The 72,089-nt window shown below is 35.0% G+C and overlaps 1 long non-coding RNA gene across 2 annotated transcripts; it reads left to right on the forward strand.

The window, feature by feature from the left end:
* Positions 1–17,503: 17,503 nt before the first annotated feature.
* LOC143239273 (uncharacterized) lies at positions 17,504–58,133 on the forward strand. Of its 2 annotated transcripts, XR_013021097.1 has the most exons (3): positions 17,504–17,841; positions 44,047–44,113; positions 57,691–58,133. It is a non-coding gene; the product is annotated as an uncharacterized LOC143239273 (long non-coding RNA). The 2 variants fall into 2 exon arrangements; XR_013021096.1 differs by lacking the exon at positions 44,047–44,113.
* The last annotated feature ends 13,956 nt before the right edge of the window (positions 58,134–72,089 follow it).

Consider the following 72,089-nt stretch of genomic DNA (forward strand, 5'->3'; position numbering starts at 1 on the left):
ACTAGAGTATACGAAGAGATAAGGTTAAGCTTTACGTCCGACTTTGACCGGAAAGTCTTATCATGAAAAGTGGTTTAACTGAAGTGGTTTGTATGCTGAGATGTGCATATGCACGAGGCCTGTTTGACAAATGAAAGCACCTCGAGAATAGAGCACACTATGCTGAAACTTAATGTTTATTGTGTGTAAAACACCGCGTTAGATAAAGACAAAAACTTCGCTCTGGAGATTGAAGTAAGTATCTCATAAATGGTTCTGCTATCGATGCGAACCTTCGTCAGAACAACAAAGTGTCTAACCAAACAATAAGGAGCTCATGTTTAATGAGAAAAAATGGTAGAATTATATTTATAACAAACGCTGTATATACAGCGGTACTCATTATTGAAACCGAGAGTCTCATTGGTCTGGTTTAATAAATTGAAAGACTGCTGGTTCGAGATTGATTTAGATTTACGCCATTTGTGATATTAACATCTGTGGTGGATAAAAAGCCAGGTGTGATCAAGTGTTAAGGGTTTGAGTAATATGAATTTGAGAATTCCTGGTTTGCGACCTGTTGGAGAGGGGGGAAATGCGCTCTGCACTTTAGAGCCGTGAATAGTAAGTTGTAAGAGAATAAAATCACTCTAGGAGGTCAAATAAAAACAAGTTTGAGAGCGCAGCTCAACAGTAGCTATTGCTGACTGCCAGTACTCGCTCTTGTCTATCGGTTCAAAATCGGGGGTGTATCTTGATGCAGTCGTTATTTGTTAATATTGTGAGAAAAACATGCTTGGTTTTAAGATAACTTTGAAATAAAAATGGATTATTTCGTTTAACAGAAAGACGTACCCTTATGAAGACAAACGAATACATTAACCAAGTTTATACAGTAGTCAGTATTTGTTTCAGAGCTTTCAAAAAATTTTCTGAAGTTGTGCTTTATTTATAAAACACTCTAATTTCTGTACGTAACACATTAACTCTATGATACCTGCTGGTTGTTTCATAACACATACCCTTAATGTAATGTTATTTAATAGTATACGTTAGCTTGGTGTTACGTAAACATTCTGAACCTTATGGGGTTTTCCCCCAGTAGTTTAGAACAAACCAAAAAATAAAACTTTCTTTATATTGCAATTTGAAATATTTCTCACTTTACAGAACTCCAAAAATAGTTTTAAATCCATTGCACAAAAACGACGTATTTGTCGTTGTTGTTTAAAGCAAAGCTATGATACAATGCACCCTCTGTATTCTGTTCACCTCGAGGAATTAAACCTCAGATTTTAGTTTTTAAGTCCAGAAACTTACCGCTGACCTACAGATATAACAGTTTTTGGAATAACAGTGCTGTATTTACGAAACGGGTATTTTCAAGGCTTAGGACATAAAATGTATTATTACTAAAGACTGCAGAGTTGAGCTTTCTCGACGATGAAACATATAAATATATAGGATAATTATTTACAGTATTTTTACTAATACTTTAACTTGCTATTGCTTCTCACGCAATTTAACACGGTTAAACGTAGTTAAAAACATAAAAGCATAACTTAAAATTGTACCCGTCATCTTAAATCGGGTATATATAGGACATGCGCAGAGATGGCTTTATAGTTCTACTACACTTAGTTGATTTCTTGTGTAGAACGATATAATCTTTAGGGCGGTTTACGGTTGTAAATGTTTAATAAACTAAGATTTCTATCTTTATTGATCCACGCAGATCACTGTTTTTTGCGCATGCGCTTCGTAATGAACATCTATGGAATGGTGAAGCCACAACTCATGACGTCGCTCGATTACTTTCTCTCCGTGAAATTAGAATATTAGCAAAGTTTTTACAAAGCGAAATTGCAAAACCACACCTAACGAAAATATATTTTTCAAGCACTTTTTGTTTATATAAGATTTATACCGAAACAGCCTAGAAAATCTCAGTGTACGAAAAGGTATTTCTCGAAAGTTTGTGGAACTTAAATCCACAACCAGCCATCACAATAATAGTTATCAAAGTCCTAAAAAGGAGCGTAGAGTTCGGGCGGAACACGTTAGATGTTTCTCTGTTTTATTTCAAGCTCAGTGAACCAGAGTTTGTTAAATGATACCCGTTTATCAGTAGGTGTAATTTGCACATTAAAAAACAAGTGAACCGATATAACATGAATAGTATCAAAAAGCAGTGTTATCGCCACACTATACGAGCAAACAATTTGTATTTATAACATTCGGATTTTACAAAGTTTATTCTGCGTAATAATTGAGTATATTTCTCATACCAAGACTTCTATCAATTTTAAAGCGATTTATTACACGGATATTAGGATGTCTTACAGCAGAGCCGCTAGTGACAGTCTATGAAAACGTCTAAATTCAAATCGCGTATTTTTGTACAAATTCCACAAAGTAAGGACTTTAGTAACGTAAAACAAAATTAATAAATTAAACTCCTTCCATTCCATTACTGTGTCCAAATAACGTCAGGGCTGGACTTTTTTTTTATCGCTAATCTTTAATCTCTTGCGTCACTGAAAGTTCGATTTGAGCAATTAATCTCATCCTGAGTGCCATTTTACATGTAGGCTTAAAACCTATTTACAGGAGGATTTTTGGTAGTCTTAAAAGATTATTTCTGTGTGGATTTTTGGTAGGCTCAAAAACTATTTATAAAAGGATTTTTGACTAAGCGAAAAATCCTATTTGTTGTGAAGACTTTTGGTAGGCTTTAAAAACCCTACTTGTGTATTAATTGTAAGCTTTAAAAACCTATTTGTATGAGGGTTTTTAGTTAAGTTAAAAATCTTATTTTTGTGTGAGGGTTTTTGTGATCATCAAGTAATCTAATATTTTATTTCAACTGAATGAAAATAAAAACATCTCTCTTTCTGTATATTATGTGTGTGTCTATATAGAGGGAGAGAAAGAGACTGGAAAACGGGCATTGCATAACAAGGAAAATCTTCATTCTAATCGTTTTTTTAATATATTTAATTACAAAGATCGTTACATGCTTCGTGAACTTGGAAACTTGGAATTTAAAAACCAAAAACTAGAAAAGGCTATTGAAATATGTGTTTGTTTTCTTATAGTGAAGCCACATCAGGCTCTTTGCTGTGTCCTCCGAGGAGAATCGAACGCCTGATTTTAGCAATATAAATCCAACGACTTACCGGGCAATAAACTATACTAGCACATAAACATTTGTTGGCTTAGTTATTTATTACTGAGCACAAAGCTACACTCTAGCCTATCTGTACAGCACCCACCACGAGTATCAAAACCACGTTTTTAGTATTATAAGCTTTCAGACCTGCCGCTGAGCCACCAGAGGGTAAATACAAGTGAACACCTTTAAAAGTCATATCTCACAACAACTTATCTTCCAGAACTTTGAAGTACGACAAAGTTTTGGGTTCATTTCAAAGTCTGAAGAATAGCTTAGAACTAATGTAATATTGAACTATTTTTAATTGAGTTAAAATAAAGTGCAAAAGAAATGTAAATCAAGTTCAAGCGATTGTCTTCAGATTAGGAGATGAAGTTTGGAACGTTTAGTAAATATATTTTTCTAAGGTAAATATCAACACTATATTATAGGGCGTGTGTGTTCACATATAATAAACTAGGGAGCTATCTTGAAACAAAGTGGAATACCACTCAGAGAATAGGGTACTGTGAATAAAAAGTTAGACCCTGAATAATCCTGATAAAGATAATGAGACCAACTCTTGGATCCTGATAAAGTTTACTTCGGGAAGAGCAATAGTTATGACAAGTCAAAAGAATATGTTAGGCAGTCTCCATAGTAGTTCTATAACTCCAAGATATAGAAGAATTTGGATGCCAGTTTTGAACAGAGTTGGAGTTTATCCCTCTGTTCCAAGGTATAGAGCGGTAAAAAAAAAACATCAATTAGTCTTTACGAAAGACAATAAAAGTAATATTGTGTTGAAAGTAAAACAACTAATAGCAGAAAAGATCCATCCAGGAGCAAATCATAAAGATGAAACTGTGCCGAAAATCATGAAAACAACAGAAAAGGTGGTTCATATTTTGTAGGTTTTTTTTTTTAGCAAGGTACTCAGAGTGTCATTTTAGAAAGTTCAAAGTGTTTTGCAATCCTAATGCCCATAACAAAGCGGCGTGGGAAGAAAAGCTGAGATGAGCGGAAATCCAAAACCACATCAGGATGAATCAGGATGAGTGCTAGAAGAAATAAGTCCATAAAGTTTAAAGGCTGTTTGGGGGAATCAAAAGAATATAAACATAATTTCTGAAAGCTACTCTTTAAATTATCTTCTTCAAATAACTGATAAAAATTTATTTATTACAGTGAAGATAGGTCAAAGACAAACCCACCAAGAAGGACAGTGAAGAAAAGAAAAACGTTTCCACACACCAATTAGGATTAACAGACATTGCGGACAACAAAAACGCATACAAGTATAACTCACGTTCCCAGAACTTGAGGTGAGTGGGAGCTTTATGAGAGCTAGAAGAAATAATATTGTAGTTCTCTGAAAATTCTGAACCCGAAGTATGCAGAGAAGAAAATCTCGACCAAAGTCAAGAGTTGGCTAATCAGCTATAATATGAAGACAGAAGTTGATGATATCAACACAAAATAAGTGATAAGTTGAGGCTGTGTTGTGTAAAATACAACTATGATCTATTTTTAAACCAATTAAGAATATATAAAATGAAAAACTAATAAGGCAATCAGCTCCCATAAGGAGCCAGAAATTGATAAGATCAAACCTAAGTAAGCTCCTAGTAAGATAAGAGTCAAGAATTATTCCAATATATTCCTATTTACAAACTCCTTTGGCAGAAAGGTAATTAACGGAAAATCAGTTCTACCTTTACTACACAATAAGAGAAAATCATAAATTTGCTTTTCAGTGAAAGAAACTGAAAGTACCATTTAGAGAATAAGATATCTAAGAAATGTCAAAGATGAGAACAGATGAAACTGAAGTTCAATCTTTGTCGTGAAACTGATAAATCTCTTGCAAAATTTCTGGCAGAATCCCTTTTCACTAAGAACTTTCCAAATTAAACAACTTCTAGAACAGGCTGAAATGTGAATTTCAACAAGTCTTTAAATAAAAAGAAACAGTTTAGCCATAGTAGTTGTCTTTCCTCTATGACCCAACTAAAAGACATTATAAAGCAAACCTTCAAGTTAAACAGAATGAAAAACAGTTTAATATAAAGAAGCCAACATTGATATAGCCTTGATTGATCACAAAAATGGAAATAAGCTTCTAAAGGTGTTAAGTCCACGTTGGAAACCATTTTCACTAGAATAAAAATAGCTTCAGCATTCTAAGACCAAATTGAGCTTGATAATAACAGATGTTTAAAAGATTTAACAACACAAGATAATAAGAGGTAATAAGAAGGGAAGTAGGAGAATTTCGTGTTTATCACAGAACTAATAAGTTCGAAGTTGAAACAACGTCCAAATGGGTCCAAACAGGACGACCAGCTGGAAATGGTGTTACCATGGAAAAAGTTTACTCAAAAGCGTAGTTTGTTTGTTTGTGAATTTCGCGCAAAGCTACACGAGGGATATCAGCGCTAGCCGGCCTTAATTTTGCAGTGAAAGACTAGAGAGAAGGCAGCTAGTCATCACTACCCACCGCCAACTCTTGGGCTACTCTTTTACCAACGAACGGCTGAAATGACGAGCATGTTTGGTGCGACCGGGATTCGAACCCGCAGCCCTCGGATTACGAGTCGAGTGCCTTAACTACCTAGCCATACCGGGCCAAACATAGCAGGATTTACATAATTGTAATACCATCGAATAAGTAACGAGTTATATCCACGAGTACTAACTACCTCGATGTTGAAGAATGGCTATAAACCTGTTTTCTATACCCGTGATGGGCAAAGCACAAACAACAAGGTTCAAACAGACAGGAATATTCAGCGATTCTAATGGAGAATCTTTGATAAAACAAAAACTAACAAGAGTAAAATAATATTTCGTTAGATCAAATTAGACAGGTCAATGTGTTTACAGAAGAACCTGCCACCTCAACAGATGGCATGTGCATGGAAAGAAGGCCCGGCATGGCCAAGTGTGTTAAGGCATTCGACTCGTAATCCGAGGGTCGCGAGTTCGAATCCCGGTCGCACCAAACATGCTCGCCCTTTTAGCCGTGGGGCGTTATAATGTGACGGTCGATCCCACTATTCGTTGGTAAAAGAGTAGCCCAAAAGTTGGCGTTTGGGTGGTAATGACTAGCTGCTTTCCCTCTTGTCTTACACTGCTAAATTAGGGACGGCTAGCGCAGATAGCCCTCGAGTAGCTTTGCGCGAAATTCAAAAAACAAACAAGCACACATGGAAAGAATAAGTAGATGAGAGCTTTATGAAAGAACCACAAACACAATTTACGGTAAAGGAAGTTTTATCAACGTACGTTTCATATATTCAGAGTAGTGGGCACGAAGACACTGAACACTATAATGTGGAATATCAGATAACAGAAGAACCTCAAATATGAAGTAGAGTATGGCCAACTACTGGAGACAAATTTATAAAACTGAGATGTTCACGAGCTGCCTTGTAAACAGCCTTAATACATTTAATATACATAGAACTCTGTGTCATTGATAACTTCGAAAATAAAAGCTACAAAAGCTAGTGCAATATTGAACATTCCAAAAGGAAGCAGATTCAGTTTGGATAAATTTGCGAACAAAGTTGAACTTAACTTTATCAGTTTTGGTCTTTTACAGAGTATGGGGAATATTATTCGTAGAATGAGGGAAATGACCGTGGCGAAAGAGTTCCCAAGATCCACAGAAACTGGAGGAATAGGTAACGTTGTGGACAGCTCTGATACCTTCCAGTTACTTTACCCCAAAGTGTTTAGGGCATTCTCCAACTTGATCAACGCATAAGCCCAACATTTGGTACTTTGAGAGGAAGTGATCACATAAAAAATGCGAAAATGGAGGTTTTCTCAGATAGGATGGAATTACAGAAAGTAAAATGGTTGAATTCAATGGTTTTTCAACTGTCGGGTGGAAAACTTTTCAAAGCAAACTCTACAGAAGAGAGGAAGAAGTTGTTCTCTCAAGACCCGGCATGGCCAGACTCGTTATCTGAGGGTAGCGGGTTCGAATCTCCGTCACACCAAACAAGTTCGTTTTTTCAGCCGTGGGTTATTAAATGTAACGGTCATTCCCATTACTCGTTGGTAAAAGAGTAGCCAAGGAGTTGGCGGTGATGACTATCTCCAAATTTTCGTCACATCAAACACGCTCGCCTTTTTCAGTCGTGGGGGCGTTATAAGTAAAGGTCAATACAACTATTTATTGGTAAATGAGTAGTTCAACTGTTGGCCGTGGGTGGTGATGGATAACTGCTTTCCTTCTTGTCATTAAACTGATAAATTATGGACGACTAGCCAGATAGGTTTCGCGTAGCTTTGCGTGAAACTCAAAACATAAACAAAAGTTATTTTTTTTAAAATCACCACAGTGCTGTAGTATTTTTGTCCACTTCCTTCTTTATCTATTTCTTTAAGGATTTTGAAGAGTTCATAATAACAGTATTTTAACAGCATTATTTTCTCTACCTCCATTGGCGACAAAGCACATTGCTTGGTGTAAAGCTCATCAAATAGGTTGGTGCACAACGTATAAAGTAGTAACTGAAACACTATTTATATAAGTCATTTGTTACAACAACAGTTGTTATGGTGTTGCCGCCTTTTTCAGACTGGCGAAGTATGATTATAATTAAGTACAGTTGTCACTAGACATTAGTATTAGACTTGTTACATTTTTAAGACAAATGTTTTAGCTAATCATTAAGGATTTTCAAGGAATTCGATGAATGTATAATTATAGTATTCCAAAGTCATTATGTTCACCATATTGTCAATAATTGGATATGGCAAATATGGCGAAGTTGGAATAGTGTTACTATAAACTGTTTTAATCCTTGAATAACAGGATTTAGATAAATAGAGCAGTGTTAAAAATATACAAAGACTAATGCTAATATAAGTAATAATAATAATATTTCGCTAGACTGAAAACAATGTCCACATCACAACACTGGTGCTTACGATTTGATTTCCATATCATTTCTATTCCATTTTTCATTGTTATATATTTGTCATGGTACAAAATGCTGTTGTTAAACATAAAACTCTTCATATTTTTCTGTAACACGATATAATTCGGGTAAAGTTGACAGTTTAAAAGTTTTATAAAATGATATAATGTCTCTTGCTAACGAACATGAAACTATCGATCGGAACGGTTAGGTTCTTTTGAATTTCGCGCAAAGCTACACGAGGGCTATCTGCGCTAGCCGTCCCTAATTTTGCAGTGTAAGATTAGAGGGAAGGCAGCTAGTCATCATAACCCACCTCCAACTCTTGGGCTACTCTTTTACCAACGAATAGTGGAATTGACCGTAACATTATAACGCCCCTACGGCCGAAAGGGCGAGCATGTTTGGTGAGACGGGGATTTAAATTCGCGACCCTCGGATTACGAGTCGAGTGCCTTAACCACCTGGCCATGCCGGGCCCGATCGAAACGGAACCTTATGTGTAAATGAAATCAAAGAGTCTACGGGAGTACACAAACGAGAAGAGCAGTCACTGCAAACACCGGCCGCCACAAGGACTTTGACTAGCTTTTGAACCGAATTACAGAATTACCTGTCACTTTTAGAGTCCACAGTCGAAAGCGTAGAACGTGTTTAGTTGTATCACGGTTCGAGCCTCAGACTCTTTGAACCTCAACTCGACACGCCTGTATGTATGTTAGTAGCATTAAATTCGTATCGTTAATGGTGATTTATGTGAATTCGAGGTATTAACATATTCTCGAATACAGAAGTTACATTTTCTGTCAGTTTTTGACTAATATAAAAATCATATATTTTGATAATATTCCAATACGTGTCACCACACGTGGTGCTCTTCAAATTCTAATCTTAATTTTCCAACTTTTTGTATGAAGGTTTAAGTTTTTTGTCCTTTCACATTTTAGGCCTTTTAAGATACAAATTCTTGTTATTTGAGATTTTATTTTCAGTAAACTTGTTCTCTGAACATTCACTTATTGGATAAACATCCTTCATTAGGTTGGAGGCTGGGCTACTTTTTCTGCGTGGATCTTAACGTCCATACACATTGAATGACGCAGCAGTACTTATAAACCAGACGTACGTCCACAGGATCTCCAACAGTGTCCTGTTTGAAAAGCAAATAGAGCCAACATTAAGAGTAACAAATATTATTAGTTTTTGCTTTCAAAGTTCACATATCATGCTTTACTGTAGCCTATAGAGTGCATCATTCTTCTCGTAATTATGGCATGCGCTCGTTCTGTTTTTGTCACGAGAGTACAAATTTCAATATTAAAGTCTCCCTTATGTGGTGTCATTTTAATGTCTACCGAATGTCTGACAGACAATACACTACTGTATCTTGGTGCGAATGGTTAAAACAGGCAGTCCATGCAGGCGGTTTTCGCTCCCACCCGAAGTGATACAACGTATATCTGCGGATTTACGACGCTAGAATCCGGGTTTCGATACCCTGTGGTGGGCAAGTGCAAAGGTAGCCCATTGTGTTGATTTATGTTTAACTTCGGACGAAACACAAAAAACGCCTCCTTTCGGGGAAATAAAATAGACAATCAATAACATACATATAGATACATAGCCATCACAACTCTAACTCACTGTCATATAAATACATAACCATCACAACTCTAACTCACTGTCATATAAAAACTATAATATTGTTCTATCATAGACGTTTAACTGAGCAGTAGAAACCATAGATACATTTTTTTGCTGTGAATAAATGTTAACATTTTAACCGTTTCTGTATCTCCAAATTTTACATAGAAGATTTTATTCGTGAACTCAAAGAATTCTACAAATAACTAGCATTCGTTTTCAACATGCCATAATTAGGATCGCTTAACACCAATCTGAATATGAACGACTTTCTAAAATGATGAAATACGTCATGTAGGCTTTCTGGTACATTTAAAATTATAATGACAAGTATCTACTTAAGAAACTGCTTTTGAATAATTTTTCATAAAGGAAACTTTTGGATCATTAGTTTTCATGGGTTCGTGATTAGATTTGAGTTAGACTGCTCGTCAGCTCAACATTTGTGAAGAAAGAAAGGACAACAGTTCTGCGTCCATCTAGCTAATGGAAGGACCTCGCCAGATAATTTTTCTCTTCAACCACTGGACTTGTACTGTTTTGTTAAAGGCGAGATTGGATTTGAAATGAAAAGAAACAGTGAGTAGATAGACAGCGACTGTCCAATATGACCGTAACGCAGACTGGGGAAATCGACATTGACGGATGGAGTAGAAAATGACCTCCAACCTAGTATCTGAGGACGAGATTACATTTAGCTCTTTTGCACGTTTAACTGACCGCTTCTGTTCATTAGAGAGAACGACGACAAACGAACTAAGAATTTGAGATAAAAGAAGTCGACAATCAAATAAGAAAGCTACCAACATTGTACTAACTATAACTCTAATATGTTACTTTAAGTAGAAGTTGGTTAAACAAGTTAACAGCAGAGACGTACATGTATAAGAGAGTAAAAAAAAACTGAAAACGTATTTGTTTGTTTATATATTTTTAATTTAATGCGACGTAAATAAAAATCGGTGTAACTAATGTTTCATTCGTATTCGTACCGATATTTTAAAACATTAAATTTCGAAGTCTGTACTGGGGACCGTTGTTAAAAAGAAAATAAAACTATAAGAAACATTTGGCTAACTTTGAAACGTACATTGAACATGAGCAATTTACCGAATTGTGTTTTGTAATTACTTGGTAAGGTAGAAAAGAAGTTAGGGAAGACCCGACAGGTTGTTAATTATTGCTCCCATACAGTTCGTAACGGTTTTGTGATTAATTGGTGAGGTAGAAGTTAGGGAAGACCCGAGAGGTTGTTAATTATTGTTCCCAAACACTTCGTAACCGTTTTGTGACTACTTGGTGGGCCTGGCATGGCCTAGCGCGTAAGGCGTGCGACTCGTAATCCGAGGGTCGCGGGTTCGCACCCGCATCGCGCCAAACATGCTCGCCCTCCCAGCCATGGGGGCGTTATAATGTGACGGTCAATCCCACTATTCGTTAGTAAAAGAGTAGCCCAAGAGTTGGCGGTGGGTGGTGATGACTAACTGCCTTCCCTCTAGTCTTACACTGCCAAATTAGGGACGGCTAGCACAGATAGCCCTCGAGTAGCTTTGTGCGAAATTCCAAAACAAACAAACAAGACTACTTGGTGAGGTAGAAGTTAGGGAAGACCCGACAGATTGTTAATTATTGCTCCCATACAGTTCGTAGCGGTTTTGTGATTACTTAGTAAGGTAGAAGTTAGGGAAGACCCGAGATGTTATTAACTATTATTCCGTTACAGTTCATAATCCTTTTGTATGTGTTTGCTAAGGAACACACTAATGGGAACTTGGCAGGCTGTTACGTGGTCTTTCTATCTTTTTAATTATCACCTTTGATTAGCATCCTTTTCACTCATCTCTGTTTTCCTGTCTCTTGGATCTTCGTTCACCGTTTTAGAAACTTATGTAAAAACATTTGTTTTTAGTATTCTTAAAACTTTGTCTCGAATATATTTCTTAAGTGAGGTAGAAGGTAAAGACATTGACTATACTGATAATTTTGGTTCTTAAACCTTTTATTTTTTCTTTAGCTGAGATACCAGGTAGTGAGAGCTGATAAGCCGGTAATTTTTAATGTATTATAATTTATGACCTGATCGCTGTTGGAAACCCTTTACCTTTAACAACGTAAAGTACGGAGGGGTCTTTATTAACTTGACTCAAATCCTAGTTAACAAACCTGTAAGTCAGCTTGCCATGGAGGTTTGGTGAGAGGTGGAGTCGGCCTTCTTAAGTAGCTACCACGTGGGCAGCAGCTACAAGTGCAGACCGGTGCTTATATTACACACTTTGTTATACTATATGATTACTGCAAAAGTGTCCTACGAGCGAGAAACGAACAAAACAGCAGGAAGTCTTTTCTGTTACTAACGCTCAGCAATGAATCAGTCCAGTTGCTATGGTTTCTATTCTTTTGTAGGTCGTACCGCAGGTGAAAGCTTCAAGTTTACAAAGAACAATTACAATGATATATATCAGTAGTTAGAAGAAAATAACATAAAATACACAAACACGAAACCTCGAACACTCATTAATTTTTATTTTTTTACTGTGTTTCGCTAAATTTAACTCTGTTTGGTTGAACCACATTTTGTTACTAGATGGCGCTTAGAAACAAGAACTGTCAGATTGTCACCATGCATTTTAACCATAACAGATTTGATTATGTTGATTTTATTAGACACGCATCTTTAACATCATAGCATACAATATAGTATATACTAAACAGTCTTTAAACAGCAACAGATCTTTGGAATTTTATAAAAATACAACGTAAAAATAGGCTTAATCTGTCTCAGGCTCACTGGTATTTATCGAAGACAAATATACACACACACAAAAAAAATGTTGAGGGGAATTATTTCTACAAAACGTAATTAGGAGTTTTAAAACTAGGTTTACACCGACATATATAACTGTTTTATTTTTATCAAAGGATAGAAAAATAAGCGATAAAATTATTAAAAATTGATAGTTAGCTCGATTATTATATTTTATTGTGATATTAAGAGAATGACGTACATCCATTAAATGTTTTTAATAAAAAAACAACTTTCTAAGCAGATATGCATTTCAATTTAAATAGCACAACGTCAAGTCTGGGTTAATAACAGTGAAAAATTCGCTAAAGATGCCACAGAAATAAACAAAACAGGTCTTAATCAACTTTATAAGATATTTATTTGTACATTCTAACTTTAAAATAGCTTCACAAACTTTATAAGTCCGGTGTATAAATTCACCATATAGTGAAGTATTTCGGTAAATAAACAAGCACGCGACAACTGTTCGAGTGACGTTGAAGATAAATTGTTTCTTTTGGTTTGGAGAATCCTTCCAGAAGCATCCGTCTCTGAATATTTATATCTTGATTATCGGCTGGAAGACAGTGGATAAAAATCCAATTAAAGGACTAGACCATAGGTTCTTGATATTGATCAGTTCTATACCCTATTAATATGCTACTAACATCGCTATGATTCGAAAGGTCGAACGGCTTAGAAATAACTTTTTATTTTTTTTACTGAAATGTGTTTCAACCAACAAGTTCACCAATACAGGTAACTCCAGTAAAAACTGTTAATTTTAAATGGTTCTGTTTGTCATTTGCTCTACAAGGTGTGTGCTGAAGAGAAAAAAAAAAAACACTAAAGAGATCTGGAGACTGGAGAATACTATGAATATAATATTGTTTTTAAACAAATAACGTGAAACTGTAAAACTTATAGGAAAGTTTAGAAGAGCTTTTGAAAACTACGACAAAACCCGTGCTTAACGTTTATGATTGGCAACTTTGTAAACAAGAGTTGTAGAAAAATAATCTTGAATTTGTGATAAATAACTCCATAACTCCAAGTTTGAGTGGGATATACTTCGATGTTTTTCCCTTAATCTATGAACATTATTCCAAAAATTTGTCATTTTTATATAATGTAGAGTTCTAACAAATTAAGATAAAGGTTCTTGGAAAATGTTACTTGAAAATAAAAACAGGCTTATACATAGAGAGAATGACATTGTGAGCAAACAGGCCATCAATCAGATAGACAGATAAATGAATGGATAGAAAGGTAGCCGCCTTATTTTATCCTGACGTATCATTTCGGTTAATACTATTAAAGTAGAAAGTGAAAATCGCCCAGCTTATATGAAATGATTACTTGAAATTTACACCGTAATGCAGAAAGAGGGTTATGAAAGATTTAATGAAAGAAAAAAGTGACAGAAAAAGAAAACAATGCACGAATCAAACGTCATTCCTGAATGCGTGATTGAAGCAAAGCTGTATCACGTGTCAGATTTGTGCACGAACAGCACGAGCCGCGATAGAAAGCACGCGGAGTGTAATAAGATGATCTCAGCGATTCGTCACCGAGACGCAAGTCAAAATGACGGGTTAGAGATTATGTGTTTTGGAAAGGATGAATATTTTAGTTGGACTACGAGAAGTATTTAGTCTCTTACGTGATCGTCTAAGCAGGTCTCATCACTCATCCAAGACAGAAGTAATAAAAATTGTTGACGAGGGAAAGTAACATGGATATAGTTTGTGTATTGGCTGTAATCTTCTACATTGTGGCAGTTGAAAGTTGAAACTGCTAAGTTCATTAAAAAGCTATTGGACGTTCATTCTATGTACACAGTTTTATCTGTCCGTCACTTATTACCTGACAGTCGATATTTTTTATCTTTCAGAATATCTTTCACTTTTTTATATATATCACGTGCTATTAACATCTTATTCATTCATCTCTCTTTCCTTCCTGTTGTTTGTTTATTTGTTTATCGCTTTAGAAATCTATATAAAACTGTTCAATGGACTTTTTACCTACTCCGACAATCTAGTAAAGTTGTACAAAATATCCCTCTGATGTGAACCTTTTTTTAAAAAAATATATTCTGATTATTTAAAAAGTCCGTACATAAAATGACTCTGAAGACAAGCGATTTTAATGCCCGTAATAACCATGGAGTATATATATATAATGCTTCCCTCAAGTGAACCAATTTTTATGCCTGTAACAATCTTGGAGTGTGTGTGTGCATATATATAATATTTCACTTAAGTGAACCATGTTGAAACAATTTTAGAATTCATCTCTAGAAACATAGATTTTAATGTCTGCAGTCTTTTTAAACGTATGTATAATCTTTGTATATTATATGTATATATAATACGTATTTGTAACGTTTGTATATCACATGTATATATAACAGTGGAACAGTTGTTTTTTTTAAATAAGTTTTCGGTGAGAAATATTTTCTGAAATAATTCAGTTTTCTAAGACCTTAGCAATCTTGTAAGAATATATTGAACAGTTTTTAAACCATTCTAGGATTTTTGTAGAAAACTAATAGAACACCGCACTGAATAGAAGTTTATTTGCTGTATAATGAGCACTGAGTTGTTTTGTTTTTATCGATAACACGTTGAACTTTAGTTCTATACATTAACTCATTTGTTTGTTGTCTGCTGATAGGTGGAGATTCTCTCCGTTTCCGATAACGTGGCGATAAGAATCGTTTTTTAACTTCTTCGTATCAATGCCGCGAATGTTTGGTCCGATGATATGTTAAGTTCTTTCTATGCAGTCAGTTTATAACATTTAGATAACGATAATGCTAAGTCCCAACCTACTCGTACATGTATCGCTATGCTAAAGAGCTTACGAAATCTGGCGTGCACTTTAGACTGCCATTTGTGGTTTTAAAATTTAATGTCAAGAGATAGGGGAACTAATCAGAAACATTTGTCGTTGCCAGCGCGGTCTTGCTAACCCCCTACCCCCGTATCTAGTTAGCTAACTCTCTTATTCCCGATTTTAGTTGCAAATGAGACAAGCACAGAAGATTTCTTCCTTATCGCAGTCTCCGTATAATGGCTGCAGGCCATGATATGGTCAGCCTGTGCTATAAAGAACGATTACGTGCATTGTACAATACAAACTGTTTGCGTGTCAAGTGTACAAGTCCCTCTAGCGTTACAATACGGAATTAGAGCACATGGAATGAGAACTAGGTTTAATTCCAGGTCCTCACCTTTTACAATAAAGGCTGTGTGTAATATTTTGTCGTATATTAATGGAGATTCCAACGAAATATCGGAAAGAGCACTTGAACTAAATAAACAGAACTAAATTCCTGGTCGTGAATGAGATGCCGTTTTCTGAGAATAATTGCATGGGTTTTATAATAATTTTCAGTGGATATATCTGGAAACGAAACACTTTTAGTCTAAATAGAAAATTAATCAAATCACAACACACTATATTGAAAAACATTCAATATTTAATAGCTTGTAATACAATGAGGTATGTTTTAGCTTTGTTACTTTTATTTTATTTTTACATAAAATCGAGAGTTTGTTCGTTTGTTTTGTACCTAAGTGCAAAGTTACATAATGGACTATCTGTGTTGTGCTCATCACCGATATTGAAACCTAGTTTCTAAAGTTTGCTGGGAGAAAAAAAAATCTGTTTTACTTTAAGCATAAAGCTGTATAGTAGGCTGTGTCTTCTGTGCCCATCGTAGGGACTGAGCCCCGAATTTTAGCGTTACAAATAGCAACGAACCACGGGATGGGATCTCTTGTTTCCAAAATATGAAACAGTTAATAACTAATTACAGTTCTTCAGTTAAAAAGTTGTTTTAATGTTTTGATTAAGTCTGGAATCTAGTGATATATTTTTTTTCCTGGAGTAACAATACATGCTGTTCTCCTTCAGAATACAAGTTTATTTAAAACAACAACAACTTAAAACTGGAATATAACGAATCACTCGTATGTTTGATGCATGATGTAGTGTTTAATGCACTCGAATACCAAGGTGCTGGATGCCAGTTTGAATTCAATCGCTAAACAATATTACCCTTTTAGCCGTAGGAGCATTATAATGTGTCGGTCAATCCCTTCTTTCGTTAGAAGTTGACGACAAGCGGTGTTGATTATCTGCCTTTTCCCCCGTCCACCGCTTTCAAATTAGAGACGGCTACCACCTGCTTTCTGCTATCTCAATACGTTGATAAATTTCTCATGAAAACAGATTTCGGTTTTAGATAATCAAGGGCTAAACAAATAATACAATCAGTCATCGGAATGTGAGCATTAAGGTGGGGTATTTTTTACTCTTTGCACACGGTGAAGCCAAGGTTAACATACAGTTGATACTAATTGGCTGGTATAATTGGTATGAAAAAGAGATTATAAGAACAATTGATGTGCTTGTGAAACGCAGAGAAATAAAAGTGAAAACCGCAATATTTAATCAGATTTTACTCTGCGTTTTGCGAATTTAATTTTAATGTCAACACTATACCGGTATCGATTATTTAATATAGGCACAAGTAAATATAACATACATATTATATATTTAAAAACGGCTGGTGCGGGTAGAGAAGGCACTTATAGAGGAGCGAAACGTAGTTCACTCCTCTATTAGTGCTTTCTCTACCCATACTAGCCGTTTTTAAATATATAATGTTTTCTACAGGTGGGTTTTCTCGTCATCACGGATTAGCAACATACATATATATGTGTGTGTGTGTGTCATTTCGGGGGTAATGCAATAAACGTATTTTACTAGTGTATTGCAAGTTATGTGCATTCTCGTACCCAGGATTTTCTACAGAAAACAAATACAGATCAGGGTGGAATCCGGGACGTTTAGATCACTTCTATTGTTTAACGGGAAGCCTGGTTTGTCAGGAAGTGTACAAACATGCTCTATGATTGAATCACGTGGAACTGGCATAATATGTGTTTTGTTGCATACATCCTGATGTATTTAAGTCACCCATAATTCACTGTTTCATGGTTTACACACGTGCGTAGAAACTCTCGTACGAAGCAGGAATGGTTCGAATTATTTTACAATACATCATTACTGAGTAACTTTAAAACATAATATCGCTTGTGTCTTTTTCCCTTTTCATTTCCCTTCCCCTCTCAACTTGTCAAAAAGTTAAACATTAGACTACAACACACCCCCTTGCCACTTGGTCCCCGTGTAGAACATTCTTAATAATCTCATTTCATTATCGATTTTCACCTTGATTCATTTTGTGGTGAAAGTTAACACTGCCTCAACACAACTCCACGTGGCTTTGTATTTCGAACACAATCTGCAGTTTCAATATCTCCAAGGTAAGTTAATCATTTTAACCCAAATGTTATAGAAACATGTGATAAAACTACATGAACAGTATTGTTTAAGGAATATTTTAGGAAATGTGGACAATGAGAGGGGGTTTCAGAAACTGGATAATGATTCACTTACATTAATGTAATAAGTTTTGTCCACCAGCTGGAGTAGCTTGGTCACGGTGTTTCCTAATAATGTTTTATCAGAGCTGGATAAAGATCTACGATCAATTCGAAACGTTATATCAAAGTTATACCACAGGTAAGTGAAATTCATAAAGGCGTTCTAATAAAATCATCATGTGTAGACGAAACGTTGTATTGAAACTACCACAGGCGAGTGAAACTCATTAAGTAATTATCACATTTACATGATTATTTGTTATGTAGATAATCGAGTGGATAAAGTAACATGTTTATTTGATAAATATAAACATAGGCTCGAATTCACTTGCCTCTGCTGCACGTGACGAATATTCATCACGTGACTTAGAACAAACGTAAACTTTATTTAGAGAGGTCAAATGTGGACACTGACATCTTCCATCACTCAATAAGTGCAGTTGCTAGAATTTAATCGTGTTGTTACGTAATTTAGAGCCTCATCAACATTAAATTAGTCAGAAATCTAGACGATATGACAAAATACACCATTCAATATTTTAATATATCAAATTTTGATTGGATGTTTTCGCGCAAAGTTACTCAACGATTATCTGCACATAGTCATTACTAATTTTGAACTGATCGATTAGAGAGAAGAAAACCAGTTAGCCAACAGCCCATACTGCCAGACAATAGGATATGACTGTTATTCTTATAACACACTCATGGTTCCAGCTTGAGAAGCGCTTACTTTTTCGGCACGTACCATAAATCCTTCGATCCACAGTCAGGGCACGCTCACCTCCAGGGCATACCCAACACTTTATTATGCTCATTAGAAACAATTGGTCGTCTCGACCTATATCTGTAGTGGTTGTGTGTAATGTTTGATGATGTTAAGCAAATCAAACGCTTTAATACATTAAGTACTATGATAAATCCAATTATATAGTCTGTTACATAAACACGATACCAGGTATGTGTATACAGCATTGTACCAGTTACAGTTTGCAAGCAATATAATGCCGCCATTTATTTGTTTTTTAGCAGCGGTACCATCTTCCCTCTTCACAATATGTCAAGTACTATTACGTAAACAGCAAATAGCTTTTCCAATATACTCATTTACTTGTATGTTATTACTGATTTTGTTTTATTATTTTCATATATTAACATTCGATTTTTGTGTTCTTGTGGGGCATACACATATTATATTATACGTGTATATTAACAATCATTTTGTAAAGTTTCCGGAACGTTAACCACATCAGTACTACCTCCTAGGTTTTTCTGTGCGCTTTCTTACACTGTTTTTGTACCATCAGCGTAACTGTTTATTTTTTTATGTCTACTTTTAAGGCTTACTATTGGGTCGGCTTACGCAAACATTTATCAGCTTGATGTGTTATTAGTTACGAACCTGAAACTTATTCACTGTGAGATTCCACTGAGCTAATATTGTAACCGGCACGGAACCACAAAACCTGTGATATTCAACACATCTCAATCCTGCCTCGTCTGTGTACGTACTTTCCATGTATAAACTGAGAGAAAATCCTGGAAATATATTCTAGAGAAATGTTTCTAAAGAAAGCATGCGTGTTAATAAACAGTTAGTTATTAATAGAACGAACCGAGAAATCAAGTTATATTGTCTGCTAAGCGGAACGTTTGATTGGTTGACGTTTTGTTAAATTTTAACTGACGTAGAAAGATTTGTTCCCAGAAACTTGACGCCTACATCCAAAAGACTATAAAGGTTACTCTTGCAACTCAACGTTTTATGGTCAGGCAAGACAAAGTGGATTTCTCCCCGCGCGTAGCGAATACTAGGTCAAATCTGGTGGACAGTGGTGAAGATTCGTAGTCATGGTAACATTGTAAAGTTAAATCATGTTAAACTCTCAAAAGGCGGTTTCGGGTTGCGCGTGAGATGAGTTGGTTGTGTTTTTTCTTTGGAGGTTCCGTTCCCTTCCAACGTTAGCCCACCCTGTGTACTTGTGAAGTCCTGCGTACATTTTAGGCCATTTGTAATACTTTGATAAGGAGCTCGTTAAAGGTCGCTCAGTTTATACGCGACCACCACCACCGCTAAGAGCTCACTTGTATTGAATATTCAGCGGCTTAGAAAGAAATGGCCACATACACAAGTGGCGCTGAGAACAAGATTTGAGCTTTCTTTCATGCTGTAAATATTTTAATGGCATCGTAAATACTCAACTTGTACATTATCCCACCCAAAAAAGTATGTGTTTTAACCACAGAGTTTCCTTCGCTCCATCTTGTAGTTTCCTATTAAAAGGACAATTCGTCATATAAGACAGTAGGGCTGGAAGCCTGTGGCGTTGCAGGTGCACAGAAGGCTTTTGGTTTTTTCTTAAGTCAGACACTTTCAGTGTATGTGAGTTATAAAGTAAATAAGGGTTAGCGCACATGAAATTTTTTACTTTTCTGTTAACACGAGAGTGTACTTTACGTAGCAGAATAATTAAACCGAAAATCTGGTTTGGTTTGTTTTAATTTCGCACAAAGCTACTCGAGGGCTATCTGTGCTAGCCGTCCCTAATTTAGCAGTGTAAGACTAGAGGGAAGACAGCTAGTCATCACCACCCACCGCCAACTCTTGGGCTACTCTTTTACCAACGAATAGTGGGATTGACCGGCACAATATAACGCCCCCATGGCTGAAAGGGCGAGCATGTTTGGTATGATGGGGGATTCAAACCCGCGATCCTAGGATTACGAGTCAAGTGCCTCAACCACCTGGCCATGGCGGGCCTCCGAGAAACTCAGGTTTCGAAATTATTAGCGTTATTTAAGTAATTATTTGGTATGAGTTAACTTCTAAGATTTGGAAAACAATAGGATATGTTATTAAGCATAAAATAGACGTTTTAAACCTAAAGCAGATATCTGTTTCGAGATTTTAACCAATCAAATTGCTAATAGACTGAAACATACAAAACAACACTCCAGCAGGGAGTTTACTATCTTACTACACTCAGGAGACGAAAATTATAAAAGCGGTTTAATGAACACACAAACAAATTACAAATGTTGTACAACATGGTGTTTAAGACAATTACATTATGTAACACAAATTTTGTTCCTGCATTGTATGTGCTATTTCTTAATTGCTTATGTTGTAAAAGTACAGAAAATGGCCATTATTCCCTTCGAACTTTGCTTTTGTGACCTGGATAATGAAATTTACAAATTAACCTAATTTCTATGTAAAAACGGGTAAATTTGCACATTTTCGTTTACATAAGGTCTGAATAAAACAACATATGAATCAAGATTTACGTGTATTTATACTAAAGTTACACAAAAATGTTTAGAAGTGAGTAGTTTTTCGAGATTTGCGACTGTAATGTAAATCACTTTCACGTATCAGCCGCCAAATATAGTCTCCAATCATGTTTTCGTTATACGCTCCCAGGTCACAAAAGCAAAGTTTGAAGAGAAAAATAGATGTTTTCCATTTACTTTAGGTATAAGCAATTTGGGAAATAACACTTTCTGCCCAGGAACAAGAAAAAGTAAAAATTTTGTTACATAGTGTTCTTTCAAAAACGGTCGTTCATTCAGGTTGAAATAAACAGCAATTACTGCGTTAATTTTTTACGTCCTAGCCATATTTTGTAGCAAGTACAACCTGATTTTCAATAAACGGTATTTTTATTCAAGTAATATCATTTATTTTAGCTAATGGTTTTTGTTGTATTGGATTTCGCCTATTTTCAGAATTCTATTATCTGACCTCAAAACATTAAAAGTTGAACAAACGTCATTTTCAAGGTTCTGTTTATTACCAACCGCAAACACTTGTTCCGTGTATACAAATTTTTGCAAAAAAGAAGACCAGACACTGAACCTAACTCACCAGATGTATATTATAGTACAAGATAATTAAAAATTGTTAATTAAAAAAAATACAAAGAAATGGGGATCATCCAGAAAGTACAGCAACAATTAAAATAAAAATACAAATATTATATTTTGAAGTTTGCAACTGAGGACATTTGGAAAAGTAAACAAACAAATAAAGTGTACATTATTTTCTTAAGCTACAAATCCCTGTCTTAACTTCACTAAAATTGTTAAACACTTAAAAATATAATTGTTTACATTCTGATTAAATTTGTTCCTGCACATATTTGACTATCCCTTGTACACTTTTTAAATTAATAATTTTTAATTATCCTATTTCTTAAGTTTTTCTCCTGTCCATTTATGAGAAATCAATTTAAGCTACATACGTGTACATAGATTCAGTTGAATGTTACATTTTTCAACAGTTTTCTATTGTACTGGCTTTTTTCTACCCAAATATTATTTACTGATAGGACAACAATATAGAATAAGACCTAACGATTAACACTTAGAGATACAATCATCCAGAATAAGCCTTAACGGTTGACACTTAGAGAGACAACCATACAGAATAAATCTCAACGATTCACACTTAGAGAGACAATCATGACGAATTAGCTATAACGGTTAACACTTAGAAAGGCAAACATGCAGAATAAGTCCTAACGGTTGACACTTAGAAAAGCAAACATGCAGAATAAGTCCTAACGGTTGACACTTAGAAAAGCAAACATGCAGAATAAGTCCTAACGGTTGACACTTAGAAAGGCAAACATGCAGAATAAACTTTAATGGTTAACACTTATCATTCATTACCTTTTCTACACGTTTTCAGACAACACTTGATTATTACTCGCTGCTTACTTCATTACGTCCCACCAATATGTCTTTACTTAAATTTAGCTTTGCTCATTTTTTATCAATATTATTTGACAAAGTATTGGAATCATTATAATACCTCAAGCCGAAACCGAAGAACACGTGTAACAATTAGTTACGTGCTGACCTAACTGCTAACACATATACCATTCACATGTCAATGACTACGTTTTGGTATAAAATAAAAACAACTGGATATTTTTCTCTTTTTACGTCATTAAACACATGGACAGTTCTCAAGAACTTGCCAAGTGTGGTCTTGACATATTTTATGTTTATGATTTATACCGAAGGAAAGTCTGTAAACTAAATTCTAGTTCTAACATTGTTTAAGGCTCACGAATATATATCATTTTAAACAGAGAACAGAGTTGTCAAAGTCTTTGTTGAAATTTGTACAGCGGTCACAGATTAAGGAACTTGTCCAGAAAAATCATTTTGTTACATCGCTTGTTAGACAGACCTACGTTGTGGTAAAAAGGGAGCGTTACACCAAAGAATCTTAGGCAAAAATTAATCTACTCTTGAATGTATTCTCTCATTCTTTTAGAGTCTATTTCTTTACTTTCCTTCAAGCTATTCGTGCATCTTACAATTGCACTCTTATTTGTTTTTACACTAATCTGTCTACGTATGTACCTCTATTTGTCCATCATTCTGTCTGTCTATTTGAATAGTAGTTTGTATATATGCCTTTCTAATAGAGGACTGGGAAAATAGCCTTAATCGACACTGTTTACTCCATCTCTAAATGCACCGAGTTTCTTAAAATAAACAGTAAAATGGAATATATCTAGGCTTTAGCTCTAGGCAATAGCAAGAAGTGTAAGCACTTTGTTCTCCGACTGAGAACTGGGTAAAGTGAGTTTACCCACAGTTGACCTTGATTAAACTGTTACGTCTTTCTCTTTACGTGTATCTGTTTGTTAACGTTTTATTTTTCTCTTCTTTTTTTTTTACGTCGACAAATGTCTATATATATATTACAATCATTTGTTTTTTTAATATTATGTTTATGTTTCCTTTACACATTTGTTTTATGTGTATTATCGTCTGCATAAAAAGGTATTTCGAAATGCAGTAATTCAATCATTATCTCATAAACATGATGACAACACATAAAACTTTCTTAACACACTCTGACACGTCTTAAGACAAAACGGAAGATACTGGTAACGTACTCTAACACTCCTTAAGAAGAGTTGAGCGTACTCGTAACTTACTGTGACGCTTCTTAAAACACAATGGAACAACCTCCATTGTACTTTGACACTTCGTATGACAGAGTGAAACATTTGTCTGTGTCCTCCTTGATGACGAGAAACCCACTTGAAATAAAAATGTATCTCAGAGCGGCTGGTATGGTTTTAACACTTATTGATAAGGAGAGAACATCGTTTCGACCTTCCCAGGTCATCTGCAGGTTAAGAAAGAGAGAATTTGAAGATGACCTAGGAAGGTCGAAACGTTGTTCTCTCCTTATCAATAACAGTGTTAATACCCATAACAGCCGTTCTGAGATACAATCGCCTATGTAATCTGACAGATATTTAAGCAGAACAGAACAACCTCCTATGTATTTTGATTTTCTCAAGGTGGAAGAACAAACTACGATGTACTCTGACACTTCTTAAAACAGTGAAAAATAATCACCTATGTACTCTGACACTTCTTAAAACAGGAGAATAACTTATCTATTTTGACACTTTTTAAGACAGAAGAATAACTTATCTACTCTGACACTTCTTAAGACAGAAGAATAACTTATCTACTCTGACACTTCTTAAGACAGAAGAATAACTTATCTACTCTGACACTTCTTAAGACAGAATAATAACTTATCTACTCTGACACTTCTTAAGACAGAAGAATAACTTATCTACTCTGACACTTCTTAAGACAGAAGAATAACTTATCTACGCTGACACTTCTTAAGACAGAAGAATAACTTATCTCACACTTACACACTCTCTCTTCTAAATTCAGTATTTAACAATCTCTTACGTATTACTGCACTGCTTCAAACATAATGTAACAATTTCCTATATGCCCTGACATTTCTTAACACGAAGTAAAATAATGCCTGGGTATTCTGGTTCTTTTTACGAAAACAGGCATTTCTTGATGCATGGTAGAAAATATCGCATTAAATAAAGTGCGTCTTAAACGAAGGTGAAACAATATTCTTCGTTTTACGGCATTTCTTAATTCAAACTGGAACTATCCCCTATTTACTCTGGCACTTCTTAATTCAAAGTGGAACAATCCCCTATTTACTCTGGCACATTTTTAATTCAAAGTGGAACAATCCCCTATTTACTCTGGCACTTCTTAATTTAAATTGAAACACTGCCCTATTTACTCTGGCACTTCTTAATTAAAATTGGAACACTGCCCTATTTACTCTGGCACTTCTTAATTCAAATTGGAACACTCCCCTATTTACTCTGGCACTTTTTAATTCAAAGTGGAACAATCCCCTATTTACTCTGGCACTTCTTAAGTCAGAGCAAAACAGTATAACACTTATCTTGACACTTTCAATTAAGAATGGAACAATCTCCTATTTTACTCTGACACTTTTGAAGACATAGTAAAACAGTTTCCTCTGTCCTCTAACACCTCTTTAAACAAAGTGGAACAAACTTCTAAGCATACAGGCTCTTTATAAGCCAGTGCATAACAACTTTTTATATACTCTGGCACTTGTCAAAACACGGTAAAACAATGCCTACGTACTCTGTTACTTCTTACAACAGGGTAGAACAAACAAATATCCCACTGACTTCGTCACTTATTAATATATAATTGAAAATATCCTATGGCATCTGACGCTTTTTAATACGCAGTACAACATCTTCCTGTCCACATTTATAATATTTTAAGCAGAGCAGAACAATTATGTAGCTCAAGAATACCACAGAAGGTAGTTCATGAGGAGTTAGATCCGAAGAACAACATGAGAGTCTTACTTAATAGCCTCTTCCAAAGCACTTAGCAAAATGGATTGGAAGAATCATGTATTTACTTGAGTGTTTACAAATACCAAGCGAATCATTGTTGCCCTGCCAGTAAAGCAACGTTTCAAATATAACACAGAATATATCATTAAAGATATTTTTTTAAGAACCCGTGTTGGTTGCACGTTACCATTAGGAGAGTAAGTTGAAATCCAGGAGTTAAAAGTGAAAATGCCAGATGAACTCTTCACGTTATCTGACCAACGTAATTAAACTACCAGTAAATGCGTTGAAAACAAAGCTTTCAGCCACATGGTCCAAACAACGTGTCAGCTTCTCCACAGTCGACGTGAAGAAACGGGAATTCGTGCAATGCCATTTCGCAGACATCTCCCACGAACTTCTAGTGGTGGGGGCGTCAGTACATGGCTGATAAGTTTTGGAAAGCACGTATTAAAATAAACACAACATTCACCACAAACTATTGTAACAAAGATTTCTTGCAATGGAAGTTATGATTAAGAGGAAATTTCCATGCTACGATCATCACATACACGATAATCATAGATGTGTATCTCTCTACCAAAGATCGCGAACTTCCTCTGGTACTATGTATATTAATATTATTCTAAAGACTTAGTTATAAAATCTCACACATAGAATTGGTCTTCTAAAACTTGGTTGGTAGATCCTTGTGTGCAACAATAAACCTTTAAATGCTTTTGTTTTAAATTTCGCGCGAAGCCACACGAGGACTATCTGTGCTAGCCGACCCTAATTTAGCAGTGTAAGACTAGAAGGAAGGCAGCTAGTCATCACCACCCACCGCTAGCTCTTGGGCTACTCCTTTACCAACGAAAAGTGGGATTGACCGCACATTATAACGTTCCCACGGCCGAAAGGGCGAGCATGTTTAGTGCGACAGGGATTCGAACGCAAGCCTTTTAAATGCAAAGTCATAGACTCAACTAAGTGATTTTAACTTCCGAAGGAGAGAGTTCGGTTTGCGATTTTTCGAGCAATGTTACATAAAATCTACTTGGCTGTTCCTGATTTTGAACCTATAAATTAGGAAATAGGACAATTAGTTAACGGTAACCCCCGCCGACTATTGGACTACTCTAATCAAAATAGCATAAGTTGACCGTCACTCTTATAACACTTGTACGTACTAATAGTAAACCAATTACAGTAGTCTAGTTTACGACACAACCTAATGACTTTTGTTTTGTTACATTGTTTGTTTTTTACTTTTGTTCTGATATATTTTTGCGTACTTAGTTCTGTTCTGATATATTTTTGCGTACTTAGTTCTGTTCTGATATATTTTTACGTACTTAGTTTTCTTCTGATATATTTTTGCACACTTAGTTTTCTTCTGATATATTATTTGTGATTTTAGTTTTATTCTACTATACTGTTGTCCTTTTTACCTTTTTAATTTACGTGACTAATTAATTCTTACAATAATAGGGTCAGTTTTCTGGTGACGTAATATATTAAATAAAAATTGGTTTCACATCTTGTATGGAAATAAGTTTCGTCCAACTATTTATCTATTAATTTACTTGCCCATTTATTATTACTTTTGTCTGGACCAGACTGTCTGTCATATGGAAAAGCTATAAAAATTGGCACTTTTAGTACAACGTGTTTGATACAGAATAGATGGACTAATCTTTCTCATTCTCAATTTATATTAATGTGTGATATTGGTTCTACGGTTAATATCTAGTGTTCATTATGTGTACACCAAAGAGACAGGTTCTGGTAGCTGGATCCAATCTTTGGAGGTGTTATGCAACTTTAATGAGAACATCAACTATAGTAGTGATGGAAATAGAGAAGAAGAGTTGCTTTATAAATCCACTAGGGGGACCATAGGTATGATTTCAATATATAGTGTAGCAACTTTGCAACAATATTGTTATATGCAGTGTAATATTGATTATGATGTTATACGGGTCGTGAAATGTTTTTGAAATTTCTCTTTTTGTTTTTAATGGCAAAAATACACGAAGGATATCTTTTACTGTTCCTACCACGAGCATCGAGCCACAATCTTTAGATTTAGAAGTTTAGAAGTTTGCCGCTAAGCCAGTTGTTGTGGTGATTGTTTTTTTCTAATTACATATTATACAATAACAGAGCGGATCAAAAATCGGTTGTTCGTTTTCGAGATTATTAATATCTGATTTGTTTTGATTTTGATTTTTTCCGACAATGAGTTAAAACGAACTGTGCCTAACGCAATAAAAAAAAAAAAAAGGCAATATGTTTTGTGTTACTACGACGTAGAACTAAGTCCCAAACATTTGAAGATAGAATAATACAGCGATGGATGAAAGCAATATTTTCTGTATTACTGCGTAAAATCCAAAACAGTTAAAAACAACTAATATAGCGACAGTTGTAGTAAACCCTATTCACTGTACTAATGACCTTGAAGCTACTTAGATGGAAGAAGTTTTACACTTTGTTATTGATATGTGTAAACATTTACTGGCGGTGATTTTAGAAATTTTCAACGTAGCATGATAAATAAAAGTACTGCTACACATCTTAATCCAGTAATGTTAACTTGAAATAACCATGTGTTGTATGTGTATATATGTATATATATATATACACCTTAACATCGGAAACGACCAATCATATATCTATAATTTGTAACAAGCCAGTCGAAAGGCAATAGCTGTAAGTAACTGTACCGAGAACTCGGGTGTTGCCTAGAGTGCGCGTTGTTCTGAGAACTTATATCGCGACCGTCTGTGTAAAATGCACGGGTAAGTAAGGGTCGGCCATGTGTACAGAGTGAGAACTGAGAGTGCGACAGTATGTATCGATAATGTAAACCGAGAGCTGAGAAACCCAAGACGTCAACAGAATGTAGTGAAAGTTGATAAGACGAAAACATTAATAGATTGTACCGAGATTAGAGAAACCGGTAACGTTAACAGATTATACCGAGAACTGAGAAACCAATAACGTTAACAGATTATACCGAGACCTGAGAAACCAATAACGTTAACAGATGATATCGAAAATTGAGAAACCACTAACGTTAACAAATTATACCGAGAACTGAGAAACCAGTCACGTTAATAGATTATACCGAGAACTGAGAAAACAATAACGTTAATAGATTATACCGAGAACTGAGAAAACAATAACGTTAACAGATTATATCGAGAACTGAGAAACCAGTAACGTTAACAGATGATACCGAGAACTGAGAAACCAATAACGTTAACAGATTATACCGAGAACTGAGAAATCAGTAACGTTAACAGATTATACTAGAAGCTGAAGTAGCAACAACATCAGATGTACCGAGAGCTGAGAAAGAGAGAACTTTGCCAAGTTATACCGAGAGCTGAGCATATGTATAGACTATACCAAAAACACAAGTAAGGTCCGGCATGACCAGGTGGTTAAGGCACTCGACTCGCAATCTGAGGGTCGAGGATTCGAATACCTCTCACACCAAACATTCTCGCCCTTTCAGTCGTGGGGGCGTTATAATGTTGCGGTCGATCTCACTATTCGTTGGTAAAAGAGAAGCCCAAAAGTTGGCGGTGGGTGGTAATGACTAGCTGCCTTCCCTCTAATCTTACACTGCAAAATTAGGGATGGCTAACGCAGATAGCCCTCGTGTAGCTTTGCGCAAAATTCAAAAACAAAACAAAAGCAAACAAAACTTGAATAACAGAGACAGCGAACGTGTTCCCAGACTCTACGATTAGATAAGACATACGTGTGGTTCTCTACGTTTCTAACAGTGAACAAACCTTCCGAACTTCAATATCCACAACCGATCTGAATTCTGAGAAACCTTGAAATGAAACAGACGTTTTACTGATCCACACCGGATGTTCAATAACCAAATCATTTCTGTGTGAACAAAAACTATATAATGAGCTGTAATGTGACATCCGTAAAGAAAAACCAATTAGAACGAACGGAAATTAGCCGAAAATACCAGATTCCTACATTTTTATTACCTAGCACAAAAAAAAATCCTCATGGCGTTAATAGAAACGGCAATGTTGTATAACTTTCCACACAATAACTACACTAACGGATTAATAACGTTAACATTTCTCATCGCTTGAGGGCGCAATAGATTATTTCTAGAGGTTTAAATCGTAGTCTTGGACCTGTCCCGAAAAATGAGGTTTATAAGTTATTTTTTTTAGTATTATTAAATGTCGTTTAGATTGTGTAAAACATAGTAGGTGGCCATCATTTTAAAACAACACGTTTTCATACGTTTATTTAGACATTTCGTTCTGGAAACTACAGATACAATGTAACTAATATCTAAATTATTGGGCCTAGTTAGTTAAAACAAATATAAATATATGTAACGCAAAAACACTGGAGTAACGTTAGCAAAGGAAACTTGTCCGTGTCGTCAAATTACATTAGGGGTGTCACAAAACTCAAGTTTCACAAAAATCCTCAGAATGTGTCTTAGAATTTAAAAAAAGGATAAATAGAAAACTGATTTTAATGAGTGACTTTGACGTAAAGAGGTTTGTAACCCATGAAACATCGACTGTAGAGATTGAATATGAAAGTTCATTCTAACTCATGCACGATAACACACGTCTCTAATGCAATCAGAACTTCCCGACCTTCTATTCTTTTGAAATTTCATTGTTCCTCAGAAATCACAGGATTTTACACTTCCGTAAAATAAAATAAGAACAAAATATTATAAAGAGAATGAAAACATACAATAGATTTGACTTGGCTCATTTTTTTTTATAATTTACTTTGATGTAGAAGTTTTGGTAATTTCATGTTTGAAAAATAACACTCACGAAATTGTGTTCAGGCTATTCGTAGGGTCTTTAAACAATGGCGGTCAGTCGCCAAATTTTTATATAACGGTTCCTTTCAGCGTACAGAGTTCCTCCTATTACAATCTTCTGTTGTACCACAAGGTGTGATTACCATGCAGAAGTGACGCCAATGAGATCGACGTTTGGTATTTCGCATTTCTCTCTCTATCTATCTATCTTTTTTTTACCACTAATCTGTATCTCTATGATATTGTTCCTTTTCTTTCATGTGTGGTATAGCCCAACCTACCAGAACAAAGAAAGAAGCCACTAGTAGAGCTATATTTATGTCCAGGTGCTACCTCTTTTCATCCTATTGGCTTTTGGCTACTATTGATAGACCAATCTCATTTAACATGATTCGTGTTGTCCAAGTAATTTTACTGAAAGCCGCACTGCGGTTACCCCCTCTTGTGTCGCTGTCAATTCAACTGACTCGATCATTTAATGGGCTGTTTAATTCGACCGTATTTTCTCCAATGGTCGATAGGTCTTTGGAAACACGTGTAGTGTAGCATTAGAATCACTACCGGGGAACAAAGTGGACTCTTGGTGCCGTGTTGTGCTGTTGGAACTCCACTTTTAATGTTGATATTTGTCAGCTTGCATGCGTACACCACTTATTGATCAGAAAACGCCATAGAACAATGGTGGGAAACTGAACAATTCGCACACGTTAAAACAAAAATTCCATGAAGAAATGGTGCAACAAGGTGTCTGTACGTGCACGAGCCTTGTTAATACATAACCTTACCACAGAGACCTCTACACAAACTGAGATCTCTCTTCTAAATCAAAACAGAGAGTTCGGCTTCGGAGGAGCCAGACTCTAACAGGAATAATGTAGTTAAGCATGATTAAGATTTGAAGAACCATCTTCATTTGATGAAAAAAAAGTATTGTAACCGTGGTCTATTTGTCACAAACAAACCACAGTCGTGGCGGACGTCTTATCTTATGATGGGAAGTAATTCAATCTAACAATAAACAGAAGCAGCAGATATTCGTTCCTCTGTTCTGTCGTATAATAAATAAACGAATCTGTGCAATAAACTTTACTATCAAAATTATAATAATAGCTTACTGTATATAGATAAAGTGAATAGAAACATAGCTAACGTAACTCACCGTTACATATTCACAGCCACAAACATAAAACCCGCATACATCTTTATATTTGCAAACACAAAATGTACGACAATTTCTACGTTTAAGCAAACAGCGGAAACATTATTATCCGTATTTAATCTATACATCACAAACATTATTATTCATATTTAACCTATACATCACAAACATTATTATTCATATTTAACTTATACCTCATAAACATAAACCTTATTATCCATATTTAACAAATACATCACAAACATTATTATCCATATATATATATGAATATCAAAGATAAGTATGTAATACAAATGACTGAAAATAGTTACCACCAAAACAGATATTCTTATACTTAACGCACACAAAACATTATCTTTACCTAACACAAAACATGTGCAAGTTTATGTTTAACAATAACAGCACGTTATCGAAGTAAACAACTTAAATTAAAGCAATAATTATCCATATTGGAAAACAAAAACCATAAATAAATTTCATCACTACGCAACATATAAGTATCCATTTGTTAACAAGAAAAGTAAAATATAAATATGCATATTTAAAGGCATAACACATGCGTAATGAACATAACACGCCCACACACATACATACATACATACATATATATAACGTAACGCATACATTACTTTCTATATCCAATTACCATAAAAACAAAAAAATTCATTCTATTATAACACCTTACGTATGTATGCTTGTTTAACCGTCACATACACAGAAGTATTCCGCAAATGTTAATGTCCAATTAAAACAGCACAGCAATGAGTGCTAGATTCTCCAAAGATCAGATACACCACAGCAGAAAGTTACTTATGTGCATAGAAAGCAAGATAACTGTTAACGAACGATATAAACTCAGACGTCTTTCTAATCCAAGTTACTGTAACAAAGTGAGTAACACTTATTTGGCTTTCAATATTTTGCAGCCACTTCAGGTTGTGAATTTGAGTAAATATGCGAAATGAAAGAAAAGTGGAAAAGGTAGAACAGAAAGAGAAATAGATAAATTAATTAACTGGTAAAAGGAATTTCAACAAAAATGAGGATGACAAATGATAGAGGCACTTATAATGGAAGTGTTTTATCGGTTGTGCATCTATCTACTAATAAGTGTCTATAACTTCCGTCACTATGTGTGTCTTCTATTATCGACAGAGGCGTTAGCTCGGTATGTTACAGCTTAAAACACAGAAAGAGACGACGGAAACTGTCCGTTCTTATAATAGATAAGCCGTGTTCTTTCTCTCAATTATGACCAGACTTTATACGTGGCACAAAGCCTAAGAGCTCGTGCCACGAGCCAGACAATTCTCAATAAGTCTGAGATTTATGTCGGACACTGGCGTCTCCAATTACAATCGTGCAATGCCTCAGATAACGGAAACTCTTCAACTCGTTCGAGTCACGAGGGGATCGTGTTTATTGCCTTGTTGACCAATTTGTATAATAGGGGAGGAAACTATGTGGACATCATTCCGGCCAGCAGGAGAATGACGTAGTGCCGAGTGACCATTGTCCATTTACTGACCAGTCAGTCCATCATCCTCCGTTAACGACCAGGGAAGCAGGACCACCTACATGAGATAATACAGTCGGCACTACATTGCTAACACTCGTAAATCACCGTTTATTATTACTCTCAGATTGCACCGCCGGGACTAGTGAAGGAAGCGCAGATTAATTCTGCCAGGTAAGAAGACTGCTCTGTGTGAATTCTACTAGAATAGCTGGGACTCGTCACAACAGAAACATAAAGAAATTATTCCTTTCACTTGAGGAGTCCGCCTTTCTTTGTTCTATTAGCTCGTAGAGATCGAGGTTCATACTTTTGAAGTTGCCTGTTGAAATATGGTAGTAATTACCATTTACGTTGTTTTGATCATTTGTACAAATTCGGATCCAAATACGGTCGGATCATTGTTAAGGCTGGCGAAAAATAAAACGTGGATTCACTATTATAATGTTCGACTTGTAACATACCGAAATTCGGGAGGTTTGCAAAAATTAAAATGAGCTTAAGAATACGTTGTGGCAACTTTTATGTTTATGTTTCTTCGCTAGGCTTACGTAGTTCTGTCGTTTTGTTACCTCTCCAGGATTAGGTTGCGCATTATGTCTTTAATCTCCTCAGGATTAAGCTCTGTTTTTAATCATCCTTGTTAGTTCATCAGGGTTAGGTTGTGATTCCATATCTTTAATTCTATTAGTTCGATTATATTAGGTTGTGATGTAACTCCTGTAATTTTCATTAGCTCGCTGGGATTAGTTCGTAATGTAACTCCTAAAATTCTATTAGTTCGTCAGGATTAATTTGTGGTTTTATTTCTATAATTCTACAGTTCGTCAGAATTAGTTTTTGGTTTCACTTCTGTAATTCTATTAGTTCGTTCAATATTAGTATGTGGTTTCATTTTTATAATTCTATTAGTTCGCCAGGATTAGTTTCTGGTTTCGTTTCTATAATTCTATTATTTCGTCAGGATTATTTTGTGGTTTCAAGTCTATAATTCTATAGTTCGTCAAAATTGGTTTTTGGTTTCATTTCTGTAATTCTGTTAGTTCGCCAATATTAGTTTGTGTTTTAATTTCTATAATTCTATTAGCTCGCCAGGATCATTTTGAACTTCCGTTTCCATAGTTCTGTCAGTTCAACATAATTAGGTAATGGCTCTCATTCTATCCTTTAGTTATTTCGCCAAGATTAGGTTATAATTTTATCATTCTAATAGATTGCAAAGATTGATATTTCGTTTCCGAATAGTTTTTGAGTGTCTAAACTAGCATAGATAAAACACACCTGGAAAAAATAAAATAGATATATTCGAAGAAAAACGATATACAAAAATACAATAATTTCAAACTGTTTGGTATTCATGAATTCATACGAAAAACAACAACTAATATTTATTATGGTTATTTGGTTTAAAATAAAGATTTTGGTTACATTAAACATTGTTATTATTAATTACTTGATACCACTCGACATATTAAACACGCTTAACGCCGATACAATTTCCCTAGGAGCCTCAAAGGACAGCCGGACTACAACCACAGCCGTATCGGCTGCTGAGGTTAGGGTTAACCGACCCTATCGTCACATCCTCTTACGGCTTTTAATAAATATGTTTGTTTCTGTGTTTAGAAATATACTTCTGAAATTAATTTCAACAAGAATTTGGACGTTTAGCCCGAAGCAGAAATAATTACACTGTTGTAGAAATACAACTAGGCCCTGTTGTTTAAAAAAAAAAAAAATTACATGCTCGTAAAGTCTAATCTGCAAACATAAGTTACCAAGAAAAAAAAACTTCCGTGAACTCCATGACAACAAACAAAACAAAGACTGAACAGCAATGGTTTTAAAAGCAGTGTTTTTTATATAATGGATAACCTATCAATAGTTGCTGCTCTACAACAATAACATTTGTTCCGAAGTAAGCATCATCAACTTCAGATCAGCCCAAAATCTTTCTTCAATGTAATTCTAGAAAAGCGTGATTCAGTAGGTTCAAATAATCTTTTTGCGCTTTTAGTTTCGTCAGGAGCTTGTTTGTTTGTTTTGAATTTCTCACAAAGCTACTCGAGGGCTATCTGTGCTAACCGTCCCTAATTTAGCAGTGTAAGACAGAGAGAAGGCAGCTAGTCATCACCACCCACCGCCAACTCTTGGGCTACTCTTTTACCAACGAATAGTGGGATTGACCGTCACATTATAACGCCACCACGGCTGAAAGGGCGAACATGTTTGGCGCGAAGGGGATGCGTCGTCAGGAGCTCTATAACACAATAACAAACACCTCTACAACGCCTGGTAAAACTAAAATCAAAACACTAGATTATAAATAAATAATAGAAACATTTTCTAAAACTGAAAGCTCTAGCTGTGTTACTGACGTACGTAGTGCATCAAAATCCAACGCATGTAGTATGCCAATTTCAGTTTCGTCTAAGCTCTCAATTTCCGAACGCAAAGATGGCAAAATACTTATTATAGTGAAAACAGACACCCTATCACAGTAAGAGGTAGTGAATTACTTAATAGTGAAAAAATACACCCTACCATAGTAAGACTCATAAATCATTAGTTCAATGTTTCATCTTCGTAATTATAAACTAGGATTATATAAAAACAATTTTCAGTATATGAATGTAAAAAAACATAAAGCGAGCAACCAATCTTCGTCATAAACGGAAACATCAGCATTTAAATAAATTTATATCAGAATAAAATAACCTTATACGGTAAAAAAAAAAAAAAGATATTTCATTGATAGCATTACTTGTAAGGTAACAAACCGTATCCATGACTAACTAGTACGCAGAGACTGGTGTGAAGCCGTTTTCTTCCTTAGGCTTAGCGATACCGAGGGAAAAACATTTGCACGCGTCGTATAGATCTGCAAGGTAAATAATTTTGAGTAATAAACATATATCACTTGGTAAGTCTTTTTCTTAACTTTAGGTTCAATAAAATTAATATAACTTCGGTTAAAATTATGTATTTTTAATGGTTTATCTGATTACCTTTATCTGGTTTATCTGATTACCTTTACACAACGCCAGTCAATTAAATTTTTGAAGAACAAAAATATCATGAAGTGGAACCTTTCGTTAACTGATACTGGTTACTAGCTGTAACAGTTCTTAACTTTAATTACGCAGTCTTATTAAACAGCAATGGTAAACAGTTGGCACGTGTTTCAGTACACACTGCAGGATATTATTAACTGGCTTAATGTTATTATATGACATTGTTGTACAACATCTGCGGTTTAGATATTTGTTACATACATTTATTGGCCGATGTCGGTTAGCAGCAATATTTTTAATATTTGCAATATAAAGTTACCATATGACATTTGTTAACAACTGCTGTAGTTTTAATATATCTTAGATAGATGACAGTGATTAACAGCTACATTTCTAATATTTATTTCCTAAAGTTATTAAATGGCACTGATTAAGAGTGGCTGCAATTTTAATATTTGTTATATAACTTTATTAGATGAAATTATTGTACAACAATGCTATCTGAAAACTTTATTGAAAAATATTGAAAACTGCAATTGTTGTACAACAGCTGCACCTTTTAATATTTATTAAATAAATTTTGTAGATGACATGGTTGTACAACAACTCCACCTTTCAATATTTATCAAATAAAGTCATTAGATTACATTGTTGTACAACAGGTGCATCTCTCAATATTTAATAAATAAAGCTATTAGGTAGCATTGTTGTACAACAGCTGCATTTTTCAATATTTATTAAACAAAGTTATTAAATGACATTCTTGTGCAACAGTTGCACCTTTCAATATTTATTAAATAAAGTTAGAAGATGACATTGTTGTACAACAGCTGCATTTTTCAATATTTATTAAATAAAGTTAGTAGACGATGTTGTTGTACAACAGGTGCGCCTTTCAATATTTATTAAATAAAGTTAGAAGATGACATTGTTGTAAAAGAGCTGCAGTTTTCAATACAAACTTAACGTAACTGGTCGACAGTTTTTATATATAAATACTGTCTAAAAAAAGTTACAATTATTGTGATTATATACTTTAGGATATTATTCCGGTAGTAATCAGATGAAGTGATATCCATTTAAAAATGTTATTGTTTTTTAATAAGAATATTTAACAGAATGTACTGTAGTCCAAAATTTTGTAATATCGGTATAAATAATATAAAATATTTGTATCAATATCTTCTTCGCATTAGAACAAGCTACCTACATATACCAAAACTAAAATTCAATCCGGTAAAGGATATAGCTAGTTAGATATATTGTTTTAGTGTTCTTGCTGTTAGGGACCAGAATGTATCTCTTTTCATCTGTCGGGTACCCCTCGCTGTTAGAGATACTTTCGGCCATAAATCCAATCGTATTTCACGAGACAAAGTAGACTTAAGCTAAGTTAACAATGAATAATAAACATAGAAGAATAAATATAATAAAAGTGTATATATTAAAAAATCTAACCAGCACTGATAATGCTACTAATACACTATATGAAAAGCACACAACATTATCACATCGTAGATTGTGTTGGTCACAAGGTTTTCAGGAAGTATTATCCATCCAATAGAGTTTTCACAGTTTCAAGATATTCAAGTTGTGTGTTTATTTAACAAAAAAGTTGAAACTTTTAACTTTGTCCGACCTGTTGTGCTTTCAACCGCTAAAGTTTCTTTAAGGTTTTAACTTTACTAAGTAACTGTGTGTTAATTAGCAAGTGCTCAGTGTTGTTATTTTATTGCGAGTTATAAGGTTTGTAGTTTCAATAAATCTGTTTTCTGTCTAATATTTTACCATTTCTGATTCTCTGTTTCCAAATTGCTGTGTTTGTACTAACACCAACTAACTATTCAATCAATGTCTATACTGCTTTACTAGATCCCTGTTTTCTAGCTTCACTGCATGTGTCTTCATACAGAAAGTGTGTCGTCACAGTTATTTACTGAATGTACACAATGAAATGAGAGAAAAAAAAAGAAGTCATTGATGGATAAAACATTATGTACACTGGATAGTTGGTATCAGTACGTAAGTGAAAGCTAGATAGTAGAGAGCTATTGATGGATAAAACACAATATACACTGGATAGTTGGTATCAGTACGTAAGTGAAAGCTAAATAGTAGAGAGCTATTGATGGATAAAGCATTACGTACACTGGATAGTTGGTATCAGTACGTAAGTGGAAACTGGATAGTGGAGAGCTATTGATGAATAAAACATTATGTACACTGGATAGTTGGTCTCAGTACGTAAGTAGAAGCTAGATAATGGAGAGCTATTGGTGGATAAAACACTATATACACTGGATAGTTGGTATCAGTACGTAAGTGGAAACTGGATAGTGGAGTGATATTGATAGATAAAACACTATATACACTGGATAGTTGGTATTAGTACGTAAGTAGAAGCTAGATAGTGGAGTGATATTGATGATAAAACATTATGTACATTCGATAGTTGGTATCAGTACGTAAGTGGAAACTAGATAGTGGAGAGCTATTGATGGATAAAACATTTTGTACACTGGATAGTTGGTATCAGTACGTAAGTGGAAACTGGATAGTGGAGTGATATTGATAGATAAAACACTATATACACTCGATAGTTGGTATCAGTACGTAAGTAGAAGCTAGATAGTGGAGAGCTATTGATGGATAAAACATTATGTACACTGGATAGTTGGTATCAGTACGTAAGTGGAAACTGGATAGTGGAGTGCTATTGATGATAAAACATTATGTACACTGGATAGTTGGTCTCAGTACGTAAGTGGAGGCTAGATAGTGGAGAGCCATTGATGGATAAAACATTTTGTACACTGGATAGTTGGTATCAGTACGTAAGTGGAAACTGGATAGTGGAGAGCTATTGATGGATAAAACACAATATACACTGGATAGTTGGTCTCAGTACGTAAGTGGAAGCTAGATAGTGGAGAGCTATTGATGGATAAAACACAATATACACTGGATAGTTGGTATCAGTACGTAAGTGAAAGCTAGATAGTAGGGAGCTATTGATGGATAAAACACAATATACACTGGATAGTTGGTCTCAGTACGTAAGTGGAAGCTAGATAGTGGAGAGTTATTGATGGATAAAACACAATATACACTAGATAGTTGGTCTCAGTACGTAAGTGGAGGCTAGATAGTGGAGAGCTATTGATGGATAAAACATTTTGTACACTGGATAGTTGGTATCAGTACGTAAGTGGAAACTGGATAGTGGAGAGCTATTGATGGATAAAACACTATATACACTGGATAGTTGGTCTCAGTACGTAAGTGGAAGCTAGATAGTGGAGAGCTATTAATGGATAAAACACAATATACACTGGATAGTTGGTATCAGTACGTAAGTGAAAGCTAGATAGTAGGGAGCTATTGATGGATAAAACACAATATACACTGGATAGTTGGTCTCAGTACGTAAGTGGAAGCTAGATAGTGGAGAGCTATTAATGGATAAAACACAATATACACTGGATAGTTGGTATCAGTACGTAAGTGAAAGCTAGATAGTAGGGAGCTATTGATGGATAAAACATTATATACACTGGATAGTTGGTCTCAGTACGTAAGTGGAAGCTAGATAGTGGAGAGTTATTGATGGATAAAACACAATATACACTAGATAGTTGGTATCAGTACGTAAGTGAAAGCTAGATAGTAGAGAGCTATTGATGGATAAAACATTATGTACACTGGATAGTTGGTATCAGTACGTAAGTGGAAACTGGATAGTGGAGAGCTATTGATGGATAAAACACTATATACACTGGATAGTTGGTCTCAGTACGTAAGTGGAAGCTAGATAGTGGAGAGCTATTAATGGATAAAACACAATATACACTGGATAGTTGGTATCAGTACGTAAGTGAAAGCTAGATAGTAGGGAGCTATTGATGGATAAAACACAATATACACTGGATAGTTGGTCTCAGTACGTAAGTGGAAGCTAGATAGTGGAGAGTTATTGATGGATAAAACACAATATACACTGGATAGTTGGTATCAGTACGTAAGTGAAAGCTAGATAGTAGAGAGCTATTGATGGATAAAACATATGTACACTGGATAGTTGGTCTCAGTACGTAAGTGGAAGCTAGATAGTGGAGAGCTATTGATGGATAAAACATTATGTACACTGGATAGTTGGTATCAGTACGTAAGTGGAAACTGGATAGTGGAGTGATATTGATAGATAAAACACTATATACACTCGATAGTTGGTATCAGTACGTAAGTAGAAGCTAGATAGTGGAGAGCTATTGATGGATAAAACATTATGTACACTGGATAGTTGGTATCAGTACGTAAGTGGAAACTGGATAGTGGAGAGCTATTGGTGGATAAAACACTATATACACTGGATAGTTGGTATCAGTACGTAAGTGGAAACTGGATAGTGGAGTGATATTGATAGATAAAACACTATATACACTCGATAGTTGGTATCAGTACGTAAGTAGAAGCTAGATAGTGGAGAGCTATTGATGGATAAAACATTATGTACACTGGATAGTTGGTATCAGTACGTAAGTGGAAACTGGATAGTGGAGTGCTATTGATGATAAAACATTATGTACACTGGATAGTTGGTCTCAGTACGTAAGTGGAGGCTAGATAGTGGAGAGCTATTGATGGATAAAATATTACATACACTGGATAATAGGTCTCAGTACCTAAGCTTAAGCTAGAAACCGGAGATTCTTGGATGGCAAAACTTTATACACACTGGATAGTTGGTTTCAATACATAAATGGAAGCTAGAAAACTGAGGGTCATAGATGGTAGTCTAAACGTCATGTGGCTACCATATACCTAAAATAGTAGGCCTTCGATAACGTTTCTTGTCTCATTAGTCGAATTTATAAAGATGGTTTTAGATGATTAATCTGTTATACAGTAATGGCGCTTGTCATGACAATGATATACGTTATAGTTCTGTTAATAAATATCTTCTATGATGTCGAGGTTTCTCTGATGTTTTTGCTGTCACTTTTCACATCTCACTGAACTTTAAAACAATTGCAACCATAGTTTAATAATGTGTGTAAAGTGTCTTATACCAATATAACTCAAAGAAGTACTTATAATCTTGGCGATTCCAGGTTACTCAAAGCAAACTAATAGGGCGCACATCTGAGCTAGTGATAACGGTTAAAATAAAATTGATTCTCTTATTGTAATTACATAACCATTCTTGTAACTACTCGGTTTGTTTTGTTTTTTTATATATAATGTTAAAGTACAATTAACAACCGTTACTAATAAAAATATTTTTAATTGGTGAAGAAAATATTTCAGCCCACCAGACGTCTTACCATAGAATACCACGACAAACGTGATTGTCATAGTAAGAAACACATGGGATTCGTAACGTTTAGTAAATCGCATTAAAAACTCGCTGGATGAAATCCCACTGTTCTCGACAGGGGGACTTATCTTCATCAGAGGTAAAGGCTGAATCCCATTATAATCTGTTCTTATCCTTAAAATAGATAAGTCCACCTGTCTAAAACACTATAGTTTTATCGTGTATGTACGGTACCTAACGTCAGTTGTTTAAATGTAAAGGCCCTCTCGTGTCTTGTGGTATTAAACAGTAGTTCAGTTTTATGTTCCAAATACCTGTATAGCAATCACACATTTTGTGCTACTGGCATGAAAACAAGATCTTAACAAACAAATTCCACTAAAGTTTGTTCATTTCGACAATCTCGTAGTGCTGCTAAGAAAATCCATAAAATATACAACTTTTTCCTGAAACAAATACACGTAAACGTTTAAACACAATAAGTAATCAAACAGCTTTATAGAAATTGGAATATTCAATCCGATTGGTACTTTTTGCCCATGTGAGATAAAATGCCAGGTCAGAAACTATATGGTAGAGTCAGGCTTTCCTCATTTTGAACTACCGACCAGTTTGTTTGATTGTTTTCGAATTTTCGCCCAAAACTACATAAAGAGCTTCTCCGCAGGCAAGCCGTCTTTGACTTTAAAATGATAGACTACATGAAAGGCAGCACTAGCCGCCAACTCTTCAACTACGCTTACCTGCTCAAGTAGTGTGATTTTGCCGTCACTATTATGGCGCATTAATGTGCCCAGTATACAGAACCACAGTTTGAGCACTGTAGTCACTACGGCCAAGCCTTCAATGAAAAGAGGAAAGCCAGCCTAAAGTAATCGCCGCCAAACAAGCTTTTACTTTTTACTTGGCCCTTTCAAAACTCGACAAAGCTGAAATTAGAAAGTGTGCTAACTGGTATAACGTCTCGAACCTCAGACCCTCGATAAGCAACCCCGATTATAAGCATTAGGCTTCTTCAGGTTCCGTTTTATATGAACAGTTTTTCATTTCATGTCTGAAGGAGTTTTTTTTTTTATTAATTGGTTTTAATATGGAAGTATTTCAGTCGAATTTGTTTGTAAATCTGGCTATTGAACAACGGAAATTTTAGTTGTGTTATTTTGTAAGTCTGAATATAAAACAGTGGGTTTCTATTTGTGTTTTGTAAGTCTGACTATAGAACAGTGGGAATTTCTTTAGTATTTGTTATAAGTCTGACTATAGAACAGTGGGAACTTCATAATGTAGTAAAGAAGTAAATGGACAAAAGGCTTTGGATTCTAATGTTAAAATATCTCTTTCGAACAAAATTGTTGAACCACACACATATTCTTAAAGTAAGCCATTCAAACTTTACCACAGAAATGACAACACATGTCAAGCTGTTCAAGTGATTGGTAATTCCGTGCAAGTGCATACAAACTTTGTTACAGCCAGTGTTCCATAACTATCGAAGGATGGTAAAGTGCGTTTTAAACTAGTATGCTGTGGTTGTTTCAAAAGTATTAATTCTGCATCCTCACTCGTAAGACTAGATTAGGAGGGCTTACCAAAGCATGTTTTCATAGTAGCTCTAACTGCCAAATCCAATTTCGCCAATAATCCATACAAAAAACTTCTTTGACTTAGCCACTGCCTGTGGACTCTGTAATTGAATCTTGGGCTGATTCTATAAGAAAAATTCTAGCACGGCTCGTTGAATCGTTTTTTTCTGTCAGCTCCATTGCATTCTGTGGCCGAACTGCACGCTCTGATGGCCCCGCGTGACGCGCTAGGGACAGTCGTTACAGTGTCGTGGCCGTACTTCATTTCAGTAGGCGGCTGCCCAGCGGTTTTCACAATTTTATCAGTGGCCGACAGAACGAGGGAGCTTTGTGTGTCCGCAGAAAGCAAGGAAATTGTTCACGCCAAATGTGCTAGTTTCCTCAGCATGGGTTGGTTGGTCGCGATAAGATACACAATAGGAGGATGGAAACAGGGACTAGAAAATAGAAAAGAGATGATGCGTTCTTGTGTGCCCAGCGCTAGCGGAAAATGTGATTGTGAATGTGTAACGCACCATGGTCTCATCTCAGTGACTTGACTTCCGACAGTCACTCTGTTGATACAGTCAGCTAGGAGTTGTTGATACACGAATAACACATATACAATGATCGCTGTATGATCACTGGAACCAGTAGTCAGTTCAAAAAGTTCCCTTTCTTTAAATAAAACAAAAAAAACAAAGTAGTGAAAACAACTGGAAATAAGTGAATTCGGAGAAAAGAATAATCTAAAACTCGAGTATTCGAAGTTATGTAGAAAATTTTAGTGTTCCAAGTGTTAATCGGTATAAAAACACCACCTTTCAGTTGGAGTAACATGAAACTTAATATATAACATAAAACAAAAATTTCAAAATTAATTGCTGTCTAATACCGAGCTACTTAGATTTAAAAAGTTACGTAATGCAACATACTGAAACTATACTTAAAATTATTTAATATATAAACACTACTGAAATACTCCTAATTTTACTTAACAGGAACTCTGTTAAAGGTGGATTCAGAATTAGTCGATAGAATCTCTACTGAAATCAATCACTACTAAAGGTAGGCTTAAAGTTACTTAGTGATACTTAGTATTTTAAATATATAAAACTTTAACTTCCACTTACATAGACAAGCGTAAATAATTCTAAGTGAAGTCGAATGTACATAGAACATAAATTTACACCAAGTAAAGAATTTCTGTAAATTATAAGGCTTTACACAGACAGACAGACAGATAGATATTTCTACATTGTATAAACGTAAGTATGAACGATGTTATAAATTGTATCAAAGCACCAATAAAGATGGTTCAACCAAACCAACACGGCTGGCCACTGCATTATAATAATTTCTCCGTTCTATTATGTGTTTATTTTCAAGTGCATAGCCATTGGAACTAACAACTACTTAAAGGCTAGATATAAGAACTACTTAAAGGCTAGATATAAGAACTACTTAAAGGTTAGATATAAGAACTACTTATAAGCTAGATATAAGAACTACTTAAAGGCTAAATATAAGAACTACTTAAAGACTAGATATAAGAACTACTTAAAGGCTAAATATAAGAACTACTTAAAGGCTAGATATAAGAACTACTTAAAGTCTAGATATAAGAACTACTTAAAGTCTAGATATTAGAACTACTTAAAGTCTAGATATTAGAACTACTTAAAGGCTAGATATAAGAACTACTTAAAGGCTAGATATTAGAACTACTTAAAGGCTAGATATAAGAACTACTTAAAGTTACAATCAATTCTTCTTGTACAAAATATTTGTAATCTACTCATCCAAAAAAATAAAATGAATTTCCTTAAATTTCAAGGTCTTGAAATATAATTAACTGCATATTTCGGTGTATGGATGTTGGACTAATTGTACGTTTTAAAATTTGTCACTGCTTTTTATTTGACCCCCACCTTCTCGGTAGATCAGCGGTAAGTTTATGAAATTAAAATGTAAAAATTTAAGATGCGATCCCCTACGTTGTACAGAGTTCAGACAGCACGTTGTGTAGCTTTTCTCTAAGAAAAATAACAACAGCGTGTTGTTATTATTGTTTTGCAGCTTTTGTTATGCGCTCGGTCTGTTCAGTGTTTCATTTTAAGTCATTGGCTAATCGCTTCCTAGACTAATACTGCTAGAAAGCAAGCTTTGATACCCGTGGTGGGCAGAGCACAGATAGTTCTTTGTGTAGCTTTGCGCTTAATAACAAACAATGAAAACAACATGGGCTAGTATAGGCTATTGTATAAGTATTATACTGTATTGTTTTTTGTTTGTCTGGTTTACATTTTTTTTACTATAATGTTGACGCTTTTTTAATCACGATTATGAAATGTTTTGCTCAAAATCCCGTCTTGTATCGGTCTCACTTATATTGAAAATTGACTTGTTGCAACTGAGTCAGCAGCGGAGATCTATCCCTGAATTTTGTCATAACGAGTTCCGAAACTGACCAAAGCGCCACCAGAGGAACGTATGCCAGAAGACAATATCTTGCATTCTACAGACATAGAACAAAAATATGATTGGTTTAACCAGTTTGTAACGTATTTATCTTCCACAAATTGTTACCAAACATCAAATACAATTATTTTCAATGGTTTTTCCTACTTATTTTGCTTTTCTAATTGATTTTACAAAAAACGGTTCTGTTATTGTACATATAACTGTAAATAAAGCACACAATAGTCACAATATAATATTATAAACCAAGTATTTAAAATAGCTGCGTATTATTTGGCTATTCGTTAATCTGATAAAGCTACACAGGAATTATTTGTATTGACCGTCCATTATTCTAAATAGATGTAGAGGAGATCAATTATTATTTGATATTAAGTCCAAACCTACACAAAGGGCTATCTGTGCTCTGCCAACCACGAGTATCTAATCCGGTTTTAGCAGTATAAGTTCGCAGACATACCACTATGCCGCTGGGGGGCGTAGATAGCAAGCAGTTGGTCAACGACAACAACAACTAATTTTTGGGCTATTCTAGTTGAATGATGTGATTTGATTTTTGTAAAGTACTCACGTTCACAAGTCATGGAGCATGAGTTTGCGCGCGCACGTGCATGTGTATGTATTAACGGGACTCAAACAAGGGCGCTCGGATTCACAACCGGATACGCATAACACTTAAATTGGCTAACTAAGAGCGTCTTTTCTGCTAGTGTTCAACCAATTTACTTACCACAAAGTTATGTAGTACGTTTACTGTGTATTCTTTATGACAGACTTTAAAAAGTAAAACAACTAGAGTTTGTAATACGGAGTTGTCATAGCTTCAGCTACCACATGATTAAACTGGAATTCTATTTCGTAACAGAGCAGTTAACTGTGGAATAACATTACAAACTGGTAAGAGAATAATATAAGAAACAAACACAAAAAACAATGGAAGTTTTATCATTTTTATTGGTTGATCTTTATTCGCATAGTTTAAAAACAACTTTCTGGGCAAAGTCATCTGGACAAAATTAGTTTAGAGTTTTGAGCAATTAAACAAAATTTCGTACGTTACAAATTTACCAGTGTGACATAAGATAGGAAAAGAGAAAAGCAGCTGTCAAATAACAGCATGTGAAATCCACAAGTTAATTACTGTCATAAGTCGGAATATCTTGCCAGAACCGAGAAACTGCCACGGTTTAGATGTATATGTAAGTCAACGTAATTTATACACATCTTAAGGATAATTGTTACAATTATTGACTTTAGGCCTTCATTTGCAATGCTTGAAGTACATAATTGTTCCATATTGATGTATGTTTAAGAAAGTAAGGCGGATAAAATTACAGGTCCTATATGAAATACTGGGAACAAAGCCTTATGTACAGTAATTAGCTCACTGCATGGCACTTCGGCGTAATTACAAAGGCACCTACCTCAAGTTGGACGGATATTAAAATCTGAACAAACTCAAAATCACTGCTTCTCTCCTAAATTGAATTTTGCGTGCTAGGAAAAAACTGGAAATAAATGTTAGTGTTGGTGAAAAAGAAAACAGCGAGAGAAACATTTCGAAATTCGCTCGTGTGATGGTACGAAACAATAATATCAGAGTATGTCTCCTGCGTGTGCTGCCATCTGTCGATTACTCATAATTTGTTGTTTGTCGTAGTAGAAGAATCGTGTGGTTTATGTTCACTATAAAATTATAGTTAAAGGAAAGTATATAGTTGCACGAACGTGATTATTACATTGAGCTGTGTGGTGTTGTAACTATTCACCTTTTGTTGAGTTACAAAAACAATCAATAAGACCAATAAAAGAATTTCCCTAATGGCACAGCGGCATATCTGCGAACTTACGCTGCCAGAAACTGAGTTTCGATACCTGTAGTTGGCAGAACACAGACAGCTCTTTCTGTAGCGTTGTGCTAGTAACAAATAACAATAATAAAGCAAGCACAGAGAAAATTAATGTTTTATATGATTTCTAACAAATCAAATCATATAATTATCTTCATATTTTCTTGAACACGGTTTGGTTTGTTTGTTTTGAATTTTTTCACAAAGCTACTCGAGGGCTATCTGCGCTAGCCGTCCCTAATTTAGCAGTGTAAGACCAGAAGGAAGGCAGCTAGTTATCAATACCCACCGCCAACTCTTGGGCTACTCTTTTACCAACGAAGAGTGGGACTGACCGTCACATTATAACGCCCACACGGCTGAAAGGGCGAGCATGTTTGGTGTGACGGGGATTCGAACCTGCGACCCTCAGATTACGAGTCGAGTGCCTTAACCACCTGGCCGTGCCGTGCCTCCCGAACAGGGAATACATACATTTCCAAGCTTTCAATCCGAGCATAAATTTCGCTAAACTAACAAACGTTTGTCCTACTACCAGTCTCAGATTCAATTTTACGAAATAAAACGCGTGTGGTAATATAACAAAATCATCGAAGTTAAATAAAATAGTGTGACGAATTTAAACTAACAATAAATTATTTTAATCCTGGCAAACTTCTTTCACTAGCAGAATACAAAATGAGAAGTTAGAAAAATAAAAATTCACTCTTTAATATCACAAAAAGAATTACTGTTTGGAAAGAAAAAAAACTGTTATATTTGTGTTCTCTGGATCATCAAACAGAAACATTTTTATTTCATCTTATATAGTTTTTTTTAACGCAAAATCCTCGGTTTCACTTGTGTGAATCTTTTTTTCTTTCTTTTCTTATTTCCATAACAACACTGAAACGGCCTTGTGGTGATATCAGCGAAACAATCAACTTCACACTTTGTCACCACGAACTGGACGACCAGACTCACTTAACAACACCCAAGTAATTATAGTTACTGCACTAGGGGATCGGTGATATAATTCCAAGGGTCTAAACAAGTAAATCTATAGCCAGTATTACGGGTGGGGCTGTACTATAACAATCAAGCACTACTAATTGTTACTCAATATTCTTCGGAGTTATCTCAAATACGATAATCACTAATCTCACTATTCAGTTTGAAATGCATAACTAAGTGAACGTTCCCTCAAATTTACGTTCCTGCTACAATAGCCATTAGTGAAACAGGCGAAAAGGGACGCATTCCAAGATGAAAAAAAATGTAATTTTCTGGCGAATACAGAGACGACTTAATCAAGTTACCGCTTCCCAACCGAATTGTTTAGAAGGAAAACACGAGAAGCGCTCGGAGTAGACACGTTTTTACATCCAAGAGACGAGGATAACTTTTAGTCATTAGTATGTATAAGGTGGGGAAACGTTGGAAGATTACAAACCTCGAAGGGAATGATTTCTACTTCTTGCCTTTAATCTCACCACGATTACTTAAGTATTCCATTCTGGAAGCTTAACTATAGCCGAGTCAGCCTCTTTATTTATTTAGAACAGTTATACACAGAAATCACTCTTTAGTTGCTCGTTCGAATACATCAGGAAAGAAGTATTTTAGGCCTCACAGTATTAGAGTTAAAACAAAGAAATATTTCCTGATAACCACAACTGGTAACTCTTGCGTGTTTAATAAATAAATGATTGACCAATAAGCAACCACCATTCGCATACCCACCGAAGTGGGCGTGAAATGCGAGAAGGTGTTACGGGTTGTCAAGTGTCCAAATGACACTTCTTCAGATTTCAGTCAGTCTCACTGGTTATTCACTAAATATGCAATGAATAGTTTTTTACTGCTACTTTCATCTGAGGTTCTCTTTCAGGTACAAATCTCGTCAGTGATTTTATTTTTAAAACTACGCAAGAACTGTTTATATATCATTACTTCGATTATGTTCTTAATATATATCCCATCTATCAGTTCTCGCTATACCAGACAGTTTCTTTGGAATTTGTTGTTCTCACCAAACCTGACAAGTAGTGGTTATGTCTTTATAATCTGTTGTTTTTACTAAACCTACCTCTTCAATGGCACAGTAGTATGTCTGCGGACTCACACTGCTAGAAACTGGGTTTCAATGCCCTTGGTGGGCAGAGTACAGATAGCCCATTGTGTAAATTTGTCCTTAGCTCCAAACAAACAAACACTAAACCTCATAAGTTATGGTTATTTATTTGGAATCTGTTGTTCTTACTAAACTTATTGTTTTTAAAAAGGAGATTGGCAGATCTACGTTATTTGTGAGATTCAGAACGAAAATCGGATACATAGTAGATACCATCTTATGTTTTAACGGATACATAACTGATATTTTATTATCTTTTAAAAAGTAATAATAATAACCTGTGATATCGATAGAGTAGATGTTGCGTATCTTTAAAACAATTATAGTATCATAATAACACCTTGCATTTCACTTCATTTTTTATTATAGTTGCTAATCCTCGGTGGCTAACCGTATATGTATATATAAGGACTTATCGTGCTAAATGACATTTCAATACTCGTGCCTTGGCCAGGTGGTTAAAGCCCTTGATTATTGATCTGAAGGTAGCGGGTTCGAATCTTTCTCACGCCATACATACTTGTCTTTTCAGTCGTAGATGAGTTATAATGTACAGTCAATCCCACTAATGCTTGGTAAAAGAGTAGCCCAAGAGTTGGTGGTTAGTGGTGATGACTATCTATCTGCCTTCCCTCTAGTCGTACACTGTTAAATTAGGAATGGCTAGCGCAGATAGTCCTTATGCAGCGAAATTCAGAACAAACAAAACTCGTGATGGACAGGTAACATAATAGGTAGTTACACAACAAACAATCTTATTTCTAAAGTACTCTGAAACTTCACCTAAGTATTTTTCTTTAACTTTGAAACAGCGATATTTCTCGTCTTCTAACAAATTATAGTTTTTAAATGAATTTGAAATATTGCTTTTGCTTTTCATTAGTAACCAACTTATACGGCCCAGCATGGCTAGGGTGCTTGACTCGCAATCTGAGGGTCGAGGGTTCGATTCCCCGTCGCACCAAATATGCTTGCCCTTTCAGTCGTTGGAGCGTTATAATGTGTCAATCAATCCCACTATTCATTGGTAAAAGAGTAGCCCAAGAGTTGGTGGTGGGTGGTGCCTTCCCTGTAGTCTTAAACTGGTAAATTAGGGACGACTAGCGCAGATAACCCTCGTGTAGCTTTGCGCGAAATCCAAAAACAAACAAACCAAATGATATATTATTTCACATTGAAATTTTTGTAGCCTTTTTTTGCAGATGTTTCTTCTAAATCTAATAATAAGCTGTGTTCAGTGCTAGTGTAAGATGTCATATTTGTGTTTCTTCTACATCTAATAATAAGCTGTGTTCAGTGCCAGTGTAAGATGTCATATTTGTGTTTCTTCTACATCTAATAATAAGCTGTGTTCAGTGCCAGTGTAAGATGTCATATTTGTGTTTCTTCTACATCTAATAATAAGCTGTGTTCAGTGCCAGTGTAAGATGTCATATTTGTGTTTCTTCTACATCTAATAATAAGCTGTGTTCAGTGCTAGTGTAAGATGTCATATTTGTGTTTCTTCTACATCTAATAATAAGCTGTGTTCAGTGCTAGTGTAAGATGTCATATTTGTGTTTTCTAAATCTAATAATAAGCTGTGTTCAGTGCAGTGTAAGATGTCATATTTGTGTTTCTTCTACATCTAATAATAAGCTGTGTTCAGTGCCAGTGTAAGATGTCATATTTGTGTTTCTTCTACATCTAATAATAAGCTGTGTTCAGTGCTAGTGTAAGATGTCATATTTGTGTTTCTTCTACATCTAATAATAAGCTGTGTTCAGTGCTAGTGTAAGATGTCATATTTGTGTTTCTTCTACATCTAATAATAAGCTGTGTTCAGTGCTAGTGTAAGATGTCATATTTGTGTTTCTTCTAAATCTAATAATAAGCTGTGTTCAGTGCTAGTGTAAGATGTCATATTTGTGTTTCTTCTAAATCTAATAATGCTGTGTTCAGTGCTAGTGTAAGATGTCATATTTGTGTTTCTTCTACATCTAATAATAAGCTGTGTTCAGTGCTAGTGTAAGATGTCATATTTGTGTTTCTTCTAAATCTAATAATAAGCTGTGTTCAGTGCTAGTGTAAGATGTCATATTTGTGTTTCTTCTAAATCTAATAATAAGCTGTGTTCAGTGCTAGTGTAAGATGTCATATTTGTGTTTCTTCTACATCTAATAATAAGCTGTGTTCAGTGCTAGTGTAAGATGTCATATTTGTGTTTCTTCTACATCTAATAATAATCTTTATTTAGCATGAGTGAGACATGTTCCATTTGTGCTTCATGTATATTTAATGTTAATTATGTTTGGTATGAGTGCAGCATGTCCTAACGATAAAATGTATTTTTTGTGGGTGTTCCATAACGTGTTCGTTTTTCATCTATACTTACTAATAAACTACATCCACTGTAAAAATGGTGTGTGCCAAATATGTTTATACTATATATACTGATCGGAATCGAACCCCGGGTTTCAACACTGTAAGTTCGTACTTTTACCATTGTCCCGCCGGGATACGTCATTTTAGTTTTTATCTCGGGCCCTTTCATTTTTCTTGACTCTTAACTTTGTTTTGCTTTTTAATCAGAGATACTCTGGGCTATCTGCAATGTCTGCCGCAGGGAATCAAACACCAGACTTTGTAAGTTCACCAACTTAATCCTAGTTCTCGAGAGTACCTTTGTTAAGCTAACGAGAAACGTTTCGGATAGTTCTGCGAAACATGAACTTCATCTGACAGAAGAGGAAAATAAGCAGGCGAAATTTACAAATTCTATCATGACGTAATCAATTAAATCGTTCTTGACTCATCTGACAAACTATTTGAGCTACGTCTTTACAACTGTTATTTACACGTACAAACCAGTAGAACAACATAATTACAATTATTATTTACACTTACGAACTAGCTGAACTGCATCATAATCACTGTTATTTATAGTTACAAACTAATTTATCTATATAGTCACAACTGTTATTTACACTTACAAACTAGTTGATTTACACCATCACAACTGTTATTTATACTTACCAACTAGTTGAACTACATCATCACAACTATTATTTATACTTGCAAACAGCTGATTCACATCATAATAACTCTTATTTACACTTAGTAACTAGCTAAATTACATCATAATCACTGTTATTTACACTTACAAACTAATTGATCTACATCATAATAACTGATATTTACACTTACAAACTAGTTGATCTACACCATCACAACTGTTGTTTACACTTACAAAATAGTTGAACGTCTTTACAACTGTTATTTACACTTACAAACCAGTTGAACAACATAATTACAATTGTTATTTACACTTACGAACTAGTTGATCTACATCATAATAACTGTTATTTACACTTACAAACTAGTTGATTTACACCATTACAACTGTTATTTATACTTACAAACTAGCTGAACTACGTCATTACAACCGTTGTTTACACTTACAAACTAGTTGACCTGCATCATTACCACTGTTAGTTACACTTAAAAACGAGTTGAGCTACATCATTGCAACTGTTATTTACATTTGCAAATTAGTTGATCTACATCATTACAACTGTTATTTACACTTACAAACTTGAGCTACATCATTCCAACTGTTATTTACAACTGTTATTTACATTTGCAAATTAGTTGAGCTACATTATTACAACTGTTATTTACACTTGGGAGCTAGTTGATCTACACCATCACAACTGTTATTTACACTTACAAACTAGTTGACCTGCATCATTACCACTGTTAGTTACACTTAAAAACTAGTTGAGCTACATCATTCCAACTGTTATTTACACTTGGGAGCTAGTTGATCTACACCATCACAACTGTTATTTACAGTTACAAACTAGTTAACCTACATCATTATAACTGTTTACAAACTGTTTATTCTATATCATTAGAACTTCTGGCTTAACACGTTTAAAATGTGTGTTTATGTTTTATATTCATAGCAAGAAGGTATGGTGTAATTAAATAAACTTTACTATTTGCACGAGGAGCGAGAAAACCCATATTTCTTTCTTGGGATATAACAAAGTGAACAATCTGCACAAGGATAGAGAGAAACCATTGTTTCTTTCCCGAGACTTCAGAAGCAGTGCACTCACACACACACTCCATTACCATGTTTGTCTGTACTAGTAATTCTACCCGCATGTCAGTTGATATAAAGGCAGTGGAGCTTCCTACAACGATCCAGTCTAATAATAATGCAAGTTGTTAGTGTTATTAAATATCATTACAGTGAACGCGGGGGAAAGTTACTGGCTCATTAGCATCAGGTTTGTGGAAGTCTAGAGGGATGTCTACCCTCCCCATTTCTTACGAAAAATAATACCCAGAATTTTCCCGCAATCCACGTCAAAGTGGAGAGGGGGGTGACAACAGAATTTTAAATTGCAATTGTAGTTCAACATAACAAAGAACTCGTAAATATTTTAATGGCAAACCTTCAATTTGCAACACCCTTCCACGTAACATAAGAATTTAGTATGAAGGAAACTTGTAGCTTGTTCTAAAGACAGCGTTAAAGTTAGCCTTGTTAACTTGGTAAATATCCAATAATTAAAGAAAAAAACGACCGCTCAAAATCGTTTCATAGAAAAATGATCATTGAAACGGAAAAAAGAATTTGAGCAAAATATCACAGATGTTCATTGAAATTTGTGGAGTGAAACGTCATTGCTTTAGAAACGTTTTTGTAATAAAACCAGCCAATGGTTTTCCCTGATATCGACTGCCTTCAGATAGTTATATTTGCACAGCGTTATAAGCTCAAATTACAAATATTGCGATAGCGGCTTTATTGTGTGGCGGTGAAAGTAATGAACAAAAGCATCTAGATGATAAAATTCAAGGTAATTCCTTTTTTAGATAGGTCAACTGAACAAACTGAGTTTACATAACTACATGATAGAATGTTAATAAAACTGTTGAACTCTTACGAAGAGCTTGTAACGTTTTGCAAGTGTGGCAAATGATGTTTTTTGGGTTTGTTTGTTGGTTTTTTTTACATGATTCCATAACTGAAACTAGTTATAAGTTATCCCGTAAAGTTTCAGGATTTTTTACAAGTTCTACTTCCTCAATTCAAAGCATGTTTTTTTACAGCCATGTTTTAACCTGGCTGAGATCACCTATAAGTCAGATATTAATATAGAACAAGCATGGCGACCAGTTATTGCAGCTAATTAAACTGTATGTTTGAATAACTTAGGTTATGACAGTTAAAACAGGATGAGAAACCTGAATTAATATGAAATAAAATAGAATACTTACCAGCATACATAAGCTTTACAGGTGAGATCGAAACAATAACTTGAACTGTTGACCTTGTTGGAAAGATAACCTATACAACAAGATCTATGCTTTACAGGTGAGATCGAAACCATAACTTGAACTGCTGACCTTATAGGAAACATAACCTATACAACAAGATTTATGCTTTACAGCCAGGTGAGATCGAAACCATAACTTGAACTGCTGACCTTATAGGAAATATAACCTATACAACAAGATCAGATCCAGACTTCAAATTAAACTGTTGACCTTATGCAAAACATAAAATATACAACTAGGTCAGATCGAGACCCCGAATTGAGCTGCTGACCTTATAGGAAACAAAACCTATAAAACTAGGTCAGATGTAGATCACGAATTGAACTGCTGACCTTATAGGAAACAAAACCTATAAAACTAGGTCAGATGTAGATCACGAATTGAACTGCTGACCTTATAGGAAACATAACCTATACAACTAGGTCAGGTCTAGACCCCGAATTGAGCTGTCGACCTTATAGGAAACATAAACCTATACAGCCAGATCAGATCGCTATTTTAAGGTTCAGATATGGCTGTACCTAACCTTGAACTGCTGACTATCAACGTTGCCGGTTACACACCTACTTATGACCAAATTGTACAAATAGGTCACCATTTTACGATGTACCAACAACAACAAGAGCGAAGTTTGTTCGACAGCAGATTGCTAGCACCTTGCTAACAACGATACCATAATTGACTTATTTTAATTTTTTGTTTTTGAAGTTCGTAATTTTCTCCTGATTCGTGGAGCACGCAAGTTTTACCGTCGTCACGATAGTACTCATTACAACGTTAAATGCCCCTTATGTGACCTCATTTTAGTGTCTACTCTCTGACTGAAAGACAACACACTATTGTATAATGGTGCGAGTGGTTATACGTGTGACTCATCTATGCGGTTTCAGACCCACTTTTGCAAAAAAATTAAAACATTATCGTCAAGAAATATTGCCCAGAAAATACTATATCACGTTAAATACGTTAAAGGAGAGGGTTTATATCTTTGTTAAAGTTAATTCAGAAATATTTTGTTCGTTACGTTTGTTATTCTAAATCTATACGTAAAATATGTATCCATATTTTTACAGCCTAATGACTATTTGCAAGTTTTACCTCAAATCCTCAACGCACACAGAAAAATACATCTAAAACTTACATTATCTTAAGCTTTATTTTATTTTTTTTTCTAATCTTTACTAACATTTAGTTTTACAATAACTATGAATAGTAATTATATTTGGTTAAGAGTGTACAACTTAATTTCTGGAAAGTGAAACTCACGTTAAATTTGGACATTTGCAGTCATAAAAAGTACAGCTGATCGTTAGATTACTAACACTAAGAAATCAAGTTTAAGCTGAGGTTAAGAAATAGATAGCTGAATGAAAGGCCAAGGCTAACAAGAACACCCTGATATTGCACGAGTGAGGTTAAGAATATCTGTAATTAAGACCCGGATGGTCGGATGCTACTTAACAGATATAATGGTAAAGTTAGCTTGATATTAGACAGTTACATTTATTAAAGCAAAATGGGGTTCTAACAAATAGTACGAGAAGAAAAGTTGACAATTATTTAGCTAATATATATAGAGAGAGAAGGAAGGGGAAGCTGTTAGACAAAACTGGATTAATACTAAACACCAGAGTTTAGGAGAAATAAAACTGTAAGGTTGTTTGACAGGCTTGGATATTCTTCCTTTTGAAGTTTCCTTCTGAAAAGTCCAGACCTATCTGTGTATCATGGAATATGTAACACATAATAAGATATATCCCCCGTTTAGCCACTACCTGAAAAGTGCAACGTTCTCTTAATGAGACCTCCAGAGCAGTGGAACTTGTCTGTTGGGGGTCCAAGCCTTAAATGAACAGAACCTGTTATTAGAGACCTGTTCAAGTTCTTTATATGAGGTCTTACCTAGAGACTGAAAGTCATTATAGATTGTCCTTGGACCCGTACCTGCTGGCTAATAATATGTTTCTCCTTAAATACGGTTTTCTTACGCCAAAAGACAATTTAATTTTCGACCATATTTGTGAATATTTGCTCTTCGCTTCTGAAAAATGTTGTAATGATCTTACTCATGGTTTTAGATTTCGCTTTAATTAGTCTGCTAAGCAAAACCTAAACCTGATTGCTGTAAAAAGAGACATCCTTCAGTACGTGTGTAAACTTCGATAAAAATGCTCTGCATGTGGCATTGAAACTGTTGTTTTCAGTTATGAAACCTAGTTTTGATTCTGAGTGACATTTCCACTTAGAAAATTAAAAGACTGAAAGGATTTGATGCGTTAATAAACTAAAAATTACACTAACTGATATATAACGATCACTTTATTGTTAATAAAACTCATATTAGGAGACGAAAGATATTCGAACCAGTGGAGGTTTTTTATTTGTCACATTAACTGTGATATTTAAATTCAAAACCGACATAACGACATTCCGTTATAATCATACACAAGTCTCATTCAAAGGGGTACTTCACTACCGGCTCAAAAATTAAAGAACATGTACCTCTACTGTCCCTACATACACACACACACACCCCTACAGACACACACACACACACACCTATAAAACTTATCGTTTAATATGTTGCAGAATGTGATATATATTGCGTCTAAATCCCACAGTATCAATAGATTTCTGTAGGGGCGTTTACCTCTTAGTATCTGTTTATATGTTTGGCCTCTCTAAGTGCGTATAACGAAGTCCTTATGTTAAACAATTAATTTCAGGTGTCGTTGAAAAAAAGATAAACAAAGAAGCTATCATATTCATGTCTCGTGTGTACTAAAACACGACACAAGTTGCACTTTTTGCACACAAAAAAAACGATGTTATAGAAGGTTCTCATTTGCTTGTTTGTTAATCCACAGGGTGACCGAAAAGTCGGGAACCATAGGTGATTTGCAGCTCTTCTTAATTTGATATATGTGACTGATTATAGTGCTGTCAAAGCACGAGAAGGTCGAGTTGGTCTTGCGGTATGGTAGGGAAGGCTGTTTCTAGGGAAAGATTGCTTGCTGATGAATTTAATGAACGCCATCTAGACAGAGAAAGAGAAAAATACCTCTCAGAGTGCTGTTGGGAAGTTGCTGTTAGCTATATTTACAGAAACTGACAGTGTGGACCATTCATCACAACACTAATGTGCTTAGTAGTGTTCGAATAGAATGAAATAACGTCTTCAAACTTGTTTTGAATTACAAGGACAGCATGAGGAGCGCGTTCTCTTCGGACACCCTGCACGTCAAAAAATATAATGTAGTTATAGATGTAAGTTTCTAAATGTGTGAGAAATAAAACTTCTTAATTGATACAGATGCATGATTTTTTTTCTGTTTAGTTGTGGACCTTAGTTTTTAGTGAAGGTTTGAATAACAGAAACGATTTTCCTAAAACAGGAAACGTTCCACCAGTTCGAGTGTTTTCAGTCCATGGAACGCTGATTGTCATGTGGCTTCTGTGGAGTTCGTTTTCTGTGGTCTGTCAGTTGCTTGCGATCTTCTGTTTGCAGATTTGTCCAACTATTCAGCAAGAGAACTCTTACAGCGGTTTTTTCTAAACTACTTTGTTGATGATGTAACCATTAACCACAAGTTGGAAAGTTACAGAGATGTGGACAAGTCGTGAAGAATAGCGAGATTTGTCTCATACGTCACGAAGAATCGCGAGATTTGTCTCATACGTCATGCAAAATAGCGAGATTTGCTTCATACGTCATGAAGAATAGCGAGATTAACCTCATAAAGAATATAGATATTCACCTCATACATCAAGATGAAAATGGAGATTCACCTCATACATCAAAATAAATATGAGATCCACCTCATACGCCCCCCGCTAGCACAGTGGTAAGTCTACGGATTTACAACGCTAAAATCAGGGATTCGATCTCCCTCGATGGACTTACCAGATAGCCTGAAGTGGCTTTGCTGTAAAAAACACACACACACCTCATACGTCAGGAAGAATAGTGAAATTCACCTCATACATCATAAAGAATAGCGAGATTCATCTCATACGTCAGGAAGAATAGTGAAATTCACCTCATACATCATAAAGAATAGCGAGATTCACCTTATACGTCAGGAAGGATAGAAAAATGTATCTCACAAGCAGTTAATAAAATAGAAATTATCCCTCAAAATATATAAAGATTAGTAAGGTTTTCTTCACAAATCTCAAATAAAAGAAAACATTCCGTCACAAGTCTTACAAAATAGCGAATTCTTTTATTGTTTGTTTTAGTCGAAAAATAACAACAGACTAGCTGCACTCTGTCCACCACGGGGAATCGAACACCGGATTTTAATGTTGGGAGTTTGTAAGCTTTACTTCCAGACCACGGCGGTGGGGAACAAGAACCTTGTGAGATCCCCTTTACACAAGATGCGACAGGACATCCGCTGACTATAAACTGATTTTCCCAGCGTGAGACGAGCTTATGCTTTAGAACAGTGTAGTAAAGTTTAACATGAATTTGTCTTACTTGACCGACCAAGCTACTTCTATAGTTAGTGTCCAGAGAATTAAGAGTATAGTTTGCATACATTGGTAGCCAGGTAAATGTTCTTAACACACAATGTGTTAACATTTTCGATAACGTGGAACTACGCAAGGTTAACTCCACTAATAACAAATAAACGTCATGCAATGGACAGAAACTTCCTACACAACTTTACTTCAATGAATGATTATATGGCGAAGACTCTTAATTATCGCAATTAAACAATCAACATTAGAATCTTAAACAGAATAATTCAGTCATCTGTCTTTCTAGTTGTTGTTGTTTTCATTTTTTTTTTCTAAACACAATTATGCATAAACAAAATAAAATAAACGTGTTGGTTGTGTTTACACTTTATTTAAGTACAAATATACGTGGTAACGTACCATAAGGCAGCTCGTATGTTTGTTTTTATACTGATACATAAGAAATACTAAGTGACTCAAAGATAAACATCGGGTTTCGATACCCGCAGTGGGCACATTACACATTACAAAGCTTGGCTGTGTACTAAACGACGCATAAGTATATAAGGAAATCTAAATTCACGGTGTTTATAATAGTGTGGTTTTTGTTTTTTTTAGATTTAGTATAAAGTCTACTTATAATTTTCCATCAAAAATACAAATACTTATAATGTTTCTATAATAAACTAATACGTATTTTTTGTTTAAAAAGCTTATGTTGTTACGACATAATCTTTTTTAGTAATCATGTTAATAATTTGATACTCCTCTTCGGTCCACAGTTGTCTTCAGTTAAACACACACTTCTCAGGATACGGCGTTAAAATAATAATTGTTCAAGTCAATTTAATTGTTTAATTGTCTGAAACGGAAATCATACATCACACTGATAAAATCATAATAATATCCTAACAATTGTATTGTTTTCTGACTGTTAACAGAATGAAAACACATATTGCCTTTATAATAATATTCTTCAGTGATTGTTAATAGAATAAAAAGACATCATTCACTTACATTATTATTTGTAACGATTGTTAACAGAAAACAAACAAACATATAATTCCTTTACATTAACATTCTCTAATGATTGTTAACAAAATAAAAGCAACATGTTTTTAAATTAGTAGTTTTCAGGGATTGTTAACATAATAAAAATACATCATTCGTTTACAATAATATTATTTAATGATTGTTAATAGAATAAAACACATCAAGCCTTTATAATAATATTCTTCAGAGAATGTTAACAAAATAAAAATAATAATTCCTTTACATTAATAGACCACAACACTAATATAATAAATGATTGTAGATGCATGCTTACAAGATCACAGCTCAGAATTGATATAATAAATGATCAAACTTTCAAGCTGACAAGATCACAATATCAATATAACAAATGATTGTAGATGCATGCTTACAAGATCACAGCTCAGCATTGATATAATAAATGATCAAACTTTCAAGCTGACAAGATCACAATATCAATATAACAAATGATTGTAGATGCATGCTTACAAGATCACAGCTCAGCATTGATATAATAAATGATCAAACTTTCAAGCTGACAAGATCACAATATCAATATAACAAATGATTGTAGATGCATGCTTACAAGATCACAGCTCAGCATTGATATAATAAATGATCAAACTTTCAAGCTGACAAGATCACAATATCAATATAAATGATTGTAGATGCATGCTTACAAGATCATTTTTGTAAATGATCAAACTCTCAAGCTGACAAGATCACAATATCAATATAACAAATGATTGTAGATGCATGCTTACAAGATCACAGCTCAGCATTGATATAATAAATGATCAAACTTTCAAGCTGACAAGATCACAATATCAATATAACAAATGATTGTAGATGCATGCTTACAAGATCACAGCTCAGCATTGATATAATAAATGATCAAACTTTCAAGCTGACAAGATCACAATATCAATATAATAAATGACTGAAGATGTAAGCTTACAAGATCACAGCTCAGCATTGATATAATAAATGATCAAACTCTCAAGCTGACAAGATCAAAACACTCATATAGTAAATGATTAAAGATCTAAAGTGACAATACCACAGCTCAATACTGATATGATAAATGATCAAAGAAGGACGTCATGGAAGAGGCGTTAGTTATTACTTGTGAATTCGCTCTGGTTGTTTAACTCAACAACTTGAACACTTCAAGTTGGTATATGTAAAAATAATAATAATTACGAGACCAGAAAAATAAAACTACTAGAGCTAGAATTAAGGTTTAATAGCGTCACCTAGTGTCTTTATGCTGGGTCTTTTGGTCGAGTCTTTGAACTATAACTACAAGTTTCCAAAAGTTCAATAGACTGTTTTAAAGAATGTTCTTCAATTTGTATTATTTTTCCCACCTTCATGAAAGGAATTTGAACGGAAAAAGAAACTTTTAAAAACTCTGCACCTTTTCGTTTTGACACTATAACGCAGTATAACTTTTTCGATTGCTATAAATTTCCCTATATCACGGTTAATACGATGAACAACTGTTCTTGTTTTTACTTAGTACCTACTCTCGGAACAAGTCACGCATGGATTACACCTAAATCCTCATAGCTGTTTTGGAGACAATGAAATGTTGAGTAATCCGCGGGTAGCACCGAAGCGTGATGCGGTACTTGGCATTTGTTCCGACACTAAGCAAGTACTTCGTTTTTATAGAAATATTTACGTACCTCTCCTCGTTTTCATAGACGTCTCAAATAATCGTCTATGAAATCTTAAATTGTGTCATTATTTGAGTGCAGGCTGTTATATATTTTTGTTTGTTTTTCTCTTTTCCTTTCAAGAATCAAACGAAATTTTGGTAGGAAGACAATTGACTATGAAAAGGCCAGGAGGAACACAAAGAATGGAAAAATATATAAAGTCACTCTAACTAGAAGCAGTTTATTTAGAAAGAGACCTTTTATTCTAGTCTTATTTTGACTATTTATCGAATTCTTATAAAACTTTCAGATGCCCTTTCTGGATTTTGCGTCAAAAGAAAATGCATCGTTAAGAATCGAGTTCCTTAACGAAAAAAATCAAATCGTCTTCCTTCTTTTGTGTCACAATCAAAGGCTGTTAAGTTTAATGCAATAACTGTCTGTGTGACAGCCTATTCATTAAAATAAGAAGAGTGTACAATAAAACGGGAAACCTTCCTTTCCATTACATGTCAAAACTAGCAATGCCAAACAATGCTTGTTGCCTAAAGCCGTCTTCACATCAGTGACACGTCTGAATCAATGTACACTACTGACCCCTGGTGTGATCCTATTCATGTGCAGTGGTGAACTCTTGTGTCTTCCCTGAAGCCACAAAATGAGGGCTCACGAATTATTCGTGCTTTATTGTTCATAAATCTAACTTTATTATAGAAAGATAAACATTCACTTAAGATGCCGTCTGGATGAAATATATTTGCCTAAAGTCGTAACATATCTTTAAAATATGTTATTATAAAGGAAAATAAAGTTTTCTTTGCCTAAGTTTGTTACCGTCGTCATAAATAAACATTATTGTCTTTAGGTATCAAAGAGAGAATAATAGCTATATAACAGACTGTATGAATTTCGAAGATTTTAGTTTGGTTTCAATTTCGCACTGAGCTACACGAGGGCTATCTGCACTGACCGTCCCTAATTTAGCAGTGTAAGGCTAGAGGAAAGGCAGCTAGTCATGACCACCCACCGCCAACTCTTAGGCTACTCTTCTACTTCAGATTGCGAGTCGAATGCCTTAACAATCTGGCAATACCCGACCCTTTTCGTAGAAGGGATGAGCTAAGGCACTAATTTTGAGATTCATGAATATTAAAGGTCATAACAAAGACATCCGTTATTGGTGTCCTAATTAACAAAAATGTGGCCAAACATGATATATTGAAAATTTTTCATATAAGATGAACTTAGTTAGCTTAGTTCTTAATTGTATTGATTATATATCTTTAAAAAAATGTAAACAGAGAAGAAGAGAGTGAATGATTCACAGAAAGAAAGAGTGTCTATTTCTGTTATGTGTTACGAAGATAGTGTAACATTCACACCTGTGTACTAACTGTTTCATCCGGCATGGCCAGATGGTTAAGACACTCGGCTCGTAATCAGAGGGTCGCGGGGTCGAATCGCCGTCACAACATGCTCACCTTCTTAGCCGTGGGAGCGTTATAATGTGCGGTCAATCCCACTATTCGTTGGTAAAAGAGTAGCCCAAGAGTTGGAAGTGAATGATGATGATTAGCTGCCTTCCCTCTAGCCAAACGCTGCTAAATTAGGGACGGCTAGCGCAGATAGCCCTCGTGTAGCTTTGCGCGAAATTCAAACTAACTGTTTACAAAGATGAGCATGGTGGAAAGTTTCCTACTCAATTCTTCTAAACGTTTATTGTATTTGGAATAAAAAAAACTCAATAATTAACCTTTTTTATTATTAAGTAACATTTTGAGAGCACCTAATATAAAAGTTTCACCGCCCTCTGTGAATTATCGCTTTACAGCTAGCGTGCTCCATAACAATTATAATTTATCAGTTCTATTCTCTGCCCTGCAGGTTTGAAAGTTGAACGGAGAAGTAGTAAATTCCTGAAACTGACAACGAAGGAAGCGTAGCACGTGGTGCTTGTGTTACACCAAGTTCGAACCTCCCACATAACAGAGCGACCCCACAACAATTTATTGTCTTAAAAGACAATCAAAGTGTGTGAATATCGAATACATAGAATGTTATTTTGTTTGTATTCAATTGTATTATCTAACGTAATAGATATTTGAAAATAAACATTTTGAATACGAGTTCACTTAAAAAGTTCAAGGCATCTTGGTTTAAGATTTATCAACAACCAAAACTCCCTAACGATGGATTATTTAACCGATTTATTCTCAACTGAAAATATTTACAGAAACAAACTGGGTGATTATTATTAACGTTTTATGCGAACTTTGTGGTTATGAATCTAGTAAAGAAAGTGTATTGTCCTGCAACTTTGGAAGTGTTCATTTCCACAGCTTTTACCTTTTAAAGAAGAATTGCCAATGTTTCTATTTTCGCTCTCAATATATCATATACTTAATTTATCACTATGCAGAGAGCAGGTAGTCACGACTCGGTACATAGCGTCATGCCTCTGCCCATCTATACCGTTTATGAACTCTGACATTACATTTCAGTACTTTTTGTTTGCAATGACTCATCCGGTTTCTAAGTCACAAGTCAAGAATGCTCTGATTTCGTGCGCTAGAAATTGCCCCTGACCTCAAGCAGTAGTTTAGAAGCAGCTGTAACCTTTAAAATTATCCATCGTGGTGAAATGCTCGACAATTATAATGACAAAAGAACGGATCAAATATTTATCCAATAATTTGGTGAAGGAAGGAAAAAACCATTGTATCCTCCGCCTAAGTCTGATGCACGGAGGTCAATGGCAGCTGCAGGAAAATATGGCTGACAGCCTTTGGACACGGTTGGGTTGACGGATCGCTCTTTTAGGTCGACTGTCTGATAATAACGTGGAACTTGGAACTTCGTCTTTGATGGCACCCACTCTGAACGCTCCGGCTACTCTCATTATCGATTTGTGTAAGAGTGTAACTCGTCACGTTGACCAAGAGAATTTTCATTAAACGGTTGACTTTAGAACAAAAGAGCTATAGAACACGACGCTGGAGATGATTTACTAGAGTCTATGGGAAATCTAGATGAGATGGGGGAAAAAAACTTCACTCGCCTGTGTGGTAATTACACGTCTCACCAGAAACGAAGGGAGTGGTAGCTGTTGAGGGTCAAGGTCAGTGAGCCCTGTTAATGAAGAACGAAGTCTCGTGGTAATGAAAGGGAATGTTCCTAGTCAATTAGAGTAGAACAATTGTTTCAAAAAATACAGAGTGAAATAAAGGAAGGAAAAAATTTTTATGAGCTTCCTAATTCATACCGCTTTCCAAATACCGTGATTAAATGTATTGTACAATGCTAATCAGAAATTCTTGGAATGAAAAAATACATATATTAAGAAATAATTTGATAGGCCAAGTAATTAAATCGATAACGAAAGATAGCCAACATACTTTTGTTCTATTAACAAACACGTCGTGTCCAAGGAGTTAATGGGAATAAACTGTGCTAAAATCCTATAATTCGAAATACGAAATCTGTCCTCACAAGAAAAAAAAATGCGCTTTGTATTTTTGGATCATTATTGCGTTGGAAAAGTAACGGTCAAGTTCTGCTTTTAGACTAGGAATGAAAGTTGGTGCTTTCATTAGTCAGACAGAGTAGCCCAAGAGTTGAGCGTCGGTACTGTGACTAGCCAGACAGAGTAGCCCAAGGCATAAAAGTTCATACTATTGACTAGCCAGACAGAGTAGCCCAAGAGATAAATGTTGATACTACTGACTAGCCAGACAGAGTAATCCAAGTGATGAAAGTTGTTATTATTGACTAGCCAGACAGAGTAGCCCAAGGGATAAAAGTCGATACTACTGACTAGCCAGACAGAGCAACCCAAGGGATAAAAGTTGGTACTATTGACCAGTTAGACAGAGTAGCCAAAGGGATAAAAGTTGATACCACTAACTAGCCAGACACAGTACCCAAAGGGATAAAAGTTGATACCACTAACTAGCCAGACAGAGTAGCCAGAAGTTTACTCTCATGGAACCATCTGATAAATATACGGATAGGTTATACTGGGAATAATTAATAAAAACAATTTAGTAACATCAATGTTATATATTCTTTAAATCTTAAATAAATAAACACAGATTAACCTTAGTGAGTAAAAGACAGCTGAAAAAAACTTAAATGCACACATCATATCCTTAAAAAGCTAATTCTGTTTTTTCGATTTGCCTTTGCCCAGAGAATGTAATCCTCCCAAACTGCTATGGCACAATGATAAGTGAAGAACCTATTGATAGAGTTGGCGTCGTATTTATTTATTCTACATTAAAAACTTGATTTGTTTCATCCATTATAGCTGCACTGTTAGTTTGAACTTTGAAACAAAGTAGTAGGTAACTCAGACCTAGTTCACAAGCTCTAAGCTAATCTAATTTTTTTAAATGTCATAAGAAAGCCTTGTTTTCTGAATCACTGGTATATATTCTAATATATAACTGTAGAACTTCTAAAACATTGTGTGGTTAACTTTAGCCTCTTGCTTTTAGTTTATAGAAAGTTCTACCCGAAAAACGCACTTAACAATCAAAACAAAGTGCAGTCTCATCACATCTATTACCTGTAAGAATAACCCAGAGGTATTAACAGCAAGAAAGATCCACAGGTAATAACTGTAAGAATAACCGAGAGGTATTAACTATAAAAATAACCCACAGGTATTAACTGTAAGAACGTCCCACAGGTATTAACAGCAAGAAAGATCCACAAGTAATAACTGTAAGAATGACCCACAAGTATTAACTGTAAAAATAACCCACAGGTATTGTATTACGGAACAACATAATATGTTTAAACATTTTGAACAACAAATTATGATGGTATATGTCAATATTTTATATATATTTTATATGTACAAAAGCGGTTGTCATTACTCAAGTTCGAATTGCCACTAGAAGGAGCAGGAAAAAATATATAATTAAGAAAGGTATAATTAAGGTGTAATTACTAAATAAAATATTTCTTTTTTTATTGCCAATTTTTGTCGTTGGATATTTGGGGAAGAAAAAAAACTTTGTTCGATCAAAGGTATAAATGAAGTGGAAACATATCACCATCTTGCGACATGTCCTCATCTTATGTGAGATTAGTGTGACGTATGAAAACTGTGCAGTTTATCTTTATTTACAAGTAAGAAAACGCAAACAGAAACTAAAAGATGGAACAACACTCTCTACTGCTATATCAGTTCATTCTTCCAGTACTAATTCAAAAAACGAAGGTTCCCACGCCATCTTCTACTAATAGTTACAATTTAAAATTTACGAATCAATTAATTAATCTTCAGCGGCTAGGTTCCATAATTTAACAACTAAAACTTTACGAATTAATGACGTCATATGTCTTACTAACGTTAATTTTTTTTTGTAATTTAATTTGGTTGAACGAAACCATCAGAGACCGGAACAGACTAATTAAATGTTATCAGTTGATGATGCAACTCCAGATGTATACATAGCCCATCTTTTCCCCTGGGTTTAAACATTGTCACTAATTGTTTTAAAGAATTAGTTACGTTGTCAAAGCACGATGATCTCATGACAACGTATTCGAACTATGAAACATACATGATTTAACGTGTCCAAATCCGTATGAAACTCGAAGACAACCTACGAATACTTCATTAATGGCAATATCCGAAACCAAAAATTATAAAATGTCTTCTTTTCAGACATTAATTCAAAGAAAAAGAAGACTGAAAACATGTCTTTATCTTTATTAAAAGAAATAACTGAGTTGTTTTCTGTCATCAACAGTTTCCTTTTGTTTGTTTGAATTCTTATTATAAGTTTCACAAGGTTTCGTTACTCCAACAGTTATAGGCCTCTAATGGTTCAACAGTGAGCTGGAGGGCTCATAAGAGATAATTTCTACAAAGACCAAAAGTGCAAATATTACATTGTGTAGCAACAAATAAAGAAACTATACTTATAATTTTTTAACAGAATCGAATGTTATGAACCTCTTGAAGCAAATTTCCTGAGTTTGTAACAAAAATTTTTATCTCCAGAGAAATTTCTGTAAAGAAAAAATTGAGAAATATCGAAAGCTACGAGACGTACACGATTTAATTAAAGTTGTTTTAATGACAGTTTTTAATATATAACATGAAAATAAGCTTCACAGCATTCTCAGACATTGTGTATGGTCTCATAAAACTGTTTTTTTTTTATCATTCAAGGCCAAGTTTTGGTACAACCAGAAAGGGTAGATGTGTTCCAATAGGAAAAGGTAAGAACTTTCAAAGGAAATAAATAAAAAGTGTTTTTATTATAGGAAAATTCTAAGTATCTCTCGTCTGATTTTTTTAAACAATTTATTGGTTTAATTATTCCACAAGGTAGGACTAAGTGTTGCGATTTTTTTACTTTAGTTATAAACAAACTCAACTAGTTTCACAGATCCCAGCAACGATCTTTGTCTGGAGGTTTTACAAACAGAAGGGTGTATGTTTTTTTTTTTATTATAGCAAAGACACATTAGGCTATCTGCTGAGTCCACCGAGGAAAATCGAACCCCTAATTTTTGGGTTGTAAATCCGTAGATTTACCGCTGTACCAGCGGGGGACCCAGTAGTATGTAGATGTACCCGTGTACTTCACTTTCGTATGTTTCTGTTTTTCAGTTTTGGGAACTTATGCACCTAGTGGTGAGAAAAGGTACTTATCCAGTAAACTGTGTAAACCGTTCTACACATTTTGTATTCAAGCTTTTATTTAAGTTAAAATTCTCAGACATTATTTGATCTAGCTTGTCTATTCATTTCCTAAAGGTAGTAATGACCTCAGGTTTCTCAGTAACCAATTCTATCTCTTTAAATCTGTAATCGACGGGAATTGAAATGCAAAAGTCTATAAAGAGTAGCTCGAGCCATCTTTATAAATGTGTATTGCAGTGATGAGAGTGTTTGAAGACAAACGTTGCTTTAAAAACATTTTGATATCTTGATTCGTGTTGGTAAAACTTTTATTACGAATTTTAATATCTTTTCATTCACGTTTAAATTTCATTCAGTCTGTTACAAAGTCTACGCCGCTCTTGTCTGCTCAGTTAAAGAAAAGAAGCAAATTTGCATTCGTGTGGAAATTACTATTCAACATATAAAAGTAACAGACTGTATTTTTTAGTTTGTTTAATATGATTCATAACATTTCTTTTTATCACCAGTTTTAGTAACTGGCTTAAAATATTATGACAAATGAAAGTGTCTTCTAAATAAACTAGAATTTCGCAATTTTAAAGGTCAATTAAACGAACAGTTGCTTTTAGGCCCAGCATAGCCAGGTGGTTAAGACACTCGACTAGTAATCTGAGAGTTGCGAGTTCAAATCCCCGTCACAACAAACATGCTCGCCCTTTTCAGCCGTGTGGGCGTTATAATGTGACGGTCAGTCCCACTATTCGTAGGTAAAATAGTAGCCCAATAATTGGCAGTGGGTGGTAATCACTAGCTACTTTCTCTCTAGTCTTAAACTACAAAATTAGGGACGGCTGGCGCAGCTAGCCCTTGTGTAGCTTTGCGCGAAATCCAAAACAAACCAAATCATTTTCTGTTACAAAGAAAATTTCTGTGATTTCATATATTGTGCATGTTATAAAAACACAAAATATTTTGCCAATTGAACATAAACAAAGCTTTGAAAGGTGAATTTTTTTATCTTGGATAAAAACTTGTATTTGTCTACGTTGCGGTTCTTAGTTTTTCAAAATGTTCTTTGATTCATCTATTGTTAACTAATTTGTTTCGCTAATCACTACAAACATTCACTTGAAAACGACTACCTTTTCTTTCATGTCCTCAAGCGTTCGGACACAACTTAGTTCATTGTTCTCCAACGACACAAACTTTCTTAACCTAACCCATTATCATGATGAGGTGAGCAGTAAGTAATGTCAATATTCCAGATGATACTTATTTATTCTTCACCTGATGATGGACTAAATTAAATCCAAAATATTGTGAGCCTGGAAAAAAATATGGAGTACGTTAAGTCTAAACGTTTGTGGCCATGGAAAAGATTGGAGTAAATTAAGTCCAAAGCTTGTGACCATGGAGAAGATTCTAGTCTTTAGCTGAGTTATATTTGAAGTAAGAATATTCACCCGTTTCTTTATATAAGAAGTATCCACTGTCACAAACCTTAAGTCAGAACTCGTTGTCGCTGTTTATTTTAATTGAAATTATTCTTGAAATTTTTAAGTAGTTAAAAGGCGTGTTAAATCATATTGGACCTGAAACTTCCCGCATCTTCAAGACTCCGAAATTCCTGCCTTAAATCAAGCTAATTTTGAAGATAGCACGCGCAGTAGCCAATATGAGTTACAGTATAACCAATTTATTTGCTAAGCAAAAACTCTAAGAGCCTTTTCCTTACCTAACTGTGATTTTCCGCCACAAACGCCTTCAATTAAGTTGTGGCAATCATCCAGATCATACAGGCGTGTAAAAGAGAAGACACGCAGAAAATTGGGTATTTTACCATAGCCTTAAGGTGGATTCTTTCCATTCGACCAGTAATTAAAGGGTTGAAAGGCAATAACTGGGAAGACGGCAGTTACATCTGACACTAAAATTATCCTTATATTACTTAGAGTTGTGTTCAAGTGCTTTAGTTTTTATGAAAATATACGAACTTTTTATATTTAATATCTTAACGTTATTTTAATGTTTGTTGGCATCAGAGACGTTTGATGCATTTTGTTGAAAATCGCTAAACCAGTAAAATATTAACTGCTAGTTTAAGCAATAGGCTTAAAAACATTGCGCAAATACCCAAGTAATAAAGCACATTATAATAATTTGTAGGCAAACAACGACTTATAAGCATAAAGGAGAATTTTATTGATGGCCTAACATACTACATATTTCGACAGAACAATTCTTTTGTCAAACAATGCCTGATTAAGACAGACCATAATGGGTAGAACTTTTCCTTGTGTATCTTTGTTTGCCTACCTTCTATTCTACAAATACAATGTTTAATATATGTGATTCTGACACACACACACACACATAAGTTTGTGTACAGTTGTTTAAATATGGCCAAGAGCTCAAGTGATACTCCTAGCGATAGACAACGTATGTGTGATACCTACCACAGAATAGTATAGATGTGGCCTTTAGGCAATACATAATTCATATAAAATGACTTAAAAATATAAGAACAACTTGCCTTGATAAAGTGGTTTCATGTTTCTCTGATAGATGGAGCAGAAGTTTAACAAGGATAATACCCACATTTGGTGTTTATTGGATCCCGAACTATGTTGTTAAAACTTACCACCAAGTGTTCTTACACATCTGGTAGAATAGACCATCATTCCTTCTTCAAAGAACCTCCAAAGTTAATAAGGTTTCAGAATCTGTCCTTCCTTTCCGCCTCTGAGTGGCACAGCGGATTCACGTCGCTAGAAACTGGGTTTCGTTACCAGTGATGGGCGGAGCACAGATAGCCCATTATGTAGCTTTGTGATAGATTCCAAGCAAGCAAACAAACAACCATTTCTTTCTGTATATTACATCAATTCAGATCGAAGTATTAATTCACTGAGGACTCCCCCCGGTGGGTCATCGATAAGCTTAGGACTTACGATGTTAATATTTAAGGTTCGACTGCCTGAAGTGAACGGAACGTAGAAAACAAATCGTGCTAAAATATAAACAAGATGAATCCCTAAGACAAAAATCTGGTCGTTATACGACAATGATGAATTATTCTGAATATCACAGCACAATAAAGTGTTGCACAGTTTTTTTACTCATTAGCCGTTGACCGAGTACTAACCAAATCTGCTCGGCATGATCAGGTTGATTAAGGCGTTCGAATCTCTGTCGTAACAAACATGCTCGCCCTTTCAGCCGTGGGGGCGTTATAATGTTACAGTCAATCCCACTATTTCTTAGTAAAAGAGTAGCCCAAGAGTTGGCGGTGGGTAGTGATGACTAGCTGCCTTCCCTCTAGTCTTACACTGCTAAATTAGGGACGGCTAGCGCAGATAGCCCTCGAGTAGTTTTGCGCGAAATTAAAAACAAACAAACAATCTTACGCATTCCTACACATGACTAGCAGTGTTTATAATATCAACTTTAATACAAG

Source organism: Tachypleus tridentatus, chromosome 13, assembly GCF_004210375.1.
Source record: "Tachypleus tridentatus isolate NWPU-2018 chromosome 13, ASM421037v1, whole genome shotgun sequence".
NCBI lineage: Eukaryota > Metazoa > Arthropoda > Merostomata > Xiphosura > Limulidae > Tachypleus > Tachypleus tridentatus.